Raw genomic sequence first — 72,089 nt, 5'->3', positions numbered from 1 at the left:
AGATTTTAGTTACTTAATATTTATCATTATACTTTTAATGAAGGGAGAATTAATGTCCAGTCCTACCCGTTCGGGTAACGACCCTCCACCAGTCAAGAAAGCGGTGGGTGAGATTGGACACCCATTAAACTGCCATTTTATAGGCAGTAACCTTATACCCCCCTTATAGACCAGCTTCGTGAATGAGGCCTACTAACGGTAAGACTGACTTACTCTTATACGTACATATATATATATATATATATATATATATATATATATATATATATATATATATATATATATATATATATATATATATATATATATATATATACTAGTAGAATACCCGCGCGATGCAGCGGCGGCTGTTAGTTTTTCTCGACGAATAATATCCTTTCGACAAATACTTTTTTGGCATTTAGTTTCGTTTCAGCATTTGTCTATCTGAAAACATGTCGTGTTTCAAAGAACACACAATTTATCAACAAATATCAAGTACTATTAAATATATCTATAAGGTATGCACACATTCATATTCTTTTTCGGGAAATTGTTTCCATTTATATTTATGTTATAATGTTTAGGGTTTTAGTTTGGGCGGTCATCACATATTGTTATACCAACAGTAAAAAGTTTATCTTTTTATTTTTGTGGTTAGTTTAAAATTAAATCAAACGAATAATAAAACGATTCTTTTAGTTTCAAACTAAACTAATACGACATGATTCGGCAAGCTATGAATAGTTTTCTTTCGTCAAATAGTTTATGGTTGACGGTCACAATTTTTTCAAGCTAAAATCATATTGTTGTTTTTGGTTAAAAATAAAAGTATATTGTCGTTTTTTGTTAAATTTAAAAGTCCGTTGTTGTTTTTTATTTAAAATTGAAGTCGGTTACTTTTTTTGGAAATATACAATTAAAACTTTGTTGTTTTTTATTTAAAAATAAATATATGAAGTTGTTTTCCATTAAAATAAAAGTATTTATTTTCAGTTAAAAATAAAAGTTTACGTTGTTTTCAAGTATTATAAAATACATGTTTTCCTTTTCCCTCTTTGAGTTAAGATTGACAACAAAATAACCCAATTTCATCAATTCTTTTACTAAAAATGCAACACTTTTCGATAGACCTTTTTCAAAAAGAAAATATTCATTAGTAAACTAACTGAACCAACCGATTATCGTTTCATGATTATAAATCAAACTCTTATTCCCAAATTCGTTCAACTCTTTATTAAAAAAAAGTTAAGTATTTCATTCCAAATCTAAATTATAAAGTACCAAGTTATCCTTTCTAATTTAATATATTTTTACTGTTAGGGTTCATGTGTTTAAAACTTTAATATGTTGACAGGTTTAGGTTTTATATAGAAATAAAATTACAGAAAAATATTCCTATAGAAACATCCAATATGTTTTAAAAAAATTATAAAGATGACTCATGCCTAACAAAAAAATTTACAGATTACCACTGTAACACCCTAATAATTTGAATCTAATATATATTAAAACGTTAGATATATTTTATAAGATAAAATAGAAAATGTTTTAAACAAATATATTTTCAAGGATTTTTGTTTAACACAATGTTAAATCATTTCTAAACAAATACATTTTTAACCAAACAAGAAATAAAACAAAGCATGGTCTCAAGTTCGGTGGTACAATGGCACTATGACCCATTGCTGTCATTTTTTTCTTGATTACCGAGTTAAAGAAAGACTTTTTAAAATCTAAAGTCTTATCATGTGAGAAATGTACAAAATCATATGAGATTGCTTCATTTTTGTTAATACCCGAGAAGTTAAAGCAAAAAAGTACCACATACTGTAGACCCTACACCCATAAAACTCCCCTAGCTATTATGCACATACATTTCACAGTATTCAAATCTTTTATATTTATTTCAACTAAAATCCTTCTATCTTCTATTTCTTTAACTTTTTAATAATTTATTAAATTTCCAATTCAACAAACAATTGAAATATAACATTAAAAAACTTTAAATAGTAACGATATTTTTCAAATAGGTGTTGTTTTACTCATCAAAATCCGAACAACCAGTTAAGCAAATTTTTTATAAAATGTTAACAACCAACAGTTTATATCCAAAAAGTAAGATGCAATAAATGTCTCTAAAAATATCGAAAACCATTGGCCAAAGATCCAATACCAATCTTGTCTCCTTAACTTCTAGATCAAAAATAAATTATTCAATCCATAACTAAAATTTTGTATACAAAATATGAACTACAAAAGTTATTTAGAGTCATATGTCTGTTTGCAGGTTCTTGTATACATTCAATAAACTTCAACTATTGTCCGCTATGCTCTTTGCATTACATTTCAAGATCTAAAATACAAAAATCAGAAAGTAAAAGTTCAAGACCCGAAATACAAAATTAAAAACTCGAAGATCTCATATCTCCAAACCTGAAATACGAAAAAAAAAAAATATATCCTTTTCATATCATAGATCTGAAATAAAAAATTCAAAATCCAATATAAATACTTTCCAAGATCTAGGATAATCTGCAGGAGGCCAATGAGCGATGTTCATATTTACCAATGTCAGGACCTGAGATACAAAAAAACCAAAGTTAGAAGATTATACATTTCCACATTTTAAAGGATAAAATAAAATACTACAAGCCCTATCATATTTAGATCTGAAAAAAATACTAAAAGATATCACAAATTCAAGATTTGGAGTACGAAAGCAAAGCATCAACGATCCTACAATCACATATATGAAATACGAAAATCAATATATATAAGATCTAACTTTTCAAATCTGAAATACGAAAATCAAAACTAAAAAGTCCTACATCCTAAGATCTAGGGGGTCAAGGTGATATGTTGGTCGAAATAAAGGTAAAGGGAAGATTTGGTGCGGATGGCAGAGATGGTAGCAGTGGTCGGTGAAATATGTAGCGGTGCAAGCATGGTGCGGTGACGATAACAGTAGTGATATTCACCGGAGTTTAGCTTTTTAGATCTTGGGCTTGAGTAGTTGTTAGGGATGCAAATGACGGTGACGGTGGCGGAGGAAAATGGCGTAGACGGCGGCAGAAAGAATTAGTTCAAGGGTTTTTAGATTGTGTAGTAAGAAGGTGAAAAGCTTTTAATCAAGAGAAATAGATGAGTGTTTGAGCGGGGAACTCTGTTTGAGTCATCTATTTTTATAGTATGTGTTATATTGAACACTAAGTTTTGATTGGTTTATTTTTATTCACGCGGATCATCACCAAAATAATCTACACCATTCATAATACATTGAATGGTCCATAAGTCTTCTCCTTGTTTTTAAGACAATTGTCTTAAAAACAAAAGATGTATGTATTATAAGGTATTAAGATATATATATATATATATATATATATATATATATATATATATATATATATATATATATATATTAAACCTATAATATTATAATAACATAAGGGTTGAATTTTAAACTATTAAAATTCTAAGGGTTTAATTTGGAATTAAAGTATTCATGGAGAGAAACTTTACAAATTCCAAAACTTGAGGGCAAGTTTTGAACAATTAAAAAACTTTTGGTTTCCATACTTATGAGTTTCAAGTAGTTTAATGAAAAAATTCTTCAAGTTCCATAACTTGACGACAAGTTATGGAAGACTTTAAAAAAATTTAAAAATGAGACTCTTCATTTTCATAACTTATGGAAATTTTATGAGTTTTAAAATTCATAAATTAGACTTTTCATATAGCTTGAGGATAATTTAGAAAAACTCATATTATGAACAACTTTTAGATCAATTTGAATCGAAAACCAATTATCACATAATTTTTCTATTAATCTAAACTAACTCATAAGAGCAGGATAATTCATATCATCAACCTTCAAGAAATTAGCATAAACATATAAAGTAATACAAATCTTGAAATTATGACAATTATCTTTTAATTGGATGAGAATCATCATTACCATTACAACAAAATCAAATTTTATGAACAAAAACTTTTTGTGGTAATGATTCTAATCCAAAACAGACCAAAAAAAACTCAAATATTTGTTGTGAGGGGCTCCAACTCGCCGAGTGCAAGAACCAACTCGACGAGTTGGATGAGTTTACACATGGACTTGTCGAGTCCCCTGTCCAGACAGCAAAAAAATGATTTTTTTAGCTTATTTCAGCAAGTAGCATCAAAGATAATTTGAAAACAATCTGGCTTTGATACCACTGTTGGGTTTTGTATACTACAACATCCTATGGTGCACATACAACCCTAAATACCTTGGATCTATGTTTTCACTAATTATACATGCAATGATGTTTCCAAGATATTAAGCCTATAACTAGCATGCAATTGACATATACCATACAAGATACTAGTTAGGGTAACATACCTTTTATGTAGCTTGAAGTCTTGATGTATTTGGCCTTAAGAGCTTAGCACCAAAAGTATGAATGCCTCAAATGGCTCACAACTCACCTAGGACAAAGGTGGCTCTTGAGAGAGAATCTCCATGCACCAAAACACCTCATAAACTCTAAGAATATGTGTCTAGCCACAAGTGGCGATTTTGGGCAAAGGAACACATATTTATATGTGGTGGATTCCAAGGGTCATGGGTATAACCCAAATCCATACCCATGGTTTTTATGATCCATGGTTCATGTGGCCCAACTCTTTATGTATCCATACATAAACTTGGTCCAACATGGATCATAAGCCCAACACATATAAATATAACTAATTACCATAATTAGTCCCCATAGATTTAATTAGTCTCTCTTGATCACTAAATTTATTCCAAATTAATTCTTGATCAATACTAATTAAAACATATGATTTCATATTAATATATTAGAACTTATAATATATTAATAAATCATATATAACCTTCTCTCAAGAGTCCATCCTAACAAATTGTCCTGGTGTTATGCAAACCAAATGGACCATGCTACTCTCGGGTCGAGTACATACCAACAATAGTTATGGGCTTAGACATCTAATCCAACATTAAGTACGTCGGGCGTACTAAGGGATATGCGGGGAGTACTCCCTTCAGCCATAAAACCCTAATTTTTGGTCCTTGACCCTATTTAAACCTCATTTCTTTCATGAGCCTCATCTTTTATCAACATATAAGCCTCCTAATCCCTAGAAGTCGACCCATAGTATTTATCTTGGATATCTTAAGCCATTTTGAAAGATCTTGGAGTATTTTGTGCACTTTTAATAGATTAGAGCTTGTTGAAGAATCACCACCTGGAAAGGAGCTTGTAGATCCAGAGGTTTTCTATCTTTTGCACTCTATTGAAGGTAAAAAGCTTTGATCTTGTCATCTCCTTGGTTAGATCTTCTTTTGGGTTTGTTATGGTCATTTTATCCCCTTTGGACTCATACATGTGTTAAGACCCGTCATTAAGCTCTTTTGAGCTTTAGAGTCCCATTAATCCATGCATGTAAGTAAAGTTGCCAACGTTACGTGATAAGTCGCCTATGGGAATCTGGTACACTGCGCGTACTGGCCCCAAAGGGTGTACGCTGGGTGTACCTGCTGAGTACGCGGGGCGTACTCGGCCAGATTGGGTTTTCTCGATATTGTTGACTTTTTGGGCATTTGACCATTGACCTGAGTGGACTAAGGTGGACCATTGCATCTTTTGGGCCTTTTAGGATTTTGGGCCTTCTCGGGATAGGTCCATGATAGATTTGGGGCCTAGTTGGGATATTTGGGCCTTATTGGGCCTTGTGGTGTCATTTTGGATTTGGGCTATCGTTTGGGCATGAATTGCTTGGGGTTTTTTGGACCAGCGGTAAACATGTGTTTTGGATCATGAAAAGTTATTGGGATTCAGAGTAGGGCCCATGTAAGGGTTGGGCCCAATTTGGAAAATTGGGCCATAAGTGGGCTTTTGATGATTTTTGGTTTGTGGGCCTTTACGATAGGGATTTTGGGCCTTAGTCTTGGACCAAACTAGGTGAAGGATGAAATGGTCATTTACCCCATTTATGGATTATTGGATTTGGTTTGGAACCCAATTGTTAATTGAGTGTTATTTGTTTGATAACGCGGGGATTCTGGCGGATCTACAGTCGGAGATATTTTCGTGGGTTAAGCTGTTGAGGTGAGTCTCCGCACTGTACTATGGGTCGAAGGCACCAAGGCCGGCCCATTTGGTTTATGTATTATAGGAAGACCCGGGGGTGGCCCTTGGCATCTGTATGCAAGACCAGAGTCTGAACTCTGACAGCTAATTAGTTAAGTAGTTGTAGATTGTATGCTACTTGACTTTGTGATGTTTGCATGGATGACCAAGAGTTGGCTCCTGGCACTTGTCTGTAAGACCCAGGGTTTTGGCCACCGGCTTGGCAAGGAAGACCATGATACGACTCGTGGCATAATGGCAAGACTATGGTGGGCACATAGCACTTTCTATTGATTGTTGGATATGTATGATATGTATGGCTCGTATGATATGTATGGTATGTGGTCTTTGGGGAACTCACTAAGCTTTGTGCTTACAGATTGTGGTTTATGGTTTCAGGTACTTCCGGTTCGAAAGGGAATGACCCGACTTGATTGCAGCACATACACCCGTGTTTTTCCGCAATTCGTTATTTTGGGATTTTACTCTGATAATTGTTTCACTTTGGAATACTTTTAAATGTTTGAATAAAGATAAATTAATGTTTGAATATATATTAAAAATGAAAATTTTACCCTATGATTTTCGGAATGTTACATTGTTTTAACAAAATGAAATTCAATATTGTCATCCTCAACATGATCTTTGATGAAATGGTATCGAAGTGCATTATGTTTTGTTTTTTAATGCCAAACTGGATTATGAAAAAAGCATATTGTGCTTTGAGAATCACAAAATAAAGGAATTTTCTTCATGTTTATCGCAAAGTCACGTAATTGACTTTGGATCCAGATCACTTGAGAAGTACAAGCCGTGTCAACAATGTATTCAACCTCAATTGTGGATATCGATACACACATATGCTTTTTCGACTGCCAACTCAGAAGCTTCCGATATATAAATTGACATCCTGTAGTAATACTCTTTCGATCCTATTGACAACCTCCTAGATCCGCATCAGAAAAAGCTCGAATAAAGAATCATGTGTTTGGTGGACACCACAATCCTAGAGCAGGAGTTTGATGTAGATATTGAAAAACATTCCTAACATCTGTGAGATGAGGTTCTCTTGGATTCAAAAATTATTTTCTTTATAAGTAAACCTAAAGTTGGTGAGGGTCAATATAAATTTGGTGAGGGTCACAGGTTTTCTGCTAGCAACAATAATGATACTTTTAAAAGCGTTCAAAAAGTATTTTCTTTATAAGTAAACCATATTTAAATAAGATTTGAAAAACAAAAACGTGTCTTGGTATAAGTAAATCCATGCTTAAAACTGTTTTGAAAGAATCAAGTTTATGAGTCGTAGTAAGTGAGAGAGAAAGAGAGAGAGTGTGTGAGTGATTCGAGTTAATGTTTATAGTTATTTCTATAACCAAGTTATGTGACTGAATGTACACTGCTACAATGCTTCATTGGACATCGTAGTAACGATTGTAGACACTAATCACCTGCTTCGATTGATCAGTCAAGGTTGTAGCTAGCAACCGCAGGTGGGGATGTCAACCTCGTATAGATTTATACATATGTATCTCGCTCCAAAGATTAACAATTATAGTAGTGTGGGTATGCTAAGTGTTTAGACTTTAGCTAATGAATAGTGTCTCACTATAAAGCCCTTACCGAAGGTATGAATAGCTCTCAGCCATAACTTAAAAGTGGATAAGTTCTAGGCATAATGAAACGTATAGAGTATATAAATGTGACATCCCCATTTTTACAGCCAGAAAACACCGATTTCGTTTATGCTTTTTAATAAAACCAGAGTAACTTTTTAAAGAAAAGCGTTGCGGAATTTCTTCCCAAAACAAAATATGATAAAAATTTATCAAAGCATTTCTTAAAAAATGTATTTTCATTACATTACAAAAAATCGGGATGTCAACATCGATACAGATCATAAGCATAAACCAGAAACATCATAGGCCACAAAACAAAATTGGCATCAACACAACATAGGCGGTACAACATTCAATTTATTTTCTACTGGCCCAAAATCCATAATCTCTCGACAGATCATCCATCTATGCTTTTGCCACTACCTGTAATACAATATATTGAGTGGGAGGATGGGGAGCCTGGTGATCATATAGGGTTTTCAACCCACAATAAATAAGTTTATTATTTTCAACAATCGTAAAACCCGATTACCCGTTCCCGTTATCCTTACTTTACGTCCCTAAAGCATCTATTATAAGGGACCTATCCTAAGGAATTTCATCAGGATGGACACTACTGCTAAGGGGATTCCTCAGCCATAAGTGGCCGTAAGGAAACCATGGGGGGATAGAGTACACCGGTGAACACATCGTTCACAAACACCTACAGGTTTCGAGCCTGCTAGCGTTCCACTGGACTTCCTAGAAATGTCCGTGGTCGTCATCCATACTCCACTAGATGAATGGATCATCGTCAACATCGAGGCCTCTCATCATTTTATTTCATCACACACTAACTATTTCATCTACCCATGTTTTACCCAACATATTTGTAGATATAAAATACATATACAGTTCATATCTGGAAAACAAAGTTTAATTCTTTCATACAACATAGATCTCAAAGTATAAAACATACATATATAATTAAGATCTGAAAAGTTTAGATCTGAAGTGAGAAAGTCCAGATCTAAAGTGAGAAAGTCTAGATTTGAAGGAAAAAGGTTCAAATCTGGAAGAAAAGTTTAGATCTGAAAGAAAAACTCTAGATCTAAAGGAAAAAGTTCAGATCTGAAAAGAAAGAGGTTCATATCTTTCATCCAGCATAGATCCCAAGTAAACAGATAATATATATACACATAACACATAATTCATATAAAATACTTCATATCTATGTTTAAGATGAAAGTGACTATACACTTACCTGATCAATGATCCGTATTTCATCCATGGACACAATAAGCCACTACCATGTCGACCAATGGCCCATATATCATCCATATGTCATCCATGGACACCATTATCAACTACCATGTTGACCAATGACCCGTATTTAATCCATGGACACCATAAGCAACTACCATATTGACCAATGGCCCATATGCCATCCATATGTCATCCATCGACACCATAAGCAACTACCATGTTGACCAATGACCTGTATTTCGTCCATGGATACCATAAGCCATTACCATGTGGACCAATGGCCCATATGTCATCCATATGTCAACCATGGACACCATAAGTCATTACCATGTGGACCAATCAACCATATGTCATCCATGGACACAATAAAGTCACTACCATGTCGACCAATGGCCCATATGTCATCCATATGTCATCCATGGACACCATAAGCAACTACCATGTTGACTAATGACCCGTATTTCATCCATGGACACCATAAGCAACTACCATATTGACCAATGGCCCATATGTCATCCATATGTCATCCATGGACAACATAATCAACTACCATGTTGACCAATGACCCGTATTTCATCCATGGGTGATACCATCACACCATAAGCAACTACCATGTTGACAAATGACCCATATGTCCTCCATGGACACCATAATCGACTACCATGTTGACCAATGACTCGTATTTCATCCATGGACACCATAAGCCATTACCATGTGGACCAATGGCCCATATGTCATCCATATGTCAACCATGGACACCATAAGACATTACCATGTGGACCAATCAACCATATGTGATCCATGGACACAATAAGCCACTACCATGTCGACCAATGGCCCATATGTCATCCATATGTCATCCAAGGACACCATAATCAACTACCATATTGACTAATAACCCGTATTTCATCCATGGACACCATAAGCAACTACCATATTGACCAATGACCATATGTCATCCATGGACACCATAAGCAACTATCATGTTGACCAATGACTCGTATTTCATCCATGGACACCATAAGCCATTACCATGTTGAACAATGGCCCATATGTCAACCATGGACACCATAAGCCATTACCATGTGGACCAATCAACCATATGTCATCCATGGACACAATAAGCCACTACCATGTCGACCAATGGCCCATATGTCATCTATGGACACCATAATCAACTACCATGTTGACCAATGACCCGTATTTCATCCATGGACACCATAAGCAACTACCATATTGACCAATGACCCATATGTCATCCATGGACACCATAAGCAACTACCATGTTGACCAATGACCCGTATTTCATCCATGGACACCATAAGCCATTACCATGTGGACCAATGGCCCATATGTCATCCATATGTCAACCATGGACACCATAAGTCATTACCATGTGGACCAATCAACTATATGTCATCCATGGACACAATAAGCCACTACCATGTCGACCAATGACCCATATGTCATCCATATGTCATCCATGGACACCATAAGCAACTACCATGTTGACCAATGACCCGTATTTCATCCATGGACACCATAACCAACTACCATATTGACCAATGACCCATATGTCATCCATATGTCATCCATGGACACCATAATCAACTACCATGTTGACCAATGACCCGTATTTCATCCATGGTTGATACCATCACACCATAAGAAACTACCATGTTGACCAATGACGCATATGTCCTCCATGGACACCATAATCGACTACCATGTTGACCAAAGACCCGTATTTCATCCATGGACACCATAAGCAACTACCATATTGACCAATGGCCCATATGTCATCCATGGACACCATAATCAACTACCATGTTGACCAATGACCCGTATTTCATCCATGGACACCATAAGCCATTACCATGTGGACCAATGGCCCATATTTCATCCATATGTCAACCATGGACACCATAAGTCATTACCATGTGGACCAATCAACCATATGTCATCCATGGACAAAATAAGCCACTACCATGTCGACCAATGGCCTATATGTCATCCATGGACACCATAAGCCACTATCATATATATTGACATGATCTGTACGTCTTTTGTATATAAATTTCGGTTTAAACAGAAAAGCATAAAGATGTATAGTTTATTAATGTTTAGTCCTCGTGTATAATTTTAAGTTAAAATTATACTATGAACACATCGTTACTCTATGTTCTTTCTTGACGTTATTTATATGTATATACCATATTTATCAATCTGTAACTACTTTAAATAAATTTGAATTACTAAATATATAGCGGTAATTAGCACAGTTCAAATTTTTTATTAGCGGAGGTTCAAAGTATTTCACAATTTGTTTCCCTCCAACCTACACACGTTTATGCTGCATATTAGGGTAATTAAGTTTACCGATTAGAAATAGGGTTTACATTTTCTGTAATCATCATCTCCGGCGTCTTATTGATCGAAATCTTTGTTCATTATACGTTTGTGCACTGACTTTGGCGATATAGGTTTTCACTCGTCTAAAATTTATATTTATTTAATTTATTGTTGTCGTGATGATCGATCGTTTTTTGTTCCCTGATCATCTTCATGTAAATTGGTTTTGATTGTATTCAATAGGTTGCATGCAAAGTAATGCCTTCATATATAATTTATTTTTATTGTCAGAAAGATGTCGACCCCGAAACCAAAAGGAGCATCCAGTGTGAAGCCAACTAGATTCATTGCACAACAAGTTATGAAACGCAACAGGATTTCTGCTGCAAAATTCCTAAACAGACAGTTACAAGATGAAGAAATCGACTTGCCAATACCAACAACCACATCCAAAGCACCTATAACATCTACCAACAAAACCCCTAAACCTATATCATTAACATCACCCATGACTACCACTTCCTCAGCATCACTTAAAACATCCACACCCTCCTTAGAAAAAACATATAAAACTTCAGAAACTGGAACAATACAATCGTCAACACGAACATCAATAACGAAAACTTCAAAACCTACATTATCTAAACCATCCTCAACACCAACACCCACTACCACATCATCAACACCTATATCTACTACCACAACCTCAAAACCTGCATCTACACTACCATCCTCCACAACTACAATAACTACCACACCCTCCTTAAGTAAAGGAACTACCACATCCTCAACATATACATCTATCCCAACACCTACCCCAGAATATACACCATCAACAACTACTATCCCAGAATCTACCCCATCACCAACACAACCACCCATGAATGGATCTGTAGTGGAAAGTGTAGAAGGTGAAAACAATTCCTCTGAAGATTGTGGACCAGATGCACGTTTTAATGTTCATGTTTGGAAAAATACGTGAGTTACCAATTCAAATCTTAATTACAACTTTTTTTATGTATTAAATTTTAGTTTACACCTACATATCAATTCATAACTTAACACATCACATGATTACTTGCAGGCTAATGCCACCAGGCCCTTGTGCACACGTTATTAGTCAGTCCTTTAACCAAATAGTAGATCCAGAAGGGTACGCTTGGGCACAAGTAAGCAAAGAAATGCGCGAATTATATTGGGAGGAGTTTCAGGTAACTATAAGTCATAAATTGTTGTTTGGTAAACATTTACACTTCAACTTATGTTTATCTTGTTAATGTGTAGAAAAAATGTTGTTGGGATGAGACAATAGACTCGCTGGTGAGGCAAGCTTGGACAAGGAAAGCGGCACAAAGTTATGGTCAATATCTCTTCAACATGAGGAGCCCAAAAAGAAACAAGCATGGCTTTAAACTAGCTCATATTCCACAGACAGTCTGGAACTCATGGCAATTAAAATGGAATACAGAAGAATACAAGCTAAAATCTGAGCAGAACAAGAAGAATAGGCGTAACAGTGTGGCTGATGGAGTAGCAAAACCCACACATAACGCTGGATCCACATGTCATTTGAAGATAGCTTCTGATTTGGTAATTTTTTAAATGGTACATCGTATCAATGTTTGCATATGTTTATCTGTATTAACTTTTTATATGGTATTTATGCAGAAGAGGAAATTAGGACATGAGCCACCCCCTAGTGAATTGTTCCTGTATACACACACTAAGAATCATGATGGAGTCACTTTCACAAATGAAAAAGATAGACAAATTCATGTAATATTCATTTCAGTTTAAATTAACTTTTATATTGTAGTTACTCCATAATATCATTTCTAAATTTGATATCTTTTAACTTATAATATTTTTATTTTATAGGCGGCCTATACAGAAAAACGGGAAGAGTTGGAAGCTGAAGGTGTTGAATTTGAGGAGGACAAGCTATTTTATGTTGTTGTTGGTGGTCATGATAAAAAAAGAAGACTTTATGGATTAGGCTCTTTTGCAAAGGCGGTTCCCAATAGGAATGGTAAAACGGATGTATCTTACATTCCGGAAAAAAATGATGAAATAGAAGAAATGAGGGAGCTTGTTGCTAAACAAAAACAGCAAAACGAAGAGCTTAAAGAAATGATGAAGGCCCAACAAGAGGAAAACAAAGCAAGGGTCGGGCATCTTGAAAAACAACTTCAAACGGCATTGGATCTTATTAATGTCGTTACAAAACAACAAGAGTAGTAGGTTGATATATGTTTATTGAAGATTATGTATTTTAGAGTAGCAACTTTCTTTTTTCCATGTAATAAATAATTATTTTGTTATTTTATGATATAATGGTTATGAGTTTTTTGTTTTTATTTTTTTTGTTTTTCATATATTACTACAAAATTATTTGGATATAATTTATAAATCAATTATCAATCGGTCCATATTGAATCTGGTATATAATATATACACCAATAAAATTGCTAGGGATTCATGACCACTGAATTTGCTAGGAGATCATCAAACGGATTTAGCTAGGGATTCATCACCACGGATTTAGCTAGGGATTCATCACCCCGGATTTAGCTAGGGATTCATCACCACGAATTTTGCTAGGGATTCATCACCACGGATTTTGCTAGGGATTAACTACAACGGAATTTGTGACGGAAGAACTACCACAGAATTTGTGATGGAAACCTACTACGGAATACACGACGGAATTATCGTTTCCGTTGCAAACTCCTCGCTACGGCGTTTTAAGGGACGGAAATAGGTCGTTGCAAATTCCGTCCCTATTCGTCTTTTGCAATGGAATTTCAGCTTTTCGCAACGGATTCCTTCCATAGCAAAATCACGTTTTTCTTGTAGTGTACGCTAGGCATAGTCCGAAGTACGCTGGGCGTACTCACGAAGTCGTACAACACGCGTCGACAAGTTGTTGGGTCATCGTGGAAGCTTCTGGACCGAGGAAGGCTAGACCGCGGAGCGTAACATTTTCGTACGTGGGGCGTACTCAGACACGAGGCGTCCATCGGATTAAGCGGGGCGTCTCCCTCGCACCAGCTGTCACCATCCGAAGCGAGACCGTGGGGAACAAGTGACGGCTGAGATCGTGCCACGTCATCGATTCTCGCAGATTCGCCTCCCGACTTCCAAAATTCATAACTTTCGCATACGAGCTCCGTTTTCGAAGTTCTTTATATCTACGCGTAGGTGGGACCGTACTCTACAACTTTCATTTAGACTCCGTTCGCTAATTTTGATTCTATTTTTAAAGTTAGTCCGTTAAAATTCATAACTTCTTCATCCGACGTCCGTCTTCGTCTATCTTTTTATCGTTGAGCTACTATTAACAAGACCTTCGATTCTCGTTTAGGTTGTGTCGGTCAAAAACCGTTCAATCTACTATTCGAACTCTGGGTTGTGTACAGTTAATCCGAAACTTGGAAAAATCATAACTTCCTTATACGAAGTCAGATTTTGGCGTTCTTTTTATGCACGCTCTCGGTTCTACGACTTTCGTTTAGATCACTAAGGCTAAAAAGTCCTCTATCGTAAATTCACTATTTATATCACGCAATGTCGTGTCGGTTCTGTTGTGAAACTTCGACAGGCCATAACTTCTTCGTTATAACTCGGATTTCGGTGTTCTTTATATCTCCGGAATCCTTGTCACGACCACTAAAACTTTCTTCATCGATATCGGGTTTATCTAACATTTTATTTTTGACGCTTATTTTCATTCTTAATTTATTATATCATCATAATTAAGTATAAAGCACATAAATTCACATAATTCACATAATACTCAAATAATTCATCTTCATTACTTCAAAACGAGTTACAATGGTTGACCTAGACTATTACATCATCATTAATACTTAGCCCAGAAACACGGGCGTTACAATAAAAGTCGAGCATAGTTGGTATGCATGTATAATATAAGGCACTAGCTTTTATAAGCTAATAATGTTTCTTGTATAAACTTCGTACATATGCATGTATAGTTCAAATCGTTAGGAATACTATAAAGTTTTATGACTTTCATTTTATGACACACAATGTCATGTAAAATCATAGGGTTTTGTAGTAAAAAGGCATTTGATATTTTTAAAAATTGTGTTATTTTAACAACATAACATATGAAAATTTTGAAGTTTAAAACTAGTTTATGTGTTCTTAACATATAAAAGTTAAACTAATAAACTAGTTATAGTTTTTACATATAATAATGATACTTTATGTGTATTTTTGTATTAATTAGCACAAGTAGTACACGTATTCTCCCGCGAAAATATATAAAAGAGGGGTGGTAACACTCACCTTAAATTGCGGTTGTTGGTTTGTTTCGAGTATTGGATGCGAGAAACCGAGATGTGTTGTCGTGAACACGAAATTCAGAGATTAATTTAGTTTCCTAGGAAATTTTAATATAAATTATTATTTGGAGGGTTATTTGTTAAATTCCCTAAAGGATAGGGTCCCTTTATTTATTAAAATAAATTAAATGAGACTAAATTGGTTGATAATTTCTAAATGAGGGACTGAGAATAATTTATTAAAATTTTATGTTTAAAGCTTGGACTTATTTTGCAAATAAATCTCAACATGGGGTTTAAATTATTTAAATAAAATCAAAGTTTAGTTTATTTGGACATATTTTGAAAGAATTTTCGAGTGGGGTAGATTTTGCACATTTTAATATGGAGTTTGGATATGGTTTGAAAAGGAGTTTTGAGTTGGGGTAGGAATTGTAAACTTTAATTCAAAGTTTGGGATCAGTTGGGGCTTGTTTACAGAGTTTTTCGAAAGGAGGGGTATTATGAACAAATTAAATTGAAGCTTGAGGGCTTGGGCCTAGTTTTGTAAAGGGTTTTCGAAATGGAGGGTAAGTTTTTGAGATTTTAAATGAAGTTTGGGAGGTTTGGACTAGATAACAAAAAGTTCTTCAAGCTGGGGTAGGATCTTTACATTTTAAATCAAAGTTTGAAAGAGAGGGATTTCGTCCCTGTCTTCTGTTCGATGAAGCATCCATGAACACAAAAAAAATATTTTGAGCTTGCATTTGATGAGGTATTGATCCAGTCTGATTTTTAGCAAAAAGGAACATCAAAAAGAAGGAAATGAAGGTGGAGATAGTAAACCCTTACAATGGAGACCAGAGATAGAGGCGGAAGCAAGGTGGCGATGGGTGGTGGATGTGGCGTCGTTTGGCGGTGATGTGCGGCAGGGGGCTGCTCCGGTGACCGTCTGCTACTTCGTATTTGCTAATGCATGATGGTAAATACGAGAGGGAGGAGGGAAAGGGTTGTGGGTGATTGGAAACATCAGCAATGGGTTGGGGATGGTGATTTCCGGTGGTAGAACAAGATGGTGGCAGTCGGGTGGCAGCAAGGTGGCTGCCACTTTTCCCTTCCTTTTTTTGGGCAGAACTCGATGAGGGGAGGAGAGGGAAGGTTGGGAGAGGGGCTGATGTGGTGATTTATATCACTGGAGGGTTACAAAGTGGTGGTTCTACGGTGGTTTTATGGTGGAGTAATGGTGGTGATGTAATGGTGATTTAGGAATTTAAGTGAGATAGAGACTTGGAGCTAGAGAGGGAGAGAAATGATGAAATGTGTGAAAAATGAGGAGGAGAAGCTCCTTATTTATAGTAAGCATGCATACTCACAAGTCAAGGCCATACTTCACCTCCATACTTGGTACTTGAAATGGAGGTGTGCAAGCAATCAAAAGAAGATGTGGGTGGGGGAGGGGGGTTATCCCACGTGGGTTTATAGTGAAACATGATCATATTTTTTTTGTCTATCAAGCTCATGTGGTTCCCACATAAGGTCCTAACCCCTTTAATTGCCCAAAACACACATAATTTGGTGTATCGAGATCCCGATGTTGAGAAATATTTCTGAAAGTGTCGTTAGATAGAGTTTAATTCAAGCATTCCCAAAACCCGATTAATTTTTCGTGTTACGGAACTCCGGGAAATCACGTTTAAAATTTTGCGTCTAAATAACACGTAACGCTCGATTTTTCGACTTTTGCAAATATTTTCACTAAAAATAATTTGAGTGCGAAATTAAATATTAGGCGATAGCTTGAGTCCAAAAACGCTCTCGGAATTTCCATTGGAGGTGTGTAAGTGCCTCAACGGATCGATTCGGTTTTATGCGATTAAAGAAAATCAGTGTTTTATTGTTTGTTTTCTTAAAACTGTCATATCTTTTAAATACGAACTCCGTTTTGGATGTTCTTTATATTATCGGAAACATGGTAACATGTATTATGATATAAAAATGTTTGTTTAGCTCATAAGTGCTTAATACAAATTTTTAGTTATTCAGATGCATTAACTAGTGTTGCAGTTTGAGTTGTTTGATTCGTTTGTCAGTTTACACATTTGGAAGTAAGATATCATCTGATATCTTAAAATAATTGAAATGAACTCATTTATTTTACATTAGATGCACTAAAACTCAATGAGTTATTTACAAAGAGATTTACTGTAAATTGACCGTTCACAGTCTTTGACGTAAATTCCGGGATGTCACATGTTTCGTTAGTTTCATAAAGTTCTTCTGCAACAGAACGATTATCATTAATGTCATCATTTTCATTACCTGGAGCTTCGTTTTCATCTTCATTATGTGTTCCACCATGCTCCCCCATAACATCTACGTCTGTTGTGTGTCGCTCTGCTTTAACATCGGCATATGAAGTTAACTGCTCCCCCTCGACCTGAGATTGAGAAGTCAAGTGTCACCCCTCCACTTGACTAGATGTTGAAGTTTGACCCTCTTCGACGTTGACTCTTGGTATCGATGACGGATGCTCAATGGTTCGTTTATCAATTGTTGTTGAGTCATCAGAGTGCTTTGATTCTTTCGGAACTTGATTGTCTTCGATATTGACCTCAACATCAATTACTCTGTTAGGAATACCAAAAACCAAATAAAAATCAACATAAAAAGTAATCATTTTCTCAAATTCCTCATTTTACTCATAAAGAATGGGTTTCTTTGAAAATTATACTTGTTCAACTTTTTCCAATAGTAATCGTCAAATATGAGATTGAAAGTTCCTTCAACTTTTTGTGTTCACTTGTTCATCACCCTATATGATCCAGAGTTATGCAAATATCCAAGAAAAATTCTTGCATTAGCCTTTGGTTGGAACTTTGAGAGATTATCTTTTAGATTCATGATAAAGCATCTGCAACCAAAAACATGGAAAAATCCGACATTAGGTTTCCATTTGTTAATGATTTTATAAGGTGTGATATTAAGTTTGCGATGTGTGAAAGAACGATTTTGAGTAAAACATGTTGTCAAAACTACTTCTGCCCAAAAATATGTAGGTAGATATTCATAAGTGAGCATCTTTTGAGTAGCTTCGCACAAAGAGAGATTCCTCCTTTCGACAACACCGTTTTGTTGTGATGTGTAAGGAGATGAAAAATTATGAGAAATTCCAATATTCGTCAATAATGAATCGAGAACATGATTCTTGAATTCCGTTCCATTATCAATTTTGATTCGTCTAACTTTCTTTTTCAGACTCAATTCGATGCTTTTGATGAAATCGATTATAACTTGAGCAGTCTTAGTGACAGAACCCCTTCATACTTAACATTTATCATAAAGTCAAAAACATGCTACATGCATATTTATATTTTATTACAAAAGACTGGATACAAACCGACTAACGAGGTTCTTACAAAGTTTTATATATTGCATAATTTCCCAGGAATTTATACACTAAATACAAAAGTGATAATATTAACTATTCTACATCTTCTTACAGTATATTACTATTCTGGATGCTTATCAAGCGGGTAACGCTAAGTGAGTTCAATAACAGTTACAATATAACATTATGCCATATATATATATATATATATATATATATATATATATATATATATATATATATATCAATATGACAGAAGCAAAGAGGGACAAAGAACAACAAAGGCAGATGAGTATCATATGACAGGCTATCCATATCAACGAATAATCTGATTCAAAGATTTATAGTCAATGAAATACAACAATTTCAACATGATATATATCAATAAGACTTCAGCCCATGTGGCATAGAAAATAAACGATATCTGAATTAACATTTTGCTAGCAATTTACAGGCTTTCAGCCCTACCTAGCATTCTGCCAATGCCAAAGTGATGCTTAATCATTCACTTCATGGTCAAAGGCTACATACCAATACCCAAGTGATGCTTAGTCATTCACTTTGTGGTCAAAGGTATAACTCATTATCATAATAACATGGGAAAGCACATTGCACATATAACACATAACATACAATTGTCCCTATATTGAACTCACCGTGAAATAACCTATTGATAAAATGGTAATTTGGGCAGCACTTTGTGTCTAAAAATGACTTTCTTTGACGAAACCGGGAGTTTTAGCTGAAAATCGGGCTTTGTGTGGGCGAAGTTCCGACTGAAAATATTATTTTCTCAGGATCTTCGGTGCGTCGGGACTTGCTTCGGTTGTTGGGGTAGTTCCCTAGGCTTCGTGGGGAGGGGGTTGGGATAGGCTACAAAGAGAATAAAGAGTGAAAGGGATTTAAAAATGTAAACTAAACTCGGAGATCTCGCACCCCTTTTATAGGTGGGCTGCAGACTTCGGAGCGCAGGGCGTTCCTTCGGACGCAGCGCGTAGATGCGAGACGCGTGTTCACTTCTTACGTGTCATCCATGCGAGGTGATAGGTGGCTGACTCTGGACCTGGCGGCTGCGAACGCGGGGCGTTCCTTCGAACGCATGACGTTCCCTACGGATAATCTTCGAAATGTGTGCCGCAAACTTCAAAAATTCATATCTTTTGCATACGAGCTCCGTTTTGACGTTCTTTATATCCACACATAGGTGAGATTATACTCTACAACTTTCGTTTAGACTCCGTCGGGTAACTTTGACTTTATTTTTAATATTATTATTTTTAACAGACCAGGACAGGAAAATCCGTTAAAAATTCATAACTTCTTCATCCGACGTCCGTTTTCGTCTATCTTTTTACCGTAGTACTACTATTGACCAGATCTTCGATTCTCGTTTAGGTTGTTTCGGCTAAAAATCACTCGATCTTTATTTCGATTTTCAGGTTGTGTACTGTTATGCCGAATCTTAGAAAAATCATAAATTTCTCATACAAAGTCAGATTTAGACGTTCTTTTCATGAAAATTCCCGGTTTAACGAATACTACGACTTTCATTTAGATCACTAAAGCTAAAAAGTAGTTTATTGAAAACTCACTTTTTACGTCATTTGGCGATGTGCCGGTTCTGTCGCGAATCCTAAAAGGAGTCATAACTTCTTCGTTATAACTCGGATTTCGATGAGTTTTTCCCGTAAATGTTTCTAACGAGATAATCTACAACTTTCAATAACATTATTTTTACTTATTTCCAACTTTATATTTTCGTTAATTTCAATAGTTGACTTTTGATCGGAATCTCATAAGACTTCCAATACTTCTCGAATGATTCTAAACATAGTTTTACTTCAAATCTCATAAAACCATCTTGTTAGAACTCAATGCTCAAAATCATATAATATTTAATAATATTCACTTTTAAGTTATCAATCTTAAAAAACACGATAATTATACATTGTCACACCCCAAAACCGGAATGGCGGAAACGTTCTGGGGTGGAGGACGTCATGTCAAATATCACAACACATGCAGTATAGTAATCAAAGTACAACAACCATTGCATTAATAGTATAAGTTTTTACATAGGTTACATTTAACAACAACATCAAGAGTAGATATAGAGAATAACATAGGATGCAGCTCGGTAGTAGGCTGACTTCGCAAACGCTCCCGGAGTGTACCTGTCTACTGACGACCTGAGAATACAAGTTATTTTGAAAGAGAGGATCGGCATTTTAATGTTGGCGAGTTCATAAGTATTTTAATGACATTGATATAAATACATGTTTTTCCTCAAAATAATCTCATAAAGTTTATAGAGTATTTGAATTCCTTCCAGAAAATCCTATATTTTCTGATAAAAGTAGTCTTCTACCAAGACTCGACTGTTTCATGTTTAAAAGAATGAGTTTCCCTACTAAAAGCAGTCTTCTACCAAGACCCGACTGTTTTATGTTTAAAAGGAAGAGTTTCTTTACTAAAAACAGTCTTCTACTAAGACCTGACTGTTTCATGTTTAAAGAGCATTTGTCCCAAATGTTACTATCATTATCAAAATATAGTTTTACATTATCGTTTTATGTCAAAACGTTCCAAGTTTAATGTATTAAGGAAAAATATTGTAGTACCGTAGTTTTATATGTAGAAACTACCGTGGTACTAATTACCTTAAGGCCATGAATTATAAGGTAAATGTGAAGATACTCGTAACCATACTGATTGACGGATGTAAACACAGCGACCTGCTGGCGTCGAAATAAATGTGACATTTGTCACCCCTTGGCTTGTTCGGCCGGGACTGTAGCTAGCAGTCGGGATGTGGGATGGTCTGTCCCGTATAGATCTATACACACAATGCCCGCTCTCCCTCCAGGAGACTCTGGTTACCACTCGACAACGGTGAAATCCGCGTCATGAGGATGTATCTCATGCTCTAATTTTGCTATATATAATTCTTTTTACTAAAAGTACATGTTTTAGAATATTGATATAGCTAGTTTCTCTTCATAAAAGTTATTGTTGGTTTCTAAACTATACCTACTATAGTTTATTTGAGAGGTTATTTAGGTACCTTTGCTACCCAAAGGCACTGAACTGGAGTAAGAGTTTTAATATCTAAACAGATATACATAATATATAACTAGGATTTCAACGACACTCGGACAAATAATCGGATACTCTAAGTCCACAACCAAACAAGGAACATGAAATAAAGCGGGCTATTAGTCCTAAGTCCTTCAAACCCTACTTATATAACTATATCTATATAGGCATGAATCTAACAAAATATAAGTTTAAAAGACTTTGATAAAAGTTTAGTAATTTTAAAAGAGATTATAGTACTTTAAAAGAGATTTGAAAGTAATATATGAAAACCTTTAGCTGAATAAAACAGTTTAATAATTAAAAATCTATTTGATTGACAGTTATTAATCATACGTGATTGATATAATAACTTAATAGTTCAACTTGTATTCCCACCCCCCCATAAAAGCATTTAAAATCATTTCAAAGGTTGATTAAGGGGTATGAACTCACCTGGAGTGAGTAACTCGAAAGAAAGATTGATATAGGATCGCCGGGTGTCGAATGAAGACGTGAGCACAAACGGATCCTAGTTTATCATGTAATAACACATATATGAATACACTTAGGGTATATAACCACTAATAGACACTTGGACACACCTTAGGGACATGGAAACACTTAGAATTAAGTGTTACGAACACCTATTCAAGTCCCTAAATGAGTGTAGGGCCTTAGATTTGAGTGTAAGGCCACCAAACTCAACTTTTATGTGTGTGCGGCCATGTGTGCGGCCAGGGTGTGCGGCCAGGCCTGTGTGCGGTCGTACATGGGAGTGTGCGGCCGTACATGGGATTATGCGGCCGTACATGGGAGTGTGCGGCCGTACATGGGAGTGTACGGCCGTACACTCTTCCTTCATGCTCAAAACGTCGATTTTCAGGTGTTTCAAAGCCAATACCAAGCCCAACTAGCAAAATGGAGGCCAAACTCTCACTTTGGAGAGTCTTTAAGGTGTGTACGGCCACCTTATGAAGGTGTGCGGCCATACACCTTCAAGTGATGAAGAACATGAAGAACACTATGAGTTTTAAGCTTAGATCAAGGTGTCTTACCACTATAACAAGCTGAAAGATGGAGTATTTCCCGTTTTTGAGGCCCTTAGAGTGTTCTTGGATGAAGTTTTTAGAGAGAGAAAATAGTGAGAGAAAGTAAAGTGCAGCCAAAATGGGAAAAGAGTGAATGAAGGGGGTCTCCTCCAATATATAGGGTTGGGTGTGCGGCTGGGAGGGTGTGCGGCTGGCTGTGTGCGGCTGACTGGCCGCACACTCAGGTGTGCGGCCGCACACACCATACTGGGTGTGTTTGGCCCGATTTATTGATGCTACACACATTCTAACCCTTTCTAAGACTCATATTTAGGTTGTACTAAGCCTAGAACACTCATATAGACCCACAACTTCATTACAAAATCGTAAAACGAGGCTAACTTTGATAAAAATGAAGGATGTACAAGTTAGAAATTTCGGGTTGTCACATACATGATTATAAACGTGTATGTTACAAATACCTCCTCCTTTTGAGGATTTCGTCCCCGAAATTACAACGATTTAAACAAATGGGTATATTTCGCTCTTATCCCATTCTTATTTTCCCAAGTATAATTTGGGCCTCGATGGTGTTTCTTCTTGACAAGCACCAACTCCACTTCTTGATTAGTCGTTCTTTCGTTTACGATCTCTTCAGGTTCTTCTGCATATCTTAATTTATTATCCAGTTTCACCTCGGATAACGAAATCATTTCATCATATATGCTTAAACATTTACGCAAATAACTCACATGAAACACATCATGAATGCCTGCCAAATCTTCAGGCAATTCCAAGCGATATGCTTGCTTACCAGTTCTCTGGATGATTTTGAAAGGACCAACAAATCTAGGACTTAGTTTTTCTTTCTTCCCAAATCGCATAATGCCTTTCCATGGGGATACCTTCAGCATTACAAAATCACCCACCTGGAATTCTATGGGTCGTCTTCTCTTTTCCGCATAGGACTTCTGTCGATCCTGGGCCGCTCTCATTCTTTTTCGTACAATTTGAATCTTATCAGTGGTGTCTTGAATCATTTCAGGGCCTCCAAAGATTTTCTGTCCTACATCACGCCAACATAATGGAGTACGGAATTTCCGACCATATAATGCTTCATATGGTGGCATTTTGATTGAAGTGTGGTAACTGTTATTATATGAAAATTCGACAAGAGGTAAGTACTTATCCTAGTTACCACCAAACTCCAAGACGCATGCACGAAGCATATCTTCTACTGTTTAGATTGTTCTCTCCGTCTGACCATCTGTCTGGGGATGATAAGGTGTGTTGAGAGTGATTCAAGATCCTAATTCATGTTGCATACTCGCCCAAAAATGAGAAGTGAAGCGAGTATCACGATCGGAAATAATCTTTAGTGGCACGCCATGTCTCGTAATAATTTCATCTAAGTATACTTGTGGATATTTCTCCATTGGAGCTGTATCACGCATGGCAAGAAAATGGGCACTCTTAGTCAGTCGGTCGACAATTACCCAAATGATATCAGTCTGTCTCGCAGTCTTTGGCAATTTGGTAATAAAATCCATGGACAGCTCCTCCCATTTCCACATGGGCACATTAATACCTTCTGGGCTCCCGTATGGCTTTTGTTGTTCCGCTTTGCTTGTAAGCATACTAAGCATTCCTGCACGTATCTTCCAATGTCTCTCTTTAATGTAGGCCACCAATAATCGGCTCGTACATCATAGTACATTTTACTTGTACCAGGATGCATTGACAGTTTAGACTTATGGGCTTCATCTAAAATCTTCTGTCTTAATCCACCAATCTTTGGAATCTATAGCTGATTCTTAAATACTTTCAGTCCACGTGGATCATCAAGTAAAATATCAGCATAATGTACCATCCCTTCCTTCTTCACATTATCTGGCTTTAAGGCCTCTACTTGCCATTTTTCTAGTTCATCAAGAATAGTGAATTTTACTGTAGTGTGAGTAATAACATAACACACACTATTATGATAAACCTTCCTGCTAAGTGCATCGGCAACTACATTGGCCTTTCCAGGATGATACAAGATTTCACAGTCATAGTCATTGATCAACTCTATGGCTCGCTGTTGTCTCATATTCAAAGTTTGCTGACTGAATATATATTTGAGACTTTTGTGGTCAGTAAACAATTGGCATTTTGTACCAAAAAGATAATGTCTCCAAAGTTTTAGGGCAAATACTACTGCAGCGATTTCGAGGTCATGGGTGGGATAATTCTTTTCATACTCTTTCAGTTGTCTTGCAGCATAGGCTATTACTTTACCACGCTGCATCAATACACAACCGAGTCCCAACCTTGAAGCATCGCAATTCACAGAAAAATCATTATCACCTTCTAGAAGTGATAAGATCGGAGCATGAGTCAAAAGATCTTTTAGAGTTGAGAAAGCTTTTTCCTGGGCTTCACCCCATTCGAACTTTACTTCCTTTCGTGTAAGACTTGTGAGAGGTACAACTATGCGTGAAAAGTCTTTAATGAATCTCCGGTAATACCCCGCGAGACCCAAGAAACTGCGAATTTCAGGCGCTTCCCAATTATCAATGGCTTCAATTTTGGTAGGATCTACTGATATACCGTCACTAGAAATCACATGGCCGATAAATTGAATTTGACAAAGCCAAAATTCACATTTGGAGAATTTAGCATATAGTTTCTCCTTTCGAAGAAGTTCTAATATTTCACGAATATGAATGGCATGATCAGCTTCAGACTTGGAATAGATTAAAATATCATCACTGAATACGATAACAGATTTATCGAGAATTGGACGGCATACCTGATTCATCATATCCATGAATACGACAGGAGCATTTGTCAAACCGAATGGCATCACAAGGAATTCAAAATGCCCATAGCGAGTACGAAAAGCAGTCTTCGGTACATCTTGCTCGTGTACTTTCAACTGATGATAGCCAGATCTCAAATCAATCTTCGAGAAATAGCTAACACCTTGAAGTTGATCAAATAAATCGTCAATGCGAGGTAATGGGTACTTGTTCTTGATAGTTACCTTATTTAGCTCACGGTAATCAATACACATTCGCATCGAACTGTCCTTCTTCTTGACAAACAATATTGGAGCACCCCAAGGAGAGTTACTCGGTCGAATAAAGCCTTTGTCAAGTGATTCCTGCAGTTGGATCATCATTTCCTTCATCTCAGCTGGCGCAAGACGATAAGGAGTATTTGCAATTAGAGCAGCACCAGGTACAAGATCAATTCGGAATTCTACTTGCCTATCTGGAGGAAGTCCCGGAAAATCATCGGGGAAAACATCAGGATATTCATTAACAACGGGAACATCATTTACAATTTTCTTCCTCTCTTTTGAGATATCAACTGTATAGGCCAGATGAGTAGAACACCCTTTCGATATAAACTTACGAGCTTTTAAGAAAAAGATTATTTTTAAGATTTTAATTCTTTGTTCACCGTAGACATAAATCGGATTCTCCCATTCAATAGGAATGTGTACTATCTTCTCATAGCACAAGAGTTCTGCACGCTTCTTTGACAACCAGTCCATGCCGAGAATAATATCAAAGTTGGGCAAGGAGATAGGAATCAGGTTAGCAAGAAAATTATAACCTTCAATTTCTATGACACAACCTCTATAGACTTTATCAGGAAGTAATGATATACTTCCTCCTATGTCTACATGAAACGGTTGAGCGAGTGCATAGCAAGCAATTTGAAGAGAAAGTGAAAATTCATCAGACACAAAAGAATCTGAGGCACCATAATCAAATAAGATGTGAGCAGTTCTAGAGTTGACGACAAATGCACCAGTCACAACAGTCGGGTCTTCACGTGCCTCCTCTGTGGTGATTTGGAATGCACGGCCTTTAGCTTTTCACACCTCCTCCTTTTTAGTTGGAGTACTCTTTGGTTGTTGAACAGAAACTTGACTTCTCGCTGGTTGTTGAACAAAAGCTTGACTTCCTGCCACTTGGCTAGTAATAGTAGGACAGAAGCGCTTCCTGTGGCCAGTAACACCACAAGCAAAACATGTAACATTCTTCATCGGGCAAAACGACTTCATGTGGCCTGTTTCTCCATATCCAAAACAGATTACTGATCCTTTTTCTAATCTGCATTCGCCTTGATGATTCTTTCCACAAATTCGACAAGATGGTGATTGAAGAGAAAAAGATTGTGACCTACTGCGGCCACGAGAGGTATTATGAGATTGCACTTGTTTAACAGGATATCAGATCGCAAAGATTGAGCTGGTGGTATAGAGGAAGCAGGAACAGTTCGATCAATACGTGGATGCTTCAGAACAGAAAAAGTGGCACCACGTATTTCTAAGTCATGCTCGTGCTTTCGGGCATACTCAACAGCTTTATCAAATGATAGAACATCCCGATTAGCCACGAAATCGCGGATTTCATACCGTAGTCCATCCAGAAATAACTGGATTTTATCGTCTTCAGTTGGAATATACTTTGTAGTAAACCGTGCTTTTTGATTGAATTGAGTTTCATAATCAATCACAGTCATTCCTCCCTATTTAAGCTCGAGGAATTCTTTCTCCAATCTTCTCATCATGTCTAGAGGATAATACTTTCTTAGCAAGCGAGTTTTGAACATTTCCCAAGATAAATTCTCTTGGTCATACTCGTTGACAGCTTCGAATGTTGCTTCCCACCAAACTAAGGCTTCTCCGATGAGCATTGCAGAAGCATAATTATCTTTATCTTCATTAACCACATGAGAGATACGAAATACTTTTTCTGTGTTCTGGATCCATGTAAGAACAACAATGGGATTAAGAACACCTGAACACTTCGTAGCACCATCACTCTTGAAAATTTTGAATGAGGGACGTTTCGCTTCCCTTGTTGAAGATTCTCCGATGGCTTTCTCTTTGCCTTTATCACCATTCTTTTTGTGTTCTTCGAGAGTCTTCTGAATAACACCAGTAAGTTTACCCAGGAGTCGCTCCTCACGAGGGGATACTGGAGTATTTACTTCTTCAGGACGAGGATCTCCACCCACATCTGGTGTATGGCTATCCACTTGTTCAGTCATTATTCTGAAAATTTAGAGTAATATAGTATTTTAGAATATTAGGATTTATCAATACCTAATACTTTACTTAAGTCTTTCCTACGGTTTGTATCCATATACTTACAATGAATTCGTTCATATATTGAACTTCTGACGGTTTAAGTCTAAATACCAATCCGTTGTATTTAGTTCACTTAAACTACTGCTCTGATACCATGATTGAAAGAACCCCTTCATACTTAACATTTATCATAAAGTCAAAAACATGCTACATGCATATTTATATTTTATTACAAAAGACTGGATACAAACCGACTAACGAGGTTCTTACAAAGTTTTATATATTACATAATTTCCCAAGAATTTATACACTAAATACAAAAGTGATAATATTAACTATTCTACATCTTCTTACAGTATATTACTATTCTGGATGCTTATCACCTGCAATAGTTAAACATTGAGAGGGATAAGTGGGTGACGCTTAGTGAGTTCAATAACAGTTACAATATAACATTATGCCATATATATATATCAATATGACAGAAGCAAAGAGGGACAAAGAACAACAAAGGCAGATGAGTATCATATGACAGGCTTTCCATATCAACGAATAATCTGATTCAAAGATTTACAATCAATGAAATACAACAATTTCAACATGATATACATCAATAAGACTTCATCCCATATCAACGCGTGTTCACTTCTTACGTGTCATCCATGCGAGATGCTAGGTGGCTGTCTCCGGACCTGGCGGCTGCGAACGCGGGGCGTTCCCTCGAACACATGGCGTTCCCTTCGGATAAGCTTCGAAACGTGTGCCCCAAACTTCAAAAATTCATATCTTTTGCATACGAGCTCCGTTTTTTACGTTCTTTATATCCACGCGTAGGTGAGATTATACTCTACAACTTTCGTTTAGACTCCGTCGGCTAGTTTTGAATTTATTTTTAATATTATTATTTTTAACAGACCGGGACAGGAAAATCCGTTAAAAATTCATAACTTCTTCATCTGACGTCCGTTTTCGTCTGTCTTTTTACCGTTGTACTACTATTGACGAGATATTCGATTCTCGTTTAGGTTGTGTCGGCTAAAAATCACTCGATCTTTATTTTGAGTTTCGGGTTGTGTACTGCTATGCCGAATCTTAGAAAAATCATAACTTCCTCATACAAAATCAGATTTGGACGTTCTTTTTATGAAAATTCTCGGTTTAACGAATACTGCGACTTTTATTTAGATCACTAAAGCTAAAAAGTAGTTTATTGAAAACTCACTTTTTACGTCATTCGACGTTGTGCCGGTTCTGTCGCGAATCTTTAAGGAGTCATAACTTCTTCGTTATAACTTGGATTTCGATGAGGTTTTCGCCTAAATGTTTCTAACGAGATAATCTACAAATTTCAGTAACATTATTTTTACTTATTTCCAACTTTATATTTTCATTAATTTCAATAGTTGACTTTTGATCGGAATCTTATAAGACTTACAATACTTCCCGGATGATTCTAAACATAGTTTTACTTCAAATCTGATAAAACTATCTTGTTAGAACTCAATGCTCAAAACCATATAATATTTGATAATATTCACTTTTAAGCTATGAAGCTTACAAAACACGATAATTATACATGATTATAAACGTGTATGTTACACTTACATTTATGTCTAAGAAAATAAACCCAAGAAAAGCATGGAAAATCATCTACAATAATAAGTATGTACTTCTTCCCAGTGAGAGACTCAATAGTTGAAGGACCACATCAGTCGATATGTAGAAGTTCCAATGGTTTAACAATCTTTAAATCGATAACAATTGGATGACAATGACGATGTCGTTTGCCTTATTTGCAAGTTGCACCTAACGAATAATTATCAAATTTTAGAACAGGTAAACGACGAACAAGATTATTTAAAACAAGTTTATTTAATTTTTGAAATTGAGAAGAGAAAGTATTAGATGCTAAAGCCAACTGAGGTCAGAAGAAGCCTTCGATAGTAGGCAAACAGAGGGAATGCCAACTATTGGTTTTATGTCCAGAGTGAAGATATCACCTTTCCTTTTCGAGTTTAACATGACTACCTTTGTTTCTTTGTTTGATGTCACGCTTCCTTCTTCATCAAATAGAACTAGATTCCTAGTTCTAACGAAGAGTTGAGATACACTTATAAGGTTGTGCTTCAAACCTTCGACATAAGCGCCCTATTCACTGTGAACTTCCTATTTGTCACCTTCCCATATCCCTTCACTTTGCACTTGTGATTGTTCCCAAACTTCACAACTCCAACATTCTCTATCTTCCTAAAATCTCTCAAGTTCTCCTTCTTACCAGTTATGTGACGCGGGCATCTACTATCGATATACCAATTTTCGTCATATTGCTCGTCACATAGAACCTGCAATCATTTAGAGAGATTTAGGTCCCCAAGGCTTTTTTTTCCTTGGACATTAGATTGAAAAGTTGTGTGTAGTGTCGAATTAAGAATCCAACTACAAACATTTTTTAATTTTTTATTTTTTCAATTAAATCAACTTCATCAAATTTAGGCACAACAATAGAATCATTCAATTGTGAAGTTTTTAACTTTGATTTTTTTTTTCAACCTTTTTCTTAAAAAAGTCAACTTTCTTGTTTGTTCTAACTTCTTTCCATTTTGAAGACTTCGTTTAATGATTCTTGTGATAATTGAAATGAACTCAACAGATGTACTCTAAAAACCCTGGCAGCTATGCACTTAGTGTCTTACAAATGAACATTGGCAGCTATGAACTTAGTGTCTGTTAGATAAACCCTGGCAGCGATGGACTTCGTGTCTATTCCTTAGGACAATCCTTAGGAATAAATAAATGAAGAATAGATGATTCTTAGGGTAGATCCTTAAGAATAAAGAAGATAATGGGGATGAGAAATTGGGTTAATTGTTCGATGATTAAACATAATAATTATATTATTATGGGTTGAAAACCCTATGTACTCATCAGGTTTCCCAACCTGACCCACTCAGTTTATTGTATCACAGGTAGCAATATTAAAGATATATTTTGTTGAGAGATTCAAGGAGTTTTAAGCCTATAGTTTAATTACTGTAAGGCCTGTAATATTTCAATATGCTTATGTTTTTGTATTGACAATGACATTCCAAATGTCTTAATATAAATAAAATACATTTCTTCGGAAATGCTTTGATAACATCATTATCATGTTTTCTGGAAACAAATTTCGCAATATTATTCTTCAAAAGGATACTTTGATTTTTAAATAAACATAAATAAATTGGTCTTTTCTAACCGTGAAATTGGGGATGTCATAATTTTTCCCTTGATAAATGAAACCTTTACCTTGTGCTTTGAATCGGGATTTGGAAAACGTGGACCATCAGGTTTGAGTGGTACATTTTTTTTCACAACATTTGTTGGCTTTGAAAAACCCGTTTGCGAAAAAGGTTTTTGTGATTTTTTCTTAAAGTGGTTTTGATATCGATTTTGATACCCAAAACTGAAAACTCTTATGATTTGTGAAAAATCCTTTGAACATTTTTCTAAACATGATTTTGAGGAAAATTCTTTTGAACTCTTCTTTGATTAAAATTTGGACCTTTATTATGTTGTTCCTTATTTAAATTTTGAACCACATTCGATTTTTGTTAAAAACCATTTTGATTTTTTTTTCATAACATTTTTATTGACTTCTTTGTAAAAACCTTTCAAAGTTTCTTTTGAAGAACGAGATTTAGTTTGTTGTAGTTGTGAAACCTTCTTTTCTTGAACTTTTGATGACTTTTTTTTTTAATTTCTTTTCCTTTGCAAATATCTTCTTTTCTTCCAATAAGCTTTGTTTTGAGTTTTTTTTTGGAAAGTTCATCTTTCAAATAAGATTTTTCACCATCTTTTTCGCGATTTTGAGTCTTTTCTGTAACAATTGGTAAAAAATCGGTCAGAGTTCGATGGTCAAACCATCGCGAACCGCTATGTGTTAATGAACAATAGTGTGTAACGTTATGTTTAATATGTATATTAAAAATATTATGTTCATAATTACCTTTTAGAACATCTCAAACTGCTTAACCCGTCTATCGTTGAAGATTGAATAAAAAAGCAACAAAAAATAAATTCTATTTGTGACGTTAAAAATAAAATTTTGCAATAATTATATTTGTAAATTATGGATAGGAAATTTGAGTAGATTATTTCTCCTGGTTCCATGGATATAAAGAACGAACGGAGGTCGTATAAGAAAGTTAGGACTCTTTAAAGTTACAAAAATTAATATTTATCTGATTTTTCTAGAAAAAAACCGTGCACTGCTTCATTTGGAATAGCTAAGAACCCCAAAAATCACTTTTGAGCACGTTTTTGTTGGAATAGCTAAGAATCCCAAAAATCACTTTTGAGCACGTTTTTGAATTCAGACTACGGTCTATTATTTTATTATATTTTTATAATATTTTTAACCCCGAGCAAAGTCAGATTCATAAAACTTTGTCGAATGTGAACCAATTAATCGCGAAACTTTAAAAGCTATTTCCCGGAGTTTGGTATATCGGAATTGAATTTCGTCTTTGTTTTTTGGAATCATCACAGTCGGGACGACAAGCAAGAACTTTCATAAAAATTTTATGAGATGGTATGATTTCACGAGAATCGAGAAAACAAGTGACAATTTATTACTAAAGCTTGAAAGTACGATGCCCGAACATATGCACTTTCTTAATAACCTCCTATAACCTTTAAAACTACTTGAAAACATTTAAATATGGTGTTACATACAATCCTCATGAGTGCACAAAACTTCCTAAGCCTTCAAATACATAAATGTGTATGTATATCTTGCGAAGTACATACAAATATCCTTCAAAAATATTGTTTTGTACAAACAAAATAATATTAAAAATCTACTCAAATATGAGGAGATCCCAACATAGACAAATCTAAATTAACTGTACACTCACAAAGCTTCCCCCATACTCACGACTCACATCTTCCTCTATTGTTTCTTCTACATTCAACTGCCAAGCAATCACCACCGGAGGTGGGCTCTTTCCGGTGAAAACAAAGAGGCAATAGCCTCTTCTTCCTCTTCTAGTTTTCCCAGTCAACACCACAGCCAAACACCTCTACCCGCTGTTGTGATCATTCCATAGCCTTTCCCTTCTTCCTTCAACCTCCGTTCGAGCCCCCCCCCCCCCCCCCCCCGGAATTAATAAAATTAAGACAAAATATACCTGAATGATGCGTCGTAATGGATTGACGATGGATTGTTTGTCTGGGTTTGATATGTTTATATGAATATATGGATATGTTTGGATAGGGTTCTGCTATTCAGAAATAGAAAACTATTTCAACAGAAGAAGATTGAGAACAACTCAAATCTTATAATCTCAAATTACTCTGCTTTATTTACTAAGGGCCAAGCCCTTTATATAGGCTCCAAAGAGCCGTTTACACACGGTATCTTTACATTATTGCAATCGTATGATTGCAAGAAGACAAACTACTTTACATAAGACTTTATGTCACATTATAATAATGCTACACACTTATCGATACTTTACATAATCATAAAAGACAAAATAGAATTATTATCGTCTATAATGCATCGTTACCTTCAAAGATGTCTTCTTCTTTAATAATTCTTTCGCTGCCTTTCCCCTCCTCGTAGCTGCGCAACCGCCACCCCCTGTAAATCGCTCCCTTTGTTGTCTTCCTGAAGATCACCGAACCAAGGTTTGGCTGCCTCTGCTAGTTTCTTTCTTTGTGATCAGACGAGGAAGACGACCTTTCCCCCTTCTCATTTCTGTACTGGCCCTAAATCAACCCTCCTTGCGATCTGCTTGATCTTTATTGGTGCCCTCAATTTTGACTGGTTCTGTTGGTGTTCGTCCCCGATCAGAAGAAAGAAGACGATGCCCCTTCCCATTTGTTGAGCCAACTGATCGATTTTTCCGGGGCCTCAACCTGATAACGTGTTTTGATTTTGACCCAGTCAAAAGTCAAAGATAACTCAAACTTGAATGTAAATTAATCAAACTGGCCCTCATTTGATAAATACCTTACAAGATCAGTCCAATCTCCACTTATTGAATCCATTTATTCAAAACAACCCCTCCTTTGAAATTATTTTAACCAAACCTGTCCTACTTTGGTTAATTAAATTACCAAACAACCCCTATACTTTAGTGAAGTTACAAATGAACCCCCAATGGTATAAATTCGTTACGAAACGGTCCCAGAAATATTTCAAAGTTCAAGGAATGTGACTTTGCGGTTTCTCACGTCAAGCTTCTCAAAGAAACCAAATTCAAACAAATGGAACTCACGTTTCAAGGGTGAGTTTCTACGGCCCCTCTTTTACTGCTTTAATATATGGGGGAGAATACATGAATGTCTATTTAAGTTTTGATGATTGTCATTTTTATACACATAATAGCATCATACTTTATTATTGGTCAAAAACTTATTAAATACTAATCTAAAATGCTATAAATCGTTAATAAAACTATACAAGTTAAAGTAGATTGCTAAAAGATAATATGCTTATAGTTTGTCGTAATTATTAATATGTATATTAAGATATTAAGGAATCAAAAATATTATTCCACATATTTATCGCGTAAGAGGAAAATACAAAGACATACGTGGTGGAAAAACCAAGTCTATGAAAATATATAATTATTAGTTAAAATTATCAAATTTAACTTTTATTGTATAATATTGTGTAAAAATAAATGTAAAATGTATTAATATATTTTTATATTAATTATAAAAATATAACTCAGTTTATTAAGTTATGGATTTTTTATTCAATAAATAATATGATCGACTTCACGAATTAAGAGTCATTATTTGCGAAATATCGTATAATATTAATCATGTAAATTATTAATGTTATGAGAATTGTTGGTTTCATATTGGTTGAAACCTGGAAAATATTATCAAAACAACTGTTATGCTGTCTAAATTTCGTCACGACAGATAATAAAATATGAAAATGTGTTAAGTCTTACGAACCTCAATAACTATAAGCCTTCAGTTAATAATTAATCCAAAACATCAAAGACTTATAGGTGTTCGATATGCTTATAATGGAGAGTTTAGAACTAGGATGCCTAGACTCATTGTTAGGATCCAGTACTCCCGGGACGTTCTATATGAGTTACGTTTGTTGTAAAAGCTTTATGAGTTAGGATCATTTCCTAAGCTGCATGGGCTTTGTTTGTACCACACTAAGACCGTACATCTTAGCAAAAATCCCTCTGTATCATAACTATTAATTCGTATGGAACGAGGAATGTCGAGTATAAGTTCAAGATCACATACTTATACGGGTTGACATCCCGCCATCGGTTGCTAGCTACAACTATCGGCTGATGAGTTGGGCTTGGGCGTTGCCGCTTCCTTCACTACTTTTTTTCATCACGTCATCAAATACGTGGTGTAGGCTTTCAACACAAATTTTCAGTGTTGGTGCAGAGGAGTTCGTCACAATTCGGTTATGAGCTCATTATAGATCATGGGATTGCCTTGTTACCGTATAGAATGGATATTAGGTTTATACGGGGAGTTTGTGCACTAATACTAGTTGAAAGAGACTTTATGTAGTTGAATAGGTCATGACACAAAACGATAAGTGTCAATACCAGAAATTAAGTTGTATAACACTTAATTAATATCATGACACGACCGATCGAGGCTTATTAACTTACATAAAACAAGTTATTTATATAAACCCTTTTGTTTTTGTATGAAAACACAATATGTACATGGGAGGAGTTTGCCCCACTGGTTAAGTGTCGGTTCCCAAGTTAAGTAAGATAATATTTAATTAATACCACGACACGAATTTACAAAGTTTATTAATTCGAAACTTATGAGTTTTACATATAAACTATATGAATGCTTGTACAAGGTTTCAAGGGTAAATTTAGCTATTTTATGTTTTCACAAAGAGTTCTATGACTCTATTTTATATAAATTGGTATTTAAAATCCGTATATAAAAAGCATTTTGGTCATGAGAACCGTAAAGATTTATTATAAGTTTGATTTACTTATATATTCAACAAATGGCGTATTTTTAGATTTGAGCAACGGTGTTTTTAAATGAGTACAAATATACTTTTAAAACTCTTTTGTTTTTATACTTTTGATCGAAAGACACATATTTATAAAAACTGGTTAACCAGAGAATTGTTACAAAAACACTTTTGATTATAAAAGTACTTTGTGTCAAAACCTGTAGAACTCACCAACAATTTTGTTGACGTATTTTAAATGCATGTATTCTCAGGTTATTTAGCAGGTCGGAAGTGTTCGCTCAGAAGACTCTCCATTAATTATATTATACAGTTGTAAACGTTGGATTGTTAGGCGTATGTCTTGATTTAGCAATAGCCATTATCAATGCAATTTCTATTTCGGTTATAATAGAAGCTTATACTTATATTGTTCAATGTATGTTCAATAACTGTGATTACTGATTTATGTCGCGCACCTTTGTTCAATAAGTGTGACATTTTCCTTTTGATTCATAAAATCATCGGGTAAAGACTTATCACAACACTTCTCAGTTTTGCCTTTGACATCAGGCTTTGTAGTTTTTGATGGGTTTTGAGCATAACAACATTCCTATGGTGTTCATGCACCCTAATTGCTTGGATCTAGTTTTTCTACTTTGAACATGCAATAAACCTCCAAGACTTATAAACCCTAGATCTAGCATACAATTAATCAAATAAACATGTAAACTAGGGTTTGGATCTTAGCTTGATTGTTATGTAGCAATAACAATCAATTCCTTGGCTTCAGAAAGCTTAGTGCCTCAAGTGTTGCACCTCTAATGGAGTCACAAACACCACTAAGCAACTTGGATGAAGAAGGAGGAGAGAGGAGACACCAAAAACGGCTGGAAACCCTAAAAGAAGACTTAGCCACGTTTTTGGGTCTCAAGGGTTCTTTAAATAGGTAGGCAATTAGGGTTATCTAACAAGGAAACCCTAATTTGACTGCTTAAGCCCTAAGCAGCCCATGGACCCCTTCTGGAACATGCCTTGGACGATTTCTAATGGGTTTCCCCATAGAATTCGTCCAACCTATATTCCAAGGTGATCCATAGCCCAATTGCAATTATCTTATAATTACAATTCCAGTCCCCTAAGTTTAATTAATCTCTTTTAGCCACAAAATTAATTCTTAATTAATTCTTGACTAATATTAATTAAACAATATGATTTCTCCTTTAATATATTATTCTCATAATATATTAATAAATAATAATTAAACCTTTCTCTCCTTAATTCATCCTACATATTGCTATGGTGAAGGCAACCCAAAAGGACCATGCTCATAATCGGGTCAAGTACATACCAAAATAGTTATGGACTTAGACACTAATCCAACAGTCTCCCACTTGGATAAGTCTAATAACTATTCTGTATAACTTGAGAACCTGATCAGCAATCGTAGCTTTCAAAAGCCGATGTCAACTCTGATCTTATCAGATACGCATGTCCTTTAGATAAGGGATTATATATTCCTCCATTCTCAAGATATCGTATAGACACAAGACATGAATTTGATCATTCTCTCTATACAGTTTCCCGACTTCCGATTTATGACGACTGACAACAGACTACAATTGAACACATCAAATTAGTCCCGGCTTGGCCAAGCGCTTATGTGTCATCACTAAATCATCGAGGGGCCCACAAATATCGCTTTTATCCCACCTTGGGTAAAAGGAATGGATAAACTTCGACTCAAATGCTTGCTTGCTCCTACTAATCGAATCACACACAACAATAAGTTTTATAACACCAAGTTACTGGTGCGTTTACTTATCATCAATGTGCAACCGACCAGCAAATAACAACTCACACGTCTCGGTTTCAAGAATATACAATGTTATCGTCTCACAATTACTCATGATAAAAACCATGAAGTGATTCAAGTGAGCGTGGGTTTGATCCAATATTCTAATCTTATTAAGGCACTCATGAACTCTGCAGCAAACTTGTGCTATGTCTAAACACTTAGGCAATCTACAGATATATTCACGACAGTCTTCCTTCATACCTACTTCCAACGTATGACCGACTGTGGAGGTTCGAATAACCCAGTTATTCTGGAAGTCAAAACATGCAAAGTGAAACGCAATAATAATATTAATCCTATATGGCCCCAAAACTTTTGAGCGTAAATAAAAACACTTTTATTTAAACACCATATTGATTACTCATTATTCATTGCTTACTATTTCAGAAAATCAACTTATTACTCGAATTATAACCACAATTGTCCTATGCTCCAAGCATGCACACTTTGATTTCCTATGATCCTTACTTTGTGAAATATATCAATTGAAAAACATTTCCAATGAAACTCATTTCACAATTCCCAATCCTTATCATTAGCGTAAGAATACAAAACTCTTGCCACTTTTAGAATATGTCAGATTCTAACATTTTATGCAACGATCCTTTCGTGAAGTCACAACATAAAAGTCACAAAGACTCGGCCAATGAAATCACAAGGTACTCTATCATAAATTATTACAAAACAATTATATAGATGTGATGTCTCTCACTCAAAGTACATTCCTTTGAACATCCTTCTCGCATAAAAGTTTCTAATCTAGACATATTTCTTAATATCCAACTCCCATTAATGGAAACATTTCCATATTTGCCATATAACAACTCATTCTTAATAGAATCTTATCTATTCATAATATTGTCAATATAGTCCATCTAGTACTATACTTCCAACTACTCACAAGCAACAATTCCTTGGCGAACCTTAGATCATCCTTTGATAGTTGTTTAATTATTTTAGTCAAATCCAGTTCTAGTCCCTTTTTCCCTCTTAATGCCCTAGGCATTTGGAAAATATTAGAATGGTCAAATATTATAGCATTTGCAATCGATCCTATACCCTAAGCGTATGGGACACGATGCATAATGTCTTACATAAAGATATGATACTTTATCAATCTTCTGTCATAATATTTTATGCGTCACGTTCTCACAATTCGAACTATGAAGAGGGATGCCGTAATCATAATCGAAATTTGAGAACACACTATGTATCCTTTGACTAAATTTATTAAAATTTCTCAATCTAAGCTTTAGATATTGAAACGAAGTATAATATTCTCTCCCTTAATTATAGCAAAACAACTTTTTAACCCCTACAGCTTTGCAAAGTTAATCTTTGTTTTCTATAATTAATATTGCTAACTCGCAATACTTGAAATAATAATCATGCTCCCACTAACACGATGATTATTACAATACAAGCATAACACTTATACTCCCACTAGCTTTGACATATATCTAGAAAACATCTGAACTTCCAGAAAACAATGCTTATTGAATTCCTTAAGTTCATATTTCTAAATACTTGATGCTTTGATAAGCCTTTATCTAAGCTTCTTAAACTCATACACCTTTGCCTTAGAAAGCTCATATGTGTGTCTAGACAAATTCAGAACTAAGTCCCAAATGTTCAGACTAATTTCCAAATCTCACAATTCGAACTATGAAGAGGGATGTCGTAATCATAATCGAATTTGAGAATACAATTTTCACAATTGCTATCTTCTTAAAATCTCTCTTAGTGAAAGCATTTCCTCACAATCATTTTCATGAAGGAGGGAAACCTTATGTCACTTAGATTTTATGGTGTATGTGCTCCTATCCATGTGAATTTGCCAAAACGAAGGTTTGCGACAAATCCAAAAACATATGGACTGAACTTTCTCAATCTTGATTTCTTGTCTCATGGTAACACGAGTGCCCACCATGTCTTCCAAGTAGTTTAGCAACTCACCCTTACATATAAATGTACCTTCCATTGATCAAGGTGCTTGCCTTTATGCATACAGATGAGAACTCATAGAACTCAGAAGCATAATTAACTTAACTGGAATGGCGCAGAAAACAAAATTATGTCATCCACGATAGGTTACAAACCTCAAGTTGTGCGCTAGTGATGATCAATTAGGTTTATTCTTGATTTCTTCTTGAAACTTTTCAAGACTTTTAAGACTCCCACTGACTCCTTGACATATAAGATTCTCTTGTCAAGAAACATTCCTTGACAAAACAAATATTCAAGAGTTAGTGTAGTTTTTATCAAGCTTAACACTTCACACAATTGGTCTTAGTTGGTCTTTGACTTATCCAAGACATCACAACTTACCAATTTCAAATGTGCAAGAATATGAAAACTTTTTCAAATTCCACATTTGATGAGTGCCATAAACCTTCTTAAGACTTATCACTCAAGTCACAATCTTAGACTTTAAGACTTGATATTGGAACGAAGTATGATTGACTTCTTGATTTAACCATTTCTACAATTCTCGATTCCTCTTCTTAGACATGCAATTGCACTAAGACTCACTTAGAGGATCAATTGAGACATGGTTCTTAATCATTAAGACCTATCATAAAACACAATAAAAGGTACTCTCCCTTCTTCTTAGAATAGAGAAACTTTTATCCTAAGGCCTACTCGATTCTTCTTATTCGTTCTGCTATTGATTGAAACTCTTTCGATCAACTCAGAATTATACTTAATCTTATAAGTATAACCATATTTACTAAACTTTAGTAAATCATGACGAATATCTTTATCACTCTTGTGGTGGACTTGATCAACGCACAACCTAGTGTACTCGATCTCCTAGTCCTTCTCTTGACACTTTGTCAAAGATTTAGTCTAATTTCCAAATATGAAGTTTCTCATTCATCACACAATGTAGGTTGCATGATTCCAAGTTTCTGTCCAATTGAAACTTGGGTGATGAGAAACTCTCCCTGTTTGGTAAATTCTCGACATTTCCACAAATAACACAATTAAGAATCAAATCCATTATTGCTAATAAAAGAAACATTCAAACATCAATTTTTCATACATGCCATTGCAAGGATAAATAAATAAGACAAAAAAACAAATTTTATTTTATTGCGGAAAAACTTTTTCCTTACAATGCAATTCAACTGAAAAACTATGCTATTACATATTTCTTAGAAATCTACCCTAACTCTAAAGTAGCAGCTCAAAAATCCGATCTTTGAATCCATGCGATCGAAATCCATTTCTTCGTGATCAGATTTAGCACGCTTCTTCCTTAAGTTTCCTTTCTTTTCTTCGATCCTGCAAAACATCAAAATGTAATCTTATCACATCATGTATTAAGAATCAAAAAATAGGAACTTATAGAGTTAGTTAATGGATTTTACCTAAAGTAGAGCCATACGTCTTGACTCTCCCATCTCTTAGATCTCTCAGGTAATCAGGGCAGCTTCGTCTCCAATGCCCCTTCTCTTGGCAGTAGAAGCAGGTGGACTTTTTTGGAATGGCACAAGGAACTATCTCAGAATTTTCCTTTTCTGGATTTCCAATGTCACCATTTTCAATGTCCATTGAAGTTTGGGAGTTTGATTTGCCAGACAAATTTGCTCGATCAGCACGCCAAATCATTTCTGATTCAGCAGCTATAAGCAAATAGGCCAAATCAATGAGGGTCACGTCATGGTCCATCATATAGTACTCTCTAACGAACTCACTATATGATTCAGGAAGTGACTGAAGAACCCAGTCAACAGCCAACATTTCTGAGATATCGACACCCAACATCCTTAACCTATCAATGCGTGACTTCATCTCTAAGACGTGTGCACATGCAGGTTTCCCATCTTCGTGCTTACCTGCCAATAGGGATTGAGTGATCTTGAACTTTTCAAGCCATTGAACTTGTAGGTCAGGGAGAACAATTGGAGGAGGTGGAGGAAGTGAAGCATGACTCTCATTTCCTTGATCGTATCTTGGAATGCCATCTTCATTTGGAAAGCTCGTTCCAATGGATTTGGAAAGACCATTGTTAGATTCAGACATCTACAAAACGGGAGAAAAATTCAAGTTAGTTGATAAGAATCCTTGATGTAACACCCAAATGGAACATCAAGGCTAGGATCCAACACAATATTCTACAACCTAGAAGAGGGATGCCGTAATCTAGTTGCAGAATATTTGAAGGTAGGTAAATGACGATTTACCAATTTCCACCATGAAAAACGAAAAAGACGTTTAAGTTTTAAATGAATTGAAACTCCTATATCTTTTGAGATTCATTGAACTTTTCAATGGCATGTTTAATCTCGATTATGCCCTTCAAGTTTGCGACTGGGATGCCGATGATCACAAACAAGGTGTGTATAACCATACGAATCACGTGGTGCACCCAATTGCTACTATCACATAATCAATGTGCCGGTTAGCCACACACGCTCCATTGATCTATGATAAACATCGAGCCACCCTTCGCCACCAATGCCAAACCCAAATTAGTGTGCCGGTTAACCACACACGCTCCACTAACGTTTCGACAAGGGTACGAAGTGTAATTCCATGGATTAGCATACAATTTCACATTTTGCCTAAAGTAACTATGATTTGGGAATATGTAAAACATTTAGTTACTTTGTACTTCATTATACTTATAATGGAAGGTTTCGTCCTATCCTACCCGTTCGGCTAACGACCCTCCACTAGTCAAGAGTGCGGTGGGTAAGAGTGGATACCCATTCAATCGCCATTTTATAGGCAATTTCCTTAAACACCCCTTACAAACCAGCTTCGTGAATGAGGCCTACTACCGGTAAGACTGACTGTTTACTCATACATATATATAATATTAGACTTTTAATGTTATATATAGTATAGGGTGTATTTTACACTTTTAAAATACTAGGTGGTTTAATCTAATAAATTATACTTTTAATTTAATTAAATGTAAACCAAAACTTTATGGATTTATTAAATTTCTTTTAATCATACACTTTAATTAATTAATAAAACCATAAGGGTGTAATTTGAACTTTTCAAAGCACTTTGAGTTTTAGATTTTAAAAACTTCAAATTAAGACTTTTAATTAAATTTTAAAATCCAAAACTTGAGGGCAAGTTTTGAAACTTTTTCAAACTTAGGGTTTAGAATTTAAATATTTCAAAATTAAACTTTTAATCAAAATTTAAATTCCAAAACTCGAGGACAAGTTTTGAAACCTTTCAAAACATTAAGGTTTAACTATTTAAATTTCAAAAACAAAACTTTTAAGTTCAAATTTAAACTATTAAACCTAAATGGTGTAAATTGAAACTTTTCAAACTTACTAGGTCAAATATATATCTAATAATAATCCTATATTATCCATATTTAACCAAATCCATTAATTTTGACAAGGATAAACATTCCAAACATGAAAAATCGATTTTAGGCAATAAAAACGAGTTATGGAAATTATCCTTAGCAAAATCTGTTCAAAAATTTGAAAAATTCGGCAACAGACTCGAAAACTCATCAAGTTGAGTATAGAACTCGTCGAGTTCCTGCTCCAGACAGCGAAAACTTTCGAATTTTTGATTTTTGGCAGTTCAATTATGCTTCTATTCAATAGAAAAACGACCTAGGCTCTGATACCACTGATGGGTTTTGAGCATAACAACATTCCTATGGTGTTCATGCACCCTAATTGCTTGGATCTAGTTTTTCTACTTTGAACATGCAATAAACCTCCAAGACTTATACACCCTAGATCTAGCATACAATTAATCAAATAAACATGTAAACTAGGGTTTGGATCTTACCTTGATTGTTATGTAGCAATAACAATCAATTCCTTGGCTTCGGAAAGCTTAGTGCCTCAAGTGTTGCACCTCAAATGGAGTCACAAACACCACTAAGCAACTTGGATGAAGAGGGAGGAGAGAGGAGACACCAAAAACGGTTGGAAACCCTAAAGGAAGACTTAGCCACGTTTTTGGGTCTCAAGGGTTCTTTAAATAGGTAGGCAATTAGGGTTATCTAACAAGGAAACCCTAATTTGACTGCTTAAGCCCTAAGCAGCCCATGGACCCCTTCTGGAACATGCCTTGGACGATTTCTAATGGGTTTCCCCATAGAATTCGTCGAACCTATATTCCAAGGTGATCCATAGCCCAATTGCAATTATCTTATAATTACAATTCCAGTCCCCTAAGTTTAATTAATCTCTTTTAGCCACAAAATTAATTCTTAATTAATTCTTGACTAATATTAATTAAACAATATGATTTCTCCTTTAATATATTATTCTCATAATATATTAATAAATCATAATTAAACCTTTCTCTCCTTAATTCATCCTACATATTGCTATGGTGAAGGCAACCCAAAAGGACCATGCTCATATTCAGGTCAAGTACATACCAAAATAGTTATGGACTTAGACACTAATCCAACAGTTTTCACAACCCAAACACCATTTTTGTGATATTTGTTTTCTTTGGAAAAAGATTTTTGACTCTTTTGATGTTGAAAAGTTTTTGACCTTTGATTCAAATCATTTTCCACAACATTTTGATTTGAATAAAAACCTTCATCGGTCACTTTTGAATTATCTTCTTTTAACAATTCATTCAGTTTTGGATTGACATTATCCCCATTTCATGTTGTAAGAAAAACTTGATTTGGAAGTCAATTAATAAATTAAGGATAAATAATTGTGTGTGTTTCAAGAAAATGTTTTCTTTTTTCTTTCAAATTTTTTGTGAATTCCTCTGTGTCCTAAAAAACTTGAGCTTCAACAACTCGTGGAATTTCTTTTTCACAAGATTCATCATCACTGTCACTTTCAATTTTCGTTATGTCTTTGACAGTAAAAGACTATTGAGAATCATCTGTTTTGGTTGTCGAATGTCACACCCTCAAACCTGAACACCAGAAACATTCGGGGGTGGAGGACGTCATGTAAAGTATCACAACAATTTCATAATAGTAATAAAAGTACAACAACCATGCATTTGATAGAGTATAAGTTTTTACATATGTGTTCAAAAATTGTATATTGACACCAATATATATATATATATATATATATATATATATATATATATATATATATATATATATATATATATATATATATATATATATATATACAAAAGTCAAAAGACACGAGTCTCAATGCTCCATCTTCTCAAAAACTTGAGGGTGTACCTGATTTACCGGTTTCCTGAGAATACAAGTTATTTGAGAAAAAGTGTCAACATTTAAGTTGGTGAGTTCATAAGTATTTTTATGAAAATAAATACCATTCAAAGAGATGAAATCACATTCGTTTCCAGAAAATCCGATATTTTCTATAAAATCCGATATTTTCTATAAAATCCAGGAAAATCCTATATTTTCCATAAAACTGAGTTGTAAAATAGTAGTCTTAATTTTTATCCAAGACTAAGACATGTACAAGTAATTCACCATACTTGAATTAATCATATGTAGTTTTATTAAAAAATAAAACTATTCTAAGAGATGTGTTTATATGTAAAAATAATGTATATTCGTTTTCCCTATGTAAGTTTTCATAACCGTGCTAACAAATTATTTGCCTGCCCTGACGTTCTTCAGGCGTCGTACTGTCTGATATTTGTCACCCTTAACCTGCCGGTTGGGATATAGCTAGTAGCCAGGGTGTGGAGTCATCAATCCCGTATAGATCTATACATAAGTATCACGCTCTCCGGGTGGAGACTCGGGTTATAAAACAGGACTTGTTGTTATACCTTGATAGGTACTATGAAGACGAATGACTCACAATTTCCCAACGAAATACATATTTGTATATGAGAATATTCATATATGAAATTGTTACTCTTTTCGTAATGTTTATAACATATAAAAATAATCATATTTTTATATAACTGTTTTATTTGTCCTGAAAGAGTAAAATATAATGAGAATGTAACCCAAACTATATCTATTATAGTTTTACAATATATGTTTCAATTAAATTGACAATTGTTGTGTCATAGGATGTTCCATATGTATATGTTTTCATGTAAAAGTTATATAAACTGAAAAAAACATAAACAACGATTTATATTTAAACACTAGTATCCTAGTGTTTTACTTGTATTTTCCCCCTTTAAAACCTATAAAAAGTTATAAAAAAGTGTAGGGGTATGAACTCACTTGACAAGTAGTGAATTGGGCAGCACTTCATTGCTAGAAAAAGGCTTTACTGCTGAAAACCGGGCTTTACGAGGGTCAGGTTTAGAAACCGAAAGACTCTTTTCTTGCGGACTTCTGGCACCTCGGGATGTTATTCGGGTGTTGGATATGATATCGGGGCTTTGGGGGTTGTAAGGAGGTTGGTGGAGGTGAAAGAAGTGAAAAATGTGTGAAAATGAGCTAAAAATGGTGAAGGAATCGGAAGATCTCGCACCCTTTATATAGGATGCGAGGGTTCGGACCGAAGGGGAGGAGGGGAGGACACGCGGCTCGCATGTGAAGAGCGAGGCGTCGGATCTCGGACTCGCCACCTCGATGACAGGCGTCAAGCTTCGGTTGGGCCGTGCCTTCGGATGCGAGGATCTGCGACACACGTCAAACACGGGGCGCCTGCAGGGAGCGGGTGACGTGGTCGAACCCTGGCCATGTCCTTGCGAAATTTCTCGGTTTTTGTGCCCCAATCTTCAAAAATCCATAACTTTCGTATACAGACTCCGTTTTCGACGTTCTTTATATGCACGCGTAGGCGAGATTATACTCTACAACTTTCGTTTAGACTTCGACGGCTAATTTTGAATTTATTTTTAATAATATTATTTTTAATAGAACGGGACAGGCTAATCGGTTAAAAATTCATAACTTCTTCATCCGATGTCCGTTTTCGTCTGTCTTTTTACCGTTGTACTATTATTGATGAGACCTTCGATTCTCGTTTAGGTTGTATCGGCTAAAAATCATCTGATCTTTATTTCGAATTTCGGGTTGTGTACTGTTATGTCGAATCTTAGAAAAATCATAACTTCTTCATACGAAGTCAGATTTGGACGTTCTTTTTATGGACATTCACGGTTTATCGTATACTATAACTTTCATTTAGATAGTTAAGGCTAAAAATAACTTTATTGAAATCTTGCATTTTACGCTTAATAGTATTTTGCAGGTTTTGACGCGGATCTTCGATTTGTCATAACTTCTTCGTTATAACTCAGATTTCAGTGTTCTTTATATTTTTGGAGACCTTGTTACAATCTCTACCACTTTATTCATCCCAATCAAGATTATTTAATACTTCATTTTTTACGTTACTTTTCATCTCAATTAATTTCTATTTTTATTATTTCAAAATAAGTTACAATTTGACCTCGACTATTACATTGACCTGAAATATCGAGTTGTTACATCGAAGAATAATCTTTGTTTAACTTCGATTTTGAATCATAATTTTCTTTGCTTTTGGCTAACAAAGTTACATTAATGATAGCAAATTTTGAGCAATCAACACATTCTTCTTCCTCAATTTCACTGTTATTGTTAGAATCATCTTCGATATCAGCAAATTTTTTTGAGTACTTTGTGTTGAATTCTCAGTTTTGTTCAAAATTTTCATTTATTCATTTTTTTTGTCAAAGTATCATTCACAATATCAACCAAATCATTAGCATCCAAACAATCATTGATATTAACAACACCATAAGCATACGAATCGTTAGGAACTTTGTCATATTCAGCTACCTTACTCTCACAATCAAAAGTAATTTCATCAAGTAATTCACGTTTGAAATTAATGAAAGGGAGTAATTTTCTATGTTGTTCCTTGGAAATGTTAGATGAATGATACAGATCAATTAACTTCCAATACAGTCGTTTAGTAGTGTTACAATTAATGTTTTTTTTGCTTAACCAACATGTTATTGTCCATCCTCAAGGAGTCCCTATCTATCATGACATTTATGATTTCTAATTCTAGCCCTTCTATCTTAGTATTCTTCTCCTTCAATTTATTTCTTGCTTCATAAAGCATTGTCTTAGTTTTCTCCGCTTTGCTACTCATAGAAATTAACATATCATTCAAGTAAGAACATGTATCATCAAAATCAGATAAAATAGAATGGTAAGAATTTAAAGGAACATTAAGAGAAACAAGAAGATCATATCCCTTCTCAGTCATGGGAGACCTTGAAGCTGTCGCCATAAAGCACTTTCCAATGATAATTTCTTGTTCCTCTCTCATTTCCCATCTCTTCCACATCACTATCCTCCCAAATCTCACCGAACAAGCTCTTATCACCTAAATGACCCACAACATGCTTTGCAAACATGACTCCATGAGTAGGATGATGCGTCTCTTCGTCATCGGAGCTTGAGGACCAAATTCGATAGGTTCCCTCATCATCATTAGAACCCTTCACAACCAAGGATAGATTCTTTGTATTTGCATGAACTTCTTCAAGCTTCATAGCATAGTATGCCTCATCCTTCACTTTCTATTTCTTCTCTTCCTTTTTCCTTAACATACAATCCTTCGCAAGATGATTATGCCCGTTACAATAGTTGCAATTGTAACCGAAATCACCTTTGAGTTTCTTCTCAATCTTCTTCTTTCTTATCCACTTTCTCAACACTCATTTGTCCAGCACTAGAATTCAACATTCACTTTTCACATAACCGTTTTTGAAGTTTCCACTGATTGGCTTTTTGTAAAACTTATTGACCATATTATTAGAGTAATAGGCAACAACTTCGTCATCTGAATTCAACAAGAAATATTCTTCATTTTATTCAGCTTCGTCATCAGAACCATTATCCTTTCCAGTTGTTTTTGAAAGATGTACCATTAGACCACCAAAATTCATCTTGTTGCTCTCTTCAGCTATCTCCTTCACCTTAGACTCATGAGCTTTCAAGATATTGTAAAGATTCAATAGTGAGTAAGTGTCGAAATTATCCTGAGTCTTGATCATGAGGAAAATGTTATTCCATTCTCTATTCAGACCTAGGATGTGTTGGGTTTTATTTCAAAAATAGTTTCATAAACTAGTAAAAATGGCAAATGGGAGACGTCAAGATTTCGAAAATAACATAACAAATTATACCCACCAAGTATCATCATGTACGTTGTAGAAAGATTAAATCACCAACCAAATAATGGATGAAGAAGTAACCACCTTTTTAGTTATTTAGGTCCTCTTGGGAGGCTTGGAAGTTGATGGAGAATGTGGAACTTTAGAGACACCAACAATGGCTCAACTTGATGTAGAATGCTAGTTATTTGTATACAACTCTCAAGATTTGGACCAAACCCAAGTATGGTTCAAAGAGAGCAAAATGAAAGCAACAATTCTACTTGATTCAAAAGCAAGAGAAGAGATGGAGAGGGAGAAGTAGCTCTCGGAAATGGCAAGGAAAAACCCACCCTAAATGTACAAGACTCAAGCTAGTTAAAACACACACTTGATCTAAAGGTCCTTAACCATTAAGATCTTTAGAAAAGATTTTCCCCCATGATTTCTCCCATGTCTTTCTTTAGATTAAACAATTTGAAATCCCATGCTTCTCCTCCATCCTCCAACTTTCGACCATAGTGAGGAAAAAGAAAAGAGTTTGTTTAGATTTTATAAACTCCAACTTTATAAAAATAAACTTTGTCTTTTGGTAAAGGAGAAAAAGGATTCAACGAGTCCAAAAAGTTGTGCATGACTTATTAATTCATACCATATGAATTATGTGATATTACTTGCTAACGAAAAGTATTATTTACATGAAATAAATAATTTCCAATTAATCATAAGAGTTTATTGATAATTTATTAAAACCAATATCTAATAAATAATCAATTGTATCAAGTTGTTGTTTGTGTGACCCATTAGTATCATATGTTAATTAGCAATATCACTTTAATATGATTCTTGAGCATACTAGATCTTTCAATCTCACACTTGCGCAAGATTCATATTAGACTGATATAGACAGTGATGAACGTCTAGCAACATTTCACTTCCCATATCAACATACGATTTTGTTCCATTCTATCAATGCCTAATTCTCAAAAAGCTCAGAGCTAAAATTGGGGTATAAGGTAAGTTTATCAGTTATCCCTTTGTCACAGACATCATGTTGAACATGAGATACGAATTACAATCAATCTCATCTAGTCTTCAACTTTTGGTAAGGCGCCTTAGATGTCTAACTCTAAACACATAAGAGGAACAAATTCCATCTTGACTACATATGCCTATTGCATATTTCACACCATAACGAAAAATGGATTTTATAACTTCCCGATTAAGGACCAGCATTTGACCATATCAAACCACAACACTCCCTATACTTAAGTCCCACTATGTATCTAATGTGTTCAGAATACAAAGATAATACACTTTAATCAAGTAGCATTCATGATAGTGATCTATGAGGTGATCTTGATGCGGGTCAGTTCAATACTAGTTCTCTAACAAGTACCTACGAAACTTGGTTACAACCACTCGCCTACTTTCATCTGGTGAGATCCAACCAATCCAATTCCTATTAGTTTTACTTTATAATTTCTCCCACAACTATAACCGACTGTGAACTATTAGAATAATAAGATTATTTATGGATTAAACATGTTAGAACACAACAAGTATTGATGTTATGAACATATCCCAGTATATCAAAACATTATATAATAGTTGTCACAATGTTCCATTATCCAAATACTAAATCCAAATCAAAATCCCATTTCTGGAATAATAAAGTCTTATAACTTAAGCGTGATCATTCATACATAGCTTAAAACAAGAGTTTTATTAATGGGTTCGACTAAACTTGATTTGTGTGAGTTCTGCGAATACTATCATCTCCATATTTGACTATACTCTACGTATAGTTAGATATCTTGGAGTATATTATTGGTGTTATTTCATGAAATAGAGTATTTTAGCTTGATTAAGTATACTCTCGAAGTCACAAAGATTTATATGTGATCCTTGAATGGAAGAAATCAAGTTAGTTTTTCAATGAACCCAATCATCCAATAATATTTTGTCTCAACATATAAAGTAGTGTATACTTATCTTGTAGTAGTATGTTCTATTTGTTGGGTTTTGATACGAAATAAAAGTTTTTTTTCACAAAAACCGGCAACGGAACACTTTAAAATAACAAGTTTATTTTTAGTTCATAACAAAATCAAACCATCATGGATCCATTTATAGAGGTTAGAATGAAATAAAAACAACCATAGGATGTTTTAGAGATAACCTTTGAATCCTTTGAACCCACTTGGTTTTGGGGTGTTGATGAAGATAGCAAAAATCAAAGTGTATGATTTCTCTACAAGTATCCACCATCAAGAGTAAGGCACTTGGAATGTTAGTTCCTTCTTGTATTCTTGAGTGTCTTAAACCTATAAGTGCTTAACTCAAATAAGCACTAAAGGGAACAACTGAAGAGGTCTTCTAAAACACCAAACCAACTTCAAAAGATAGATAGGAGGAAGAGAAGAGAGAGATTCGGACATGAGCTTCAAGAAAAAAAATTAGATCAAAAACTTGCACATTTCTCATACATAAGACACTCTTATATAGTCCATGAAAGGTAAGGCCTAACCATTAAAATAATCAAAAGTAATGGTAGCCTTTAGAAGCATGGGAGACAAAAGGTGGAAGGTTGACAAGCAACCTCTCACACCTTCACCAACTTTCGGCCATGCTTCTTTTAATAAGAAGGATTCTTTATTTTTTATAAACTTCAAGCTTATAAAATATTAACTTTGTCTTTAGGTAAAAGACAAAAGAATCCAACTAGTCCAAAATGTTGTGCATGTGCATGACTTATTAATTCATACCATATGAAATAATAACTAGTAATACTCTCTTATAAATATTATATTCACAAAACAATAATTATTCTCTAATTAAAATAAAAGAATTGATATTATTTATTAATAATCATATTAATAATAAATATACAAAATGTTCCAACTTGATAAAGGTGTGACCCTATAGGATCATATATTATTAGCAATATCACTCCATAATGATTCTTGAGCATATAGATCCAACAATCTCCCACTTGCACAAGATTCATTATAGACTGACATAGACAGTAGCTGATGTCTAGCAACGGGCTACCACCCCTAACAACATATGAAGGGTGTCATTGCATCAACAGCCAATTCCAGGAGCTTTAAGCTACAATTGTTATTAAAGATGTGGTATCAATTATTCCTTTGTCTCAAACATCATGTCGAACGTGAGATATGGTTAGTGATCAATCTCATTTACTGTTCAACTTTTAGTAAGGCCTTAGATGTCTAACTCTAAAAGAATAAGAGGGACGAATCCCATCTTGACTACATACACCCATCAATGTAGTTCATGTCATACCCAACGATGGTCGTTATGACTGCCTTTTACGAAACAACGTTAAACCATGTCAAAGCTCAAAAATTCCTACACTTCAAGTCCCAAATATGTATCTCAGGTCTAAGAATACAAATGTAACATCCCAAAAACACAGTCTGAAAATTTCGTTTAAATCATTAATAAAACCATAGTCATCATACGTCATAGAAAAATCATAATAATGTATCTCATAATAATATACCAACTGTCATGTATATCAGAGTATAAACATCCCAGGCTGAACAAATGGTGTGTGCACTACAATTTTCCCGAGCTCCTCTTTTGAAAACTAAGTACCTGAAACCAAAACTAAAAATTGTAAGCACGAAGCTTAGTGAGTCTCCCCAAACTACCACATACCATACAATAACACATATTGGGCCTTGCCCACTGCATCGGGCCCCACCCGGCATCGGACCGAAGTCCGGACTAACTTGGGCCCTGCCCGGTATCGGACCGAAGTCCGGAATAACTTGGGCCCCGACCACTGCATCAGGCCTCGCCCGGCATCGGACCGAAGTCCGGAATAACTTGGGCCCTGCCCATTGCATCGGACCGAAGTCCGGAATGTACTGAACATAACAAAACATAAACATATAACATAATCATATATATACTGCATCGGGCTTGCCCGACATCGGACCGAAGCCCATAACACATAACACAAACATGCATGAATCACAAAGACATCAAGCATACATAACTACTTCTCGGGATTTCCCCCGGCATCGGACCGATGTCCGGAACACATAACATATAACATGTAAGCTAAAATCACTGCATCGGGTCCCGCCCGGCATCGGACCGAGTCCGGAAACATACGATCTGCATCGGGCTAACCCCGGTATCCTACACTACTAAACGGGCTGGCATTGGTGCCTTAGACCCATTACTACTGAAGGGAAACTCACCTCACACTGCTGAAGTCCCGCTGACCAAACCATAGCTGCTGGATGACAGATTTCCTGATCTGTCAATATCAAAATAACACCCAATTAATAATTAGGTTCTAACACATATCCATAAGTCCATGCTTGGGTTAAAAGACTACTTTACCCCCTAACTTTTCTTGACTCAAAAGCCCAAAGCCTAATCGAAAGGCCCAAAAGTCTAATAATGGACCAAGGCCCAACTATGGCCTAATTTTCCAAATTGGGCCCAAACCTCTACATGGTCTTGCCTGAAGGCCCAATCCATTTATTCTTGGTCCAATACTTGACATTTTGATGGTCCAATATCTCATAATCATCAAGGCCCAAACTATGGCCCATCTATGGCCCAATTTTCCAAATTGGGCCCAAACCCTCCTATGGGCCTTACCTAAAGCCCATTAAAATGTTCTAGGCCATTTTGCTTCTTCTTGGATGGCCCAACATAAAGCCCAAGCGAAATTAGGGTTTCACATAAAATGATGATTAGGGTTAAATGTTTTTTACTTAACCCATTAAGGACTTAATCCATTAAGTCCTTTACTCTACTAGATAAGTGTTATGGAGTGATTGGGCTTAATACACAATCCAATATCAATGGTCCAAGAGTGGGTCCAATAAGTCTAAGGCCCAAATACTCACAATTAGGGTTTTCTAAACCCTAATTAGGGTTTCCACCCAACCATGGCCCAATACGCCCAAAAATTAATCTTTAAGCCCATTAGGGTTTTGCTAAGTCCATTAGGGTTTGCTAGTGGGGCACCACCCACTACCACCTCGGGTAGTGGTGGTCAACAGCGGCACACGGCGGCGGCCACCACCTTACGGTGGCGATTATTATTATTTTTCATTATTCGGTGCTAATTACAATTACAAGGCTTTTAATCCAAAAGTAACCCACACACTATAACTAACACACACACACACATACAGCCACACCGTGGTGGCCGGCGGTGGTGCTTGGCGGCAGCCACCACCTCATGGTGGTGGTGGATGTTCCCGACTTTCTGGCTAGACAAAACGCCCCATACATAAACTAACACACATTAAAAACGGAAACACACACTCACACAATCTAACAGCCACCACCACGACGGCTGGTGGTGACATGACACGACAGGAGGGAGTAAATGCGGCGGAAGGCGGTGGTTTGCATCAACAGCCACAACCTCACGGTGGTGGCGAGTTTCCTTGAGTCTCGGCCTATCGACACACGACACAAATGCAGCTGATCCGCCTTGGGGTGGAGAACTTTGACCGGAGCACTGATAAAGAAAGGTGGCGCGACGGCTATCTGTTGTGGGACGGAGCAGCGACCGGAGATCGAAAAAGCGGGATGGCGGCAACGCACTTGATGAAACAGGCGAATGGTGGAGGTTACAACACCGAGGCCCGACAACAGCCTCTCGACCGGTCCTTCCCGAAAGCATAGTCGGTCTAAGCGGCTCTTCTCGGCAACCCGACTTCTGGCTACAATGGAGATGGTGGAGGTTGGACGTCCTCCGGTGATGGCGGCTATCGGAGGTGAATGAGGAGGGTAGGGAAATGGCGACCGTTGCTTAGGGGGGTTGGCGGCTGCAACACATGCCCTAGGGTTAGGGTTTCACGAGTTATATACCCCGAACAAATAGAAACTTTCCCATAATTACAATTCCAGCCCCTCATTCTCTTATTCCTTTCAATCTAAGTCCCTATTTTACCTTTTAAACACCATCTTCTGAAATTCATTACAAATAAACTCCTGAATTTACCAATTAGCCCCTTAACCTCTAAAATCTTTTCAAAAGAAGTCCCATAAATTACCATTTAGTCCCTGCCTTCTTAAATACTTTCAAAACTAATCTGAAACTTACACTTTTAACCCCCAACTTCTAAAATTCTTCACAATTTAGTCCGGGACTTACATTTATTAATTTATTTAAATAAACGGGGTGTTACAACTCTCATCCACTTAATTAGATTTCGTCCTCGAAATCATCTCTTACCATTCCTTACACGCCGAACCACTATAGTGAGATGATCACCATGCTGGGCACACCCTAGCCTTCTCAGGGTAGCCATGACCAATCTTTGCAAAGCCTTAAATTCCACTAGTGAACGAATTACTCGCATCAGTCCATATCTACTCTATCTGAAATCTGCTGTCTTGAGGTGGTTTGATTCCCTGACAGACCACTCATATTGAATCATTATCGATGAAACCAGCCTTCTTATCTCTCAACTAACTACTCAACTTCTAATAGCTCGAGGTTTCCCATCCTACAATAGGATCACCTGCCTAGTTATCCCTACAGATCACTTATACTTGGCCAAGGCTCAGCTGATCCAGCTGTGAGTGACTTGTCACTTTCCAATCAACCAGCTATTCCATTTGTACTTGAAACTTAGGGCACAAATACTAACACTACCCAAACGTTGAAACTGTCCAAACACTGAACTGCCTGAAACAGTATGTTGCCCCATGGCTGCTTCCAAAATTTACCGAGATGTAACGCCCATGTTTCGGGGCTAGGCATTAGTAGATGATGTAATAGTCTAGGTCAACTATTGTAACTCTTTTTGAAGCAATAAAGATGAATTATTTGAGTATTACGTGAATTATGTGAATTTGTGTGCTTTATACTTAATTATAAAGATATAATTAATAAAGAATAAAAATAAGTGTCAAAATTAAAGTGTGAGATAAACCCGATATCTTTACATAAAGTTGTATTTAAGAATGCCGAAATCCGAGCTATAACGAAGAAGTTATGGCCCGTCGAAGTTTCGCCACAAAACTGGCACGACGCTGTGCGATGTAAATAGTGAATTTACAATAGGGGAGTTTTTAGCCTTAGTAATCTAAACAAAAGTCGTAGTGTCCGTTAAATCGAGAGCGTCCATAAAAAGAACACCCAAATCTGACTTCGTATGAGTAAGTTATGATTTTTCGAAGTTTCGGATCAGTAGTGCACAACCCAAAACTCGAATTTTAGATCGAGCGATTTTTGGCCAACGCGACATAAATGAGAATTGAAGATCTCATTAATAGGAGCTCAACGATAAAAAGACAGACGAAAACAGAGCCCGTATGTAGAAGTTATGAATTTTACGCGGTCATTTAACAGTATAATCTCCTCCTACTATTAAATTTAAGATCGGTCGAGATATAGCCGATGGAGTCAAAAGTAAACTTGTAATTCTTGTTTTTACCTACGTGTGGATATAAAGAACGTCGAAAACGGAGCTCGTATGTGAAAGTTACGGGGTTTACAAGTCGGCAGGGTGCTGCTGCAAAATGGGTGACGTGGTACAATGTAGGCCACCCACGTTCTGCCACTAGAATGGTGACACCTGGCCATGGACTCGACGAGTTGGGCTGCCAGCCAGCCTATAAATAGAGGTGTCGGGTGCAATACTTTTCTCACACCTTCCAACTTCTCTTTCTCTCTCTAAGCCCCAAACCCTCCCCCCCCCCCCCCAAAAGCTTAGGAAACTTCCCTAGCACTTGAAGAAAGCCTCGGAGATCCCGGAGTCTCCGAGAAAAAGAGTTTCTCAGTTTGAAACTCTGCCCGCGAGGAGCCCGGTTTTCAAGCAAACTTCCCGGTTTCGTCAAAAAAGATTATTTTTAGAAGTGAGGTGTTGTCCGGATCACTCTGTATTAGGTGAGTGTATAGTCACGTTCATCTTACACATAGATATGAAGTATTTTATATAGATTATGTGCTATGTGTATATATGTGTTATCTGTTTACCTGAGATGTTTGCTGGATGAAAGATCTATACTTCTTTCTTTTAGATTTGAAACTTTTTCCTTCAGATCTACACTTTTTCATCTCAGATCTAAACTTTTTCTTCAGATCTAAACTGTATACTTTGAGATCTATGTTGGATGAAAGATCTGAACTTATTTCTTTTAGATCTGAAACTTTTCCATCAGATCTACACTTTCTCATCTCAGATCTAAACTTTTTCTTCAGATCTATACTGTATACTTTGAGATCTATGTTGGATAAAAGATCTAAACTTCTTTCCTTCAGATCTGAACTTTTTCTTCAGATCTAGACCGTATATATATTTTATGCTTTGAAAGTTATGCTGGATGAAAGATGTAAACATTATTTTTCAGATCTAGACTGTATAAATATTTTATGCTTTGAAAGTTATGTTGGATGAAGGATGTAAACATTGTTTTTCAGATCTGGACTATATATGTATTTTATGCTTTAAAAGTTATGTTGGATAAAAGATGTAAGCTTTATTTTACAGATCTGGACCATGTATGTATTTTATATCTATAAATATGTTGGGTAGAACATGGGTAGATAAAATAGTTGGTGTGTGGTGAAATAAAATGATGAGAGGCCTCAATGTTGACGTTGTTCCAGTCATCTAGCGGAGTATGGATGACGACCACAGAATTTTCTAGGAAGTCCAGTGGAACGCTAGCAGGCTCGCAACCTGTAGGTGTTTGTGAACGAAGTGTTCACCGGTGTACTCCATCCCCCCATGGTTTCCTTACGGACATATATGGCTGAGCAACCCCCTTAGCAGTAGTGTCCATCCCAATGAAATTCTTTAGGATAGGTCCCTTATGAGAGATGCTTTAGGGAAGTAAGGTGAGGATAACGGGAACGGGTAATTGGGAGTAATGATTGTTGAAAATAATAAACTTATTTATTGTGGGTTGAAAACCTTATATGCTCACCAGGCTCCCCAGCCTGACCCACTCAGTTTCTTGTATTACAGGTAATGGCAAAAGCATAGTTGGATGATTTGACAAGAGATTACGGATTTGAGGCCAGATAGTGTATTGTGGCCTAAGATGTTTATTTCTTTTTAGTTTATGCTTATGGTATGTATCGATGATTGACATCCCGAGTTTTTGTAATGTAATGGAAATACATTTCTTTTAGAAATTTTTTGATAAAATTTATATCATATTTTGTTTTGGGAACAAATTCCGCAACACTTTTCTTAAGAAGTTACTCTGATTTAAAAAAAAAAACATAAACGAAATCGGTCTTTTCTGAGCGTAGAAATGGGGATGTCACAGTTGGTATCAGAGTATTAGTTTAAGCGAACTAGGAATTTGTAGGATTTCTAGACTTAAACTTAGAATGCTAAGCGATGATTGTGAGATGAGTGTCTACCATATTTTAGACACGAGCACTAGTTTATTTTAGGAAAGATGCCTAAATTGCTTTATGTGCTAAATGAATTATGATGCTTTGTGATGCTACCGGATCTATGGTCTGTTGCCGACCGGATCTAGAAATTTTATATGTACAGGTTTCTAAACGTTTGTTTACGGAATTAGAACTGGCATGTAACTTTTCGGAGTAATAAGGAGATTTAGACGTCTATCATAAATAAATCTTTTCTATCTAAATTCTTGTCACTACATGTCAAACGTCTGATTTGGTGTATAGATCGACATGGTGAGCACTCGAAGTGGATTCGGAAACGGTAACCCGCAGCCTGAGCCACAAGTGATTGAGAAAGCACCAGAAGTAGTAGTTGCACCTGAACCAATCACAATGGCAGGAGTACAGGCAATGGTGCGGATGATGTTGGATCAACAGATGGAAGAGACAAGGTGTTTACTTCAACAAAGTAAGGACGAACTTACTGTGCCGGTACGCCAAGCACCAACTCTTGAGGCAACCATCTGGGTTGCTAAGTCTATTGAAGAAATGATCAACGACAATACTACCAACAAGGTTGAAGTTGGCAAGAAGAGGAAATTTGAGGCGTCTTCAAGGTCCAACAAGAGCAACATGTTCTCAAAGCCTGGAAAAGGAGGAGGTAAAGAAAAACGGTGCGAGAAGTGAAAAAATAAACACTCTGGAAAGGAGGTGACTTTCTCAAATGTGGAAGGACTGGGCATTACGCCAATGAGTGTACATTTAGTAAGAGGGTGTGCTACGGTTGTAGGGAAGAATGACATATTTCTAAGGACTGCCCGAGGAAAAATGATGCCGCAAGAGCAAATGCGCCTCCAAAGCCAAAGGCAAGAGCATCACAAACAATCCTCGACGAAGAAGGTGACAACGCAAGGAATCACGAGTGATAGGATTTTCTATCCGAAGATCAAGATATGTAGTAGCCATGCGGGTAGTATCTTATGATGTAGCCTATTAGAGGCATAGTCTAGGGTGAACTTGAACACCTATGTAATCATTTCAAGGAATAATATAAAACCTTCGTTTTGCCATTTGATGTGTTAAGCTGTTGTGTGATTTTCATGTATGGTGACTTTGAAAACTGCGAGACAATACTTGGGATGAGTATGAGTAGGTGTGAATGGTAGTAGAGGCCTATGCTACCGGAAGCACAGGACTCGCACTTGGATCAAGGAAAGTCACAAGGTTACCATAGCACTAGTAATTGATTATGTTTTGTTCGTATCTGTTGTTACCATCGTTTCGGTAATGACTAAGAAGATGGTTGTTAATCCGACCCTAGTGGTCAAATCAAATCGAGTCCGAATAAGATGAGTATGTTACATGGTTCAAAGAACCAAGATTGATGTAGCATCCGATTTAAGTCAAAAGATTGAAGTGAAAAATAATCGAAGCGATCAATAGAAGTATTGTAAAAATTGTTAAGCTAAGAAGCTTGTAGCTAGAAGTGCTACATGCTAGAATGTGATTATACCGCATTAAAACATGAAGGAAGGTATATTCTGTTCTGGAATTTGACTCTAAATGACCTGAGTCTAAGCGTTGCATCATACGACGAGATTCACTAGGACATGTCCCATTGGTCTGTTACGGTAATCGAAGTAAAGAAATTATCTTAATTTAAGTCTGTTTAAGAAGGAGCAGGAGTCTCCAATAAGAATTGAGTTTGTAACTTGAAGGTTACGATTGAAAGTCCAACATAGGATGGAGAGCGGCTGCAAGATCGAGCACCACCTACAGACAAGAATTCCAAAAGTTAGATACTCATTCGAAGGAACATAATAGTTACGACTATTACCTACGATGAAGAGATAATGTATGGAATCATTATATAATCCCTGTCTTGTTGATGATTCCGAGACGATTTGAAAACTTCGTAGTCTATGGCGACACATCGGGAGTTGGGTTGATTTGTGTTCTGACCCAAAGATATAAGGAGATAGTGTATGTATCTCAACAACTGAAAGATCACGAAAAGAACTACCCCACTCATGATCTGGAGTCTTCAGCGGTAGTATTCGCTCTAATGATATGGAGACATTATCTTTATGGCACAAAGTGCAAGCTTTACATGGATCATAAGAGTCTTCAGTATCTCTTTGATAAAAAAGAGTTGAATATGAGGCAACGACGCTGGCTGGATTTGCTTAAGGATTACGACTGCGAGATACTTTACCACCCTGGTAAAGCAAATGTCGTAGCCGATGCTTTAAGCCGAAAAGTGAGCCTTGAAAGGAGAAGGCCAAGAGCGTTAAGAATTGAAGTTGTCTCAACGATCGTGGAAAGTATTAAGAAAGCTAAAGAAGAAGCTTCAGAGAAGAATGACCGAAAGGAAGAACGTTTGGGCAAAACGTTGGAGTTCGGTACAAACAGTCAAGGGCTAAAGGTATTCCAAGATAGGATTTGGGTACCTAAGACGGGAGGAATAAGAGAAATTATGATGGAAGAAGCTCACAAGACCATGTACTCGATTCATCCCGGTAGCACAAAAATGTATAGGGATCTGAAACCCTACTACTGGTGGCCGACGATGAAGCTCGATGTTGTGAAGTATGTGGCCGAGTGTGTGTGACATGTGCGAGAGTTAAGGCACAACATCAGAAACCGTATGTGAGTTTAGAACCTTTACCTGTTCCCATGGGTAAATGGAAAGACATTACCATGGATTTTGTCACTAAACTGCCCAGGACAAGGGACGGTCACGGCATGATTTGGGTGGTCGTTGATCGATTCACTAAGAGTGCACACTTCATAGCAGCTAACGAAAGATGGTCGACGGATAAGCTCGCCAATGCTTACGTAAACGAGGTGGTAAGACTTCACGGTGTTCCTTTAACGATTGTATCAGATCGTGATAGTCGATTCACGTCAAGATTCTGGAGGAGTCTATAAGAGGAATTGGGTACGAAATTGTGTTTAAGTACGACTTATCATCCGCAGACCGATGGTCAGAGCGAAAGAACGATTCAAACGTTGGAGGATATGCTAAGAGCGTGTACCCTAGAGTTCCAAGGTAACTGGGATGAACACTTACCTCTGGTAGAATTTTCCTACAACAACAGTTACCATTCGAGCATTTAGATGGCACCTTATCAAACCTTATATGGACAAAAGTGTCGTACGCCGTCTTGTTGGCTTGAAGCCGGAGAAAAGCAGTTTATGGGCCCTGAGATAGTCCATCAGACTGCTGAAAAGCTGAAAGAGATTAGGGAAAGCATGGTCGCAGCTCAGGATCGTCAAAAGAGCTATGATGACAAGAAGAGGCGACCAGTGACATTCGAAGTTGGGGATTCAGTTTTGCTCAAAGTCTCACCGTGGAAGGGACTTATAAGATTTGGGAAACGAGGAAAGCTGAGTCCAAGGTTTATTGGACCTTTCAAAGTTCTTCAAAAGATTGGGAACCAAGCTTACAAGCTCAAATTGCCCGAAGAACTAGACGGTATTCATAACACCTTCCATGTGTGTTATTTGAGGAAATTCACGGGAGAAGTTCCCGACATAATTCCAATCTCAGAGTTAAGGATGGATGAGAATAAGAGGCTAATCGAAGAGCCTGAGGCTATCGTTGACCGTAAGACTAAGAAGTTACGACGCAAGATGGTCGACTTAGTGCTAGTCCGTTGGAAACATACGAATGGGCCGAATCTCACTTGGGAAACAGAAAGTGACATGATGAGTCGTTATCCGCATCTGTTTGCTGACACTTAATTCTGGGACGGAATCATCCTAAGGGGAGAGAATTGTAACGTCCGTGTTTCGGGGCTAGGCATTAGTAGATGATGTAATAGTCTAGGTCAACTATTGTAACTCTTTTTGAAGCAATAAAGATGAATTATTTGAGTATTACGTGAATTATGTGAATTTATATGCTTGATACGTAATTATAAAGATATAATTAATAAAGAGTAAAAATAAGCGTCAAAATTAAAGTGTGAGATAAACCTGATATCTTTACATAAAGTTGTAGTGGTCGAAACAAGGATTCCGGATATATAAAGAACGCCGAAATCCGAGCTATAACGAAGAAGTTATGGCCCGTCGAAGTTTCGCGACAAAACTGGCACGACGCTGTGCGACGTAAATAGTGAATTTACAATAGGGGAGTTTTTCGCCTTAGTAATCTAAACAAAAGTCGTAGTGTTCATTAAACAGAGAGCGTCCATAAAAAGAACACCCAAATCTGACTTCGTATGAGGAAGTTATGATTTTTCGAAGTTTCGGATCAACAGTGCACAACCCGAAACTCGAATTTTAGATCGAGCGATTTTTGGCCAACGCGGCCTAAATGAGAATTGAATATCTCATTAATAGGAGCTCAACGATAAAAAGACCGACGAAAACAGAGCCCGTATGTAGAAGTTATGAATTTTACGCGGTCATTTAACAATATAATCTCCTCCTACTGTGAAATTTACGACCGGTCGAGAAATAGCCGATGGAGTCCAAAGTAAAGTTGTAGACCTTGTTTTTACCTATGCGTGGATATAAAGAACGTCAAAAACGGTGCTCGTATGCGAAAGTTACGGGGTTTAGAAGTCGGCAGGGTGCTGCTGCAAAAGGGGTGATGTGGCACAATGTAGGCCACCCACGTTCTGCCACTAGAATGGTGACACCTGGCCATGGACTCGACGAGTTGGGCTGCCATCCAGCCTATAAATGGAGGTGTCGGGTGCAACACTTTTCTCACACCTTCCAACTTCTCTTTCTCTCTCTAGAATCTCTCTCTAAGCCCCCAACCCCCCCCCCCCAAAAAAAAGCCTAGGAAACTTCCCTAGCACTTGAAGAAAGCCTCGGAGAGCCCGGAGTCTCTGAGAAAAAGAGTTTTTCGGTTTGAAACTCTACCCGCACGGGGCCCGGTTTTCAAGCAAACTTCCCGTTTTCGTCAAAGAAGATTATTTTTAGAAGCGAGGTGCTGTCCGGATCACTCCGTATCAGGTGAGTGTATAGTCACTTTCATCTTACACATAGATATGAAGTATTTTATATAAATTATGTGCTATGTGTATATATATGTTATCTGTTTACCTGAGATGTTTGCTGGATGAAAGATCTATACTTCTTTCTTTCACATCTGAAACTTTTTCCTTCAGATCTACACTTTTTCATCTCAGATCTAAACTTTTTCTTCAGATCTAAACTGTATACTTTGAGATCTATGTTGGATGAAAGATCTGAACTTCTTTCTTTTAAATTTGAAACTTTTTCCTTCAAATCTACACTTTCTCATCTCAGATCTAAACTTTTTCTTCAGATCTAAACTGTATACTTTGAGATCTATGTTGGATAAAAGATCTAAACTTCTTTCCTTTAGATCTGAACTATTTCTTCAGATCTAGACCGTATATATATTTTATGCTTTGAAAGTTATGTTGGATGAAAGATGTAAACATTATTTTTCAGATCTAGACTATATAAATATTTTATGCTTTGAAAGTTATGTTGGATGAAGGATGTAAACATTGTTTTTCTGATCTGGACTATATATGTATTTTATGCTTTAAAAGTTATGATGGATAAAAGATGTAAGCTTTATTTTACAGATCTGGACCATGTATGTATTTTATATCTACAAATATGTTGGGTAGAACATGGGTAGATAAAATAGTTGGTGTGTGGTGAAATAAAATGATGAGAGGCCTCAATGTTGACGTTGTTCCAGTCATCTAGCGGAGTATGGATGACGACCACAGACTTTTCTAGGAAGTCCAGTGGAACGCTAGCAGGCTCGCAACCTGTAGTTGTTTGTGAACGAAGTGTTCACCGGTGTACTCCATCCCCCCATGGTTGCCTTACGGACATATATGGCTGAGGAACCCCCTTAGCAGTAGTTTCCATCCCGATGAAATTCTTTAGGATAGGTCCCTTATGAGAGATGCTTTAGGGACGTAAGGTGAGGATAACAGGAACGGGTAATCAGGAGTAATGATTGTTGAAAATAATAAACTTATTTATTATGGGTTGAAAACCCTATATGCTCACCAGGCTCCGCAGCCTGACCCACTCAGTTTCTTGTATTACAGGTAGTGGCAAAAGCATAGTTGGATGATTTGACGAGAGATTACGGATTTGAGGCCAGATAGTGTATTGTGGCCAAAGATGTTTATTTCTTTTTAGTTTATGCTTATGGTCTGTATCGATGATTGACATCCCGAGTTTTTGTTAATGTAATGGAAATACATTTCTTTAAGAAATTTTTTGATAAAATTTATATCATATTTTGTTTTGGGAACAAATTCCGCAACACTTTTCTTAAGAAGTTACTATGATTTAAAAAAAAAGCATAAACGAAATCGGTCTTTTCTGCCCGTAGAATTGGCGATGTCACACGAGACCTGCCTGGCCTCAATTCGTTCGACAATCATATGAATTACCGGGTTCCAACCCAACTGCGGACCCAAAGGACTCCCTACTTAGTCGCTCACACGGATTCTAAACGAATTCCTTCTCAGGAACTAGCTGCTACTAGTCATCTTGTCACTGTGGCCCTAACGACCTTCTGATCTAACTGATTGGTTTCATGCGTCGAATCTTGACGTTGCCAAACCCAAGGCTAAAAGTGATTGCTACATGACCATTGGTAACCTTATGTCATAAATGACCTTAAGCAGTCCACTGCTTCCTTGCTCTCATCTTTGTTGTGGCGCTTTTACAGTCTTATCACTGGCTTAACCAGGTCTAACCTGTCTTGGTAATTTCAAAATCCAATATGTGGATTTCCATATCCTCACTGCTACACCCGAACTGGTGGGTACTACCGATATTTTCGCATCCTAACAACGGACTCACGCTATCTACCAACCTAGTGAATGCTACGGCTACACCCGCAGACTTACAACACTCTATCACTATTTGCTGCTAGTGAATGCTACGGCTGTTGGATTAATGTCTAAGTCCATAACTATAATTGGTAAGACTTGACCCGACCCGGCATGGTCCATTTGGGTTGCATGGCATCATGCATTTGGATAGACTATAATGAGAGAAATAACACTTAAGGTTGGTTAATATATTATAAGTTCTAATATATTAATAAGGTTATTTAATTAGTATTGATCAAGAATTAATTTGGAATTAATTAAGTGATCAAAAGGAGACTAATTAAATATATGGGTTGATTGTGTAAATCATTCATTCTTATATATGTGGGCTTGTGATCCAAGATTCCTTATGTTGGACTAAGTCCATGGGGTGACCCATGGATACTCCATGGAGGTTAAAATCCATGGAGCATAAGGAATGGGTAAAGTTATGAGTTACATGGTGTAACCCTAATAGCCACCATATAAAAGAATCCCATGGCTCAAGAAATCGTGCACTAATGTGTGAGTGTGAGGGCTAGACGATTTCAAGGAGTGTTCAAGTTTCTCTCAAGTTATTCCAAGTGTAGTTGGTGTTGTGTGAACCATTTGAGGTGTCACACTTGGGGCACTAGGCACTCAAGCTTCATGAAGACATTCTACATCAAAGAGGTATGTATTCTATCTTGTTATATTTATTATTTTGTATGCTAGATTAGGATAATACCTTGGATGTTCATAATTGTATGTATAATAGAGAAAACATAGATCCAAGGTATTTAGGGTTGCATGTACACTTAGGTTTGTTAGAATGCTCATAACCCAACAGTGGTATCAGAGCCTAGGCTTGTTTTCTTGTTATACTTGCAAAAGTAGCTGAAAAATCGATTTGGATGCATATATTCGATTGTTTTGGCTGGAATTGGACTAGGAACATTACCCTAAGATGTTTTTGGACTTATAAACTTGTTTTTGATGTGGTAATGTTCATGCTAATCCAATTTCTAAGATAATTGTCATAATTTCAAGATTTGTATTAGTTTGTATGTTCATGCTAATTTCTTGAAGATTGATGATTTGAATTATCTTGTTCTTATGAGGTTCTTAGATTAATAGAAAAGTTGTGTGAAATAGTTGTTTTCAATCCATTTTAATCTAAGAGTTGATTCCAAAGTGTGTTTTTGTAACTTGTCCTCAAGTTATATGAAAAGTCACATTTAAGAATCATAAAACTCATAAAAGTTGGCAAAGGTTACAAAATGAAGAGTCTCTTCATTAAATTAAAAAAAAAGTGTAACCTTAATTAGTTCCATAAGTTACAATAAAAAAAAAGTTATTTTTTTTTATTAATTAGTTTAAAGTCTTCTATAACTTGTCCTCAAGTTATGGAACTTGAAGAGTTTTTTTTTTAATTAAAACTACTTTAAACTCATAAGTTATGGAATTAATTAGTTTTGAATAGTTTCAAAACTTGCCCTCAAGTTTTGGAATTTGAAAAGTTTTCACTTATGAATACTTTAATTCCAAGTTAGCCCTTAGAATTTTAAAAGTTAAAATTCAACCCTTATACTTTATAATATTATAAGTTAATAATATTTATATATATGTATAAGAGTAAAGTCAGTCTTACCGTTAGTAGGCCTCATTCACGAAGCCGATCTATAAGGGGGGTATAAGGTTACTGCCTATAAAATGGCAGTTTAATGGGTGTCCACTCTCACCCACCGCTTCCTTGACTGGTGGAGGGTCGTTAGCCGAACGGGTAGGACAAGGGCTATAATTCTCCTTTCATTAAAAGTATTAATGATAAATACTAAGTAACTAAACTCTTATTAATACCCAATCTTAGTTACTTAGGAAAATGTGAATTTGGTGCTAACCCATGAAATTACACTTTGCACTTTGCTTAAGTCGTTAGTGGAGCGTGTGTGGTTAACCGGCACACTAACCTGGACTTAACAAGGTAGGCAAAGGGTAACTTAATATTTATCATAGTATCGGTGGAGCGTGTGTGGTTAACCGACACAGTGATTAAGGGGTAAATATTAAGGGTACCAAGTATATTTGCATGGTTATTCACACCTTGTTTTGTGATCCTCGGCATCCCAGTCACAAAACCTGAAGGGCACACTCGAGATTGAAACATGCCTTTGAACAGTTCAATGAATCTCAAAGATCTAGGACTTTCAAATCCAATTAAAACCTAATAAATTATTTCGTTTTTCATGGTGGAAATTGGTGAATCGTCATTCACCTACCTTCAAATATTTTATAGCTTGGATTACGGCATCCCTCTTCTAAGTTATAAAATAGTTTGTTGGGTCCTAGCCTTAATATATCATATTGGGTGTTATATTAAGGACTTAAATCAACTTTACGTGAATTTCTCCCATTGTTGATGTCTGGTTTAGACAACAATGATCTTCCCAAACCAAGCTTTCCTAATGAATATGACTTCCCGAGTTTGGCTCATGGAAGTCATACTTCTCTTCCTCCACCTCCTCCAATTATTCTCCCTAACCCCCAAGTTCAAGGTCACTCAAGCCCTAATGGCAAGCAAGGTCTATGTGTGATCACATCTTAGAGATGAAGTCACATATTGACAAGCCGGGAGAGTTGGGTTTCAAAGTCTTAAGAAAGTTGGATGTTCAATCACTTTCTAAGTCACATAGTGAGTTCCTTTGGGACTACTATGATACAGACTATGACATAACCTTAATGATCATATCTATTTGCTTGGTGCTGCTGAATCAACAATGATTTGGAACGATAGTGAAGCAAATTTGATTAGAAGATCAACTGCCCAAAAACTTTATGGACAGTGACAATGGTGACACTGGAAATCCAGAAAAAGCATTCTCTTCCCAATGGAAAGGGATTGGCCATAGTCAACCTGGTTGACCAAATGGTAAAGAGAAAGGCTAAGTCTGAGATAGTCCCATTACCAAAGGGTCCATATGTTTATTTTGCCAAAGGAAGGGGCGTTGATTGCAAAGCTGCCAAATTTACCTAAGGATGTTAAAGTCAATAAGTTTGGCTCTACTTCAGGTAAAGTCCATTGTCTAACTCTATTAAGTACATGCTGATTCTGATCGCGAAGATGGATTTCAATCGCATGGTTCGGTGATAAGAATTTTGGGCTATTACTTAAGAGTTATGATATTTATATTGCTTAGGAATAGATAACAACAAGGTTTTCATATGGATTGTAAGGATAAGTTTTTCCGCAAAGTTTTAAAATAAAAGAAAAAGGTTTTGATTTTATTTATTTTAAGTATCCTTACAATGGCATTTGTGAAAAGTTGTTGCTTATAAGATTCCATTGATAACAATATTGGAAAAACGGATTTGATTCTTTCGGTTGTGGTAGTGTCAAATATTACCAAATAAGGAAAGATTCTCATCAACCAAGGTTCAATTGGACCGAAACTTGGAATCATGCAAGTTGTATAGTATGATGAATGAGAACTTTCAGCTTGGAAAATTAAGACTAATTCCTTATGTGAATAAGGAAAGGACTAAGGGATCGAGTACACATTCTTGTGCACTGGTCAAGTCCACCACAAAAGATCAAGAAGACTATTCGTCATGATTTACTTAAGTTCAGTAAATATGGTTATACTTATAAGTTTAAGTATAAGTCTGTAGCATTGGAGAAGTTTCAATGTGAGACAGAACGAATAAGAAGAATCAAAGTATGGTAGAAAGATAAAAGTTTCTCAAATCTGAAAAGATGGGAGAGTACTTTAGTATCATGTTTATGATCATCTTAATGATTAAGATACCATATCACAATTGGTCCTCTAAAGTCAAGAAGAGGAGTCATGAATTGTTGAAATGGTTAAATCAAAAAGATGAGTCATACTTCATTCCAAAACAATTCTTAGAGTCATACTCCAAGATTGTAACTTGAGTGACATATCTTAAAGAGGGTTTGTTAACACTAGTCAAATGTAAGAGTAAAAGGTTATCTACTCTTGTACATTTGAAATTGGTAAGTTGTGATGTTTTGGATAAAACAGAGACCAACTTAGGCCAATTGTGTAAAGTGTTAGTCTTGATAAAGAATCCGCACTATCTCTTGAATATTTGACAAGGGAGTCTTATACGTCAAGAGGACAGTGGGAGTCTTAAAGCTCTTGAAAGTTTCAAGACTTAATCAAGAATAAAACCTAAAGTCCTTCACTAGCACACGACTTGAGGTTTATAACCTATCGTGTTGAAATTTTTTGTGCCTATTCAAGTTGGCTTTGCATAGGAGTTCTGAGAGTTCTCAATTGGTTGCACAACTACTTGGAAGCAATGGCAGGCACCTGAGCTGCCAAATGGCAAGAATTTAAGATTGCACAAGTTTAATCAATATGAGTTTGGATTTGTCACTAACCTTGTCTTGTGATTATGGTTTTGACAAATTCACATGGATAAGAACACATACACTATTAAATCTAAGTGTCATAAGGTTTCTCTCCGATTCATGAAAATGATGGTGAGGAAACACTTTCACTAAGTAGATTTTAGCTAGATAGCAATTGTGATATTTGCATTCTCAAGGTCGTTAGTGGAGCGTGTGTGGTTTACCGGCACACTAACATGGACTTGTGAGAAGTGGCAAAGGTCTAAACAATTGAGACTATGATTACGACATCCCTTTTCATAGTTCTAAAATTGTTTAGACACACATGTGAGCTATCTAAGAGAGGTGTATGATTTTGATAAAGTTTTATCAAAACAATCTAGTATCAGAAATTTGAACTTTGGTAAGAAAGTCAGCTGATTTCTGAGTACATGTCAAAGCTAGTGGGAGCATAAGTGTTATGCTAATAATCATCATGTTAGTGGGAGCATGATAATTATAACAAAGGTTGCAAGTTAGCAATGTTAATTATAGAAAACAAAAGTTTCAATTCGTGAGGTTGCAGGGGTTGAAAAAGTTGTTTTGCTATAATTAAGGGAGAGGAAATTATACTTCATTTCAATTCTAAAAATCTTAGATTGAGATTTTAATCTTATTTAATCAAGGATATATATATGAATTTCATGTTGGAATGGCTCAACATAAGGAAATTCTATATATGGGTCCATTATTTGCGTTCTAAAATTCGATTATGATTACGGCATCCCTTTTCATAATCTGAATTTTGAGAACTTGGCAAATTGAAATGGAAATATTATAGCAAAAGACTGGTTTAGTCTTTATGTGAGACATCATGAATCGTGTCCCATATGCTTCGGATATAGGATCGATTACATGTGCTATATTCATCCTTTCTAAAATTTTCCAAATGCCTGGGGCATTATGAAGGGAAAAGGTCTAGAATTGGATATGACTAAAATGATTAAGCAATTGTCGAGGACAATCTAAGGTTTACCAAAGATTGGTTGCTCAAGGACAGTTGGAAGTATAATGTTAATTCTGGAAGGACCATATTGACATAATCTGTAAGGAGGAAACTCTTGTTCAGAAGTGATAGTCAAAATGGACTATGGAAATGTTTCAAAGTTAGAAATTATTCAATCTGTGTAAGATTAGGAAACTTAATGAAAGAAGGATGTTTCCAAGGAGCTGATCTCCTTTGGAATGCTCTGTAATGATTGTTGTCAAGTCTTTCTGACTTTGTGCATAATCATTAAGAGGATCAATGCATATAAGTTTAGAATCAAACAGATTTCAGTAAATGGCATGAATTTTGAATTCTTGCATTTGCAGTAAGGATTTGGGACTGTGAAAAGAGGATCATTGGAGTGATGTTCAATTGATCTATTTTACAAAGTAAAGATCATAGACAAACATAGTATGCATACTTGGTGTATGGCATGACTAGTGTTTAGAAAACATAGTGTACATGCTTGGAGCATGGGACAACTATTGTTTTAAATTCAAGTATAAAGTTGATAAAACCGAAACAATGAATAATGAGTAATCAGTATGGTGATAAATAAAAGTGTTTATTTATATTCATAGGGTTTGATACCATATTTGATTCATTTATTCTTGTGTTTCAGTTTGCATGTTTTGACTTCCAGAATAACTAAGTCGCTCTTCCTGAATGATTAAGTTATTCAAACCATCCACAGTCGGTCATATGTTGGAAGTAGATATGAATCAAGACTGTCATGGGTTGGTTTGTAGAGGTCCAAGTTGGTGGACAAAGTGGTGCTACAACACTCATGAGTGCTCATAAGTTCTGAGTATTGGATTCAACCCGCGCTCATTTGAATCACTTCATGGATTTTATCACGAGTGATCATGAGACGATAATATCTTATATTCTTCAAACCTAGAGATATGAGTTGTTACTATGAGTTGGTCATACATTGATTGCACGAAAACGCATTGGTAACTCGATGTTATAAAACATGCCTTTGTGTATGATTCAACAAGTAGTAGAACAAGCCATATGAGTCGAAGTTTATCCATTCCTTTTACCTTCGGGATAAAAGCGATATATGTGGGCCCCTCGATGATTTAAAGATGATACATGTGAGTGCTTGGTGTGACAACCGTCAAAATTCGAGTCGGTTCTAGATTTGAATAAACTTAGTTGCACATATAGGCACGACACATAATAGATTTAGTAACTAGAAGCTAAGTTATAACCTACTAGAAACTTGGAAACAAGTAGGATCGGATGATAGTGTACTTAGATTTCACATTGATATGTGAATTCTACTACTACTTAACTGTAGTGACTATCCATATTTGGGTCACTCTTTGAGTCAAACACCTTTTCATGAATCATATACACACATTATGCACTTGACCTAGCAGTAGAAATTAGGTTGGAGCCTCATAGAAACTTAAGTGAGAGTTGAAAACTATGACTAGTATATTT

The sequence above is a fragment of the Lactuca virosa genome, chromosome 5 (genome assembly GCF_052849685.1).
Source record: "Lactuca virosa cultivar CGN04683 chromosome 5, Lactuca_virosa_CGN04683_v6, whole genome shotgun sequence".
In the NCBI taxonomy this organism is placed as follows: Eukaryota; Viridiplantae; Streptophyta; class Magnoliopsida; order Asterales; family Asteraceae; genus Lactuca; species Lactuca virosa.
Note: the sequence above shows the minus strand (reverse complement) of the source record.